At 36.4% G+C, this 63273-nt stretch overlaps 1 protein-coding gene across 3 annotated transcripts; it reads left to right on the top strand.

Moving 5' to 3' along the window:
- The first annotated feature begins 3608 nt into the window (after nt 1–3608).
- LOC142341419 (uncharacterized) lies at nt 3609–60815 on the top strand. Of its 3 annotated transcripts, none has more exons than XM_075392349.1 (13): nt 3609–3710; nt 3827–3891; nt 4316–4486; nt 6465–6655; nt 6732–6815; nt 10153–10469; nt 13511–15065; nt 19116–19793; nt 22974–23201; nt 23954–24188; nt 24400–24697; nt 30726–30950; nt 59630–60815. In XM_075392349.1, exons 1-13 carry the CDS (start codon nt 3634–3636, stop codon nt 59907–59909), a joined length of 4404 nt encoding a protein of 1467 aa, XP_075248464.1. In that variant the 5' UTR covers nt 3609–3633; the 3' UTR covers nt 59910–60815. The 3 variants fall into 3 exon arrangements, with proteins under 3 accessions (XP_075248464.1, XP_075248463.1, XP_075248465.1); XM_075392348.1 differs by having other exon boundaries at nt 19116–20567; XM_075392350.1 differs by lacking the exon at nt 19116–19793.
- Nucleotides 60816–63273: the final 2458 nt, after the last annotated feature.

Genomic DNA, 63273 nt, shown 5'->3' with positions numbered 1-63273 from the left:
CCACCCCCCCCCCCCCCGTGTCTACGTTCGAACAACCGATCGTTAAAAAGAAACCCCCACTATTGACCCCGCAGGTCCCTTGAAGCAGCCCCCCCCCCTGTTGCCCGCGCTGTTATTCAATATCAGCATTTTTAAAAACATTTGCAATTTCAGGTTTTTTTTGAATCTTTCTGATTTTTTTTTTGTCATTTTTTTCCGTCACCAGGGTCCTAGGGACCTGCTTCAAGGTATGATAAGCTGTCGCATAGTTTCTAGGGTTAATGGAATATTTATCAATATTTAAATGACTCCAGCTGTAGCAGTTTTTTGGTTAAAATCAATTTTCAATTTTTCGGAAAATTATTATGTGGCGAGTTTGTGAATCTTTATCAGCCAGTGAAACTATTTAAAGCTTGAAATAGGGATACTTGATAGTCTCTTGAGACAATGAAATCGTTTTGAAGATTTTAATATCTTGCATTTTAGCAAGATTTTGTTAAAATTGCGATTGTCTTCAAAATTTTTGCCATATTTTTGCCCTTTTCTGAGTTTAACGTTCAATACTGGCCAGCGAAGCTTTTCAAGTCTTGCAGATGGGTTACTTGACATAATTCCAGAGAAAAAAATAGTCTCAAAGATTTTACTTGCGAAATATGGAATCTCTTTAAAAAAAATTGCAATATTTTGCAACTTTTTAAAATATCAGCTTTTTACTTGATTTTTTTTACCAACAAGGCTAGAAAACTAAAAGTTGCAGAGTCAAATTAAGCTAAAGCTAGCCTCACTAAACCTTGGCTAGCTACTGACGAAGCCAACCGCTCGCCGGTCGTTTGAGAGCAATTCGCCCGACGTTAGTCGGTTATGTTTTGTTCATTTGCGTAATTGATATTTTCTGGGTTTCACGTGACTCAATTCTCTCAAAAATGACTCTTCTCTCTTTCAAAATGTCTCCTTTTCTTTAGCTCACGTAGATTAGGTTCAACTTGGTGTGTCAGTATAATTGAAGGCTCTTGAGAGCAACTAAAGGAAGCAGCAATAAGTTGTACATATATCTGATCAAAATAAAACTTCTCAGCAATTAAATTAGTAAAAATCGGAGAAAATTTTTTTGGTCTTTTTTTGAGACTGCAGTTCTACGAAGCTATTGCAGTTATTTACTGGCAATCTGTGATTTTTGTTTGAAAGTTAATGTTAAAGACCAAAAAATGGAAATGGTAAAATTTTCCGAGGTACTGTGCAGGTTGCTTCTTAAATAGCAATTGAGCATGGTGTTTTGTATTGAACGATATGGTGTTTTCTAAGTAGATGTTTCGTTCCAAGGAAAACTTTTTTCATTCTTCAAAGTGTCTCATTTTTCTTGTCAAATCCTTATACATTCGGATTATTAGTTGCAGATAGTAACTGCTTTTCCTAGAGAGCTTTCTCAATCAATAAAGGCTGCGAATTAAAGGAATTTTTTTGTTGACTCACGATATTCATTTGTTGACTCACCAAAAAAGTTTTGTGTCCGCATTGAAATAGAATTTAATGATGAGCGTTTTTAAAAATATTTTTGGAGACTTATTTTTAAGCCACTGTTTCTTGGCAAAGTCCAATTACTGTCCAGGAAGCTGCCGTACAGATGTAATGACAACTTTATCTTGAAACAGATAATGCTGACTATAAAACGGAAATTTCTATTTGGTTTAACGATCAGTTTTGCGAAGCTGGACAGGAGATCAAACGCTCATCTATATTTTTTATTCCGTGTAGATCAACCAAATGTTCTGCTCGATTTCCGTAAAGAGCTCAAAAAGCTTCATGTGTCATTTTAAAGATTGAAGCTTCGAGGGCTTTATATCGGAGCAAGAATTTGTCCTTTTCTCAAAAAAGTGCGGTGGTTTCTTAGCTATAGCTTTCTGCTGTTTCTTGGATCGATGATGGCAATGACAACCACTGATAAGTTTCTTTTAATTGCAACGACATATCTTTTAAATGAAAGACGCTGTACTGAACAAAATTGATAAATGAAAAGTTTGTCAATGTATTAAACTCTCAAAAATAGTTGAAATTGTTTGTTTTCAGTAGAGAGCTAGCAGTTGGGCAAGGTTGTTCGTTTTTTTTTAACTTTTAAGAAGGCTTCAAAACCGTAGGAAAAAATGTTTTCGGTAAACTTTCAAGGAAAGCTTGCTTGTAATATTTTTCAATTTTTTAATATGATTAATTGCTCTCAAACGAAGTTTGTAGCTTTTATTATAGTCCTGTGGTCTTTTTTATGCAATTTTTCCCTTGACCCATTTATCGTCTACCCATTTAACTTCTCGTCCTCGAAAAGGTGACAACAGGCGGCGCCCAGAGGTCTAAGTTCTCTTAGAGCATTTCAACTCACTAGTCTGCAAGTATGCGGTTCACAGAAACTGTTTTGGTGACCTATACTCATGTTGTGAAGTGCGGTTCTTAAGAGTTTGAACCCAAACCCACCCAACCACACACACACACACGCGCGCGCAGACACGCACACCGCACAGACACATAGACACCAACACGCACACACACCCACACGCGCATGCACACACGCAATCAACAACACAAACGCAGACACCTCACACTCACTCACACACCCCCACTTCATCCCTCTACATCAGCCCTCCTCACTTCACCCCACCCACCCATGTACATCGTTCAGGCCTCAAGGACGTCGCCCCTTGCAGCCAAAGACCCCCACGTTTGCCCCCATACCCCCCCCCCCGTGCAACCCCGCTCTGCTACCCTCACGCCCCTTCAATTAAGCTCAAGCTAGCTTTACTAGAAACCGTTGCTAGCTACTGACTAAGCCAACCGCTCGCCGGTCGTTTGAGAGCAATTCCCCTGACGTTAGTCGGTTATGTTAATTTACATCAGTTTTTTTCCAATTCAAGTGAAATATTCACACCTATACAGATGACGAAAAACTGAACTTGCAGACTGGGTTCATCTGAGATTTGGACGAATGGGGCAGTCTGGCGGCGTGAAATGGGAAAAATATAAGCCTCATTTTTCTTAGAGAAATCGAAAAATTGAGAATTTCTCAAGGTTTGATTCAGGTTTTCAAGACTTTCAACGGTTCTCCTTTTTGGGTCTCTCCGAAAATTATATCGGTTGGCCGGAATTGACAAAACAAAAAAGAGCCAGGATAGCATTAAATTCCTAGCCTCCAAATAAATTTGAGGGTTTGAGCAATTAAGGGGTCACTCCATATAGCATTCCTCTCAGGTATTTATTGATCAAAGAGCATGGCGATGTAATCTCCGGGAAAAACATGATTTCGAACTGCTGACGAATCAATGTTCATCCCAGAAATTTTCAATTGGCAAGCGTTAAGATTTCATGCAGCGAATTATTGCAAATCAGACCATGGCCCGACAACTAGGTTTAGGTAACGCTGTTTTTCAAATACAAATTTTTTCAACTTCCATACTAGTCTTTTATAGTTAAAACTTGGGAACTAGTCAGCCTCATGTAATGGAAACAGTGACAAGTTCTTCTGTCTTGAAAAATTTTGCGAATTTGGCATTGTAAAGATTAAAAAGACGAAAGGGTGGGTGAGAGATGGAGTATCAAAATTGTAAGTGAAACAGGCAAGGGCGCTAAAGAAATGTTTGTTGCCAAAGTTTTGATACTATATCCTCATGAGTGATGATGCATTTTTTGTTTCAGAACATGCTACAAATCATTCAGCAGAGCCCTTCTGGTCTACCGCCTAACTTGACAAGGTGCGCTCAATATCGATACCTGTTTTTATAAAATGTATATGATGGTTACAAGTTGATGAACAAGGAAATAACAGTAGAGTGCTTTGTTGAAATAAGGCAGTGTTTTTATTTTGCAGGAACTATACTTATCAGTTGCTGAAAGCGCTCTTCGCCTGTCACTCTCGCAATATTATTCATCAAGGTAAGTCAAAATATACATCGTTTGCCAATGATAAAATTTAAAATTAACTTTTTTAAGTAATATATTCATACATTTTTTACATCCCTTCTGAACAAATTTCTGATTGTACTGATGAAATCCCATTTTTAAATTTGTAAAGTCTGAGAATATACTGATAATGTTTTTGATATCGAAGTAGATCACTCTGGGCTAGGGAAACTAACGTGGTTACCAAGTGACAGTAATTATCCCCACTGCCAGTCGAGAGGAATACCACATGTTGATAGAGATGAATATAAGAAAAACGAAAAACTGCATGACCATTTGAAGTTTTAAACATATCAGAAATTTTGCATTGGTGCTTTGCGGTTTATAATGCGAGAAAGAGCTGATATAGTATGCTAGCATACATTCTGCGGTGAGTGTGTGTATGGGTGTGCTTTAGATGTGAAACCTGAGAACATGTTGGTGACGAGTGACAATGTGCTGAAGCTGTGTGACTTCGGCTATGCTGTCAGAAGTGTCAATAGCAATGGCACCAGTAGTAACCTCGAGAGTTCCGTCTACACAGAGTTCATTGCCACTCGGTGGTACCGCAGTCCAGAGGTATTATTAGGTCAGTTGACTTCTTTACTGCTCTTAAGATGTCCAAGTCCCGTGAAACGCAGTGGAGTTTTATAAATCAAAACTGTATGTAGCAGGACCGTTTGAGGCGTAAGGTTTTGGATAAGAAACAAAATAACAGCTGTGAAAGTCTTTCCTACCATTGTACAACTTTCCGCCTAATTGCTTAAAATCCTGTTTTACAAGCACCTAAAAACCCAACTGTTGGACCATTTTTTTAAGATATTTTAAAAGCGCGTTAACAGGTTTAGCTCCTCCCCAAGTTTCAAAAATGCCTACAGTTTAGCAAATTTCAAAGTATTCAGTTTTGTTAGTGTTTAAGAATTTTATTAATTAATTTTGCTAAGTGGTGAAAGTGCTGCTTTCTTCAAAATTTTTATGAAATCAAAATTTTGTTGAATTTCTATTCATCGTATGATTTTCCAATCATTTTGGCGATTTTTCGTACTGCCAAAAATTTGTTAGTAATCATGAAATCTATTTAATGTTCTAGAGGTTTAATTCTCGATCTTTTTTGTCGTTTTTGTACCTCATTGTTTCAATTTCTTAGAACATATGTTTGTGCCTCCAATTGTTAATTTTAAAGCCTCACACCCCCATTATAGGCGTGAGCTATCCTCCCTAAACTGTAGCTAGCTACTGACGGAGCCAACCGCTTGCCAGTCATTTGAGAGCAATTTAACCGACGTTTGCTGGTTGTTTTTTGTTTAGAATTATTAATTTTTGTTAACCAGAATACCAAAAATAGTTGTGGTCGTAAAGGTATTGAAGAAATCTCAATATGGATTCCTGATTTTATTAGCTGTATTTAGCGTCAAATTTTCAGCCAAAATGTTGTCTCATAGCCGCGAAGCGATAGCGGCTATTATTGGGGACATCGTGGTTTTACAATTTAATGAATTTGAATTGTATTGGGGTGCTGTCTTTTTTTAAAGATCTGTTCACACTTTTTCATGATTTTTGAAGTCAATTTGGAGTGATGATTTCGATCACGCCGAAACAGGAAGTGGAGCGAAAAAGCGAGTGGTTTTGCGGCATGAAATTTTGCTCTAATTTCAAAGCAGAGTGAGAAAACGGTGTTTGAACATAAATTAGCTTTCTCGGTAGTGGTTTTTTTGTTCATATGCAGCGATTTCACTTCGATTTTTATTGTTTTTTCGAGTTTTGGGTCGGATTTTTTTATATATGGTTTTCCCAATCCATTCATAGTTCATTCTAGGCCTAGTTTTTTGTTTGAACCAAATTTCCATTTCTCGCTAGTGGTTTTTGTTCACATGCGGCAGTTTGACATTGATTTTCTGATTTTTTTGGTTGTTTTTTATCTGACTTTTCTTTGTAATGGTTTTCCCAATTCACCCAGAGTCGGTATTAGGTCTAGTTTTTTGTTTAGTCGATGAAAATTCTTTCAATTATACGTCAGGACTTGTCCTGCTATGACCTGACTTTTTGGAATTGATTTTTTCAATGGCTTCAGTGACTTCTACTGCTTTGCAGTTAAAATTTGTATGCGTGACGTTATTTCTGCTTTTAGGTCAATTGCGTGACTTACCTCACTCAAAAAATGACTTTTGAACTCACATATGGAACTTCATTTTTTATGAACATTTACTAATTAAAGATCAATAGTGTGCATCAAAGTAGTGCCAAACTTATATGCCCTAATTCTTGAGTATTAGTCTTGAGTATAGACCGTATGTGTCATAAAAATAACAGTTCGTTCGAATCCAACCCAAAAAGTGTAGTGGTGCACTAAACGACTGGTTGTCGATCTGCGTCTATCTTATTTCTTTAGTTGTTTCAATTATGGAAGGCCACAAGCGCCTATGGCGGCTATTTTGCGGCAATCTGCCGGCTATGTTAATAATTACTTGGTGCAGAACTAAGAAAGAAAAGTTAAATTGATTTGATTCCTTGCAAGTGTAGGATTCAACTGAATCAGCTGAGAATGTCGAGAAATGTGAAATGTGTAGGAGCGAGATGTGGTAAAGATGCGGATATGTGGAGTGCAGGGTGCATAGTGGGGGAGATGGCAGATGGGAGACCGCTTTTCCCTGGCCAGAGTGAACTGGACCAGCTGTTTGTGATACAGACTGTGTTGGGACCACTCAGCACCAGACAAAGGAACATGTTCTACACCAGTCCACGATACACACAACTCAGGGCTAGTTTTTCTAATTACCCTCGGAGTCATTTTTGCAACTTTCCATTTTGATTTGCTATCCTGTTTTGTTTTATAGCTGCCCACAGTTGCTAAGGCCTCGAAGGGACTCGATAAAAGGTATCGTCACAAGATGTGTGCCAAGCTCCTCGATTGTATGAAGGTGAGTTATCCACGTTGTTTATTCCCGAACGCTTCGAACCTTTTCCGAGAGTTTCTGTATTAGTTGAGGCTGAGAGTTAGCGCGTGCTATCATCGGACAAATCGGGGATTTAAAATGCGTTTGGAGTTGCTTATCTTGCTCTCAGATCGTGCACTTTTATTGGCCTTGTTGGTCTTCTAGTACGCAATTTCTTAAGGATTTGAATTTAAAATTTTTATTGGCTCAAGCATAATTTAGTGTTAGATAATGTACTGTATTATAAATAGCCGCCGTCTGCCTCTCGACGACTATTATTTAGCCGCTCTCCTTTATATGACTCGAAAAGGAATATTGGAGAAGTCTTTCTAAAATCATTTTTCTTCGAGTGAATTGTGAAGCCGGAAATGAAACGCGTGAAAAATTTTGGAGTGGTTTAGGTGCTGAACTTAATTGAATGGATCGAAAAGAGAGTGGATTTTTGTTCATATCGCTGTTTCCGAGAGAGCGAGAAATTGAGGTGTAAAAAAATTTCTGAGAGCGAGCTTTGACTGCTTTACTGCTTTGTGTGGTGTTTGAATAGACGCTTATTAATTAAGGAGTTCTTAGATACCAAGTGAGAACAGTTTTATTGGTATTAAACGTTTTTTGTTCAGAAAAAATAACAATAAACTGAGAATTTTTAAATTATTTTTCCTTTTTTTTGCAGTTTTTGCCTAATCTCAGATAAGTTTATTGGTCTATTATGGTTTTCCTGTTGTTTTGTGAGCGTTTCAATACTATATTTGCTCAAATGAACTCTTTTTGGTTTTATGTGCTCTCTTAATATCAAAAAAAATCATAAACTTTTTCTAGATTTTGTTTTATTTCAAGTTGTTTTTAAACGCTTTTGTATTTATTGCATTTAGGCATGTCTATAGTTATTATTTTTGCTAATTTCTTCTGAGTTAATGCTTTTCGCTTTTTTTACCGTTCAATCTTTCATTCTAGAGGTGTTGCTGGAAGTCACTGGAAGCTAGACTGGTCTTTTTTCTGTGAAGTATAATACGAATTTCTAACTTGTTTTTTATGGGTCTTTGTTTTTTATTCTATCAATGGACAAGGTGTTGGATTGTGTATGATTGATTGACCAGAAGTAGTAGTGAAAAATTTTGTTTTGGTATGGTTTGGAAGTAGCATATTGACAATTTATCCATTTTTTGTAGCTAAATTTGGTTGAAATTTTGCAGTGATCAATTTTTGATTTTCCTTCATTTCTTTTCCCCTTACCTGCGTTTTCGTGAAAATTCGTGTTGGGTTTTCTGTCAATTTGTAGTCGTTTATTGAATTAAAACTAAGCGTGTCGCGTGGTCTTTTGCCAATATGTGTTTTGGAGTTTCAACAAAAATTTTGTCAGATGCTTTAGCATCTTTTCTGATCAGATACTTTTTCATTGTCAATTTTCATGTTATTATTTCAAATTGATTAGAGTTATTTATTGCTCTTGAACGAAGTTCATAGCAATTATTGTAAACGTGTGTGTGTTTTTTATGCAATTTTTTTCGCTTGATAATTTTGCGCTTTTCTTCTAGAACATTCTTTGACTTCTCAAGTGACTTTTTCACGCTTTCATTCTTTATTTTTGAGTGATCTCTATTGCTCCAAAGTAAAGCTAATATAAAATCGGTTGCAGAATAGGAGAGGTAAGTGATCTGTAGCGCAGTCTTTAGTGATTGTGGCTGTGGATCGGGAGGTCAGTGGTTCGAATCCCAGCGGGTGACAGGGTTTTTGCAGCCCTAAAGAAAAATTGATCTAGGCTACAGCCCCTGAATTAAATTGCCTCGCCTGTCGTTCAAGAGCAATTCTTTCGACATTTGTCGGTTTATGTTTTAGTAAGGTAATCATTATGTCAGTTAAGGTGGTTAACTTGTTCCTTAGAGTCGTTTCCGGAATTTTTCGGCTATGGCTTTTTTCAATTCGCTTTACCTTTTAATCAAGTTTTTCGTTTTGCATTAGTCACGTTTTACTCGTGACTTAGCTTGCCCACTGTTTCAACTTAATGGATTTTAAATTCTGTCACGCATTGGATCACACAATATAGTGAATACGAGCAATGTCAAAAGAGCAAAAGAAAGGGGATAAACCAACAAAGACCGGTCATTAGATCATAGTGCATTAGGTTATCTAAGTTCATTAGAGTGATTGCTAGTTGGCATTAATATTAAGCTCAATAGCTTTCAATTTAGAGGAGGCTGAATTAAGTATAGTTTTAGGATCTAACTCAAACGGCACGCCAAATTAGATTACTTTTTGGCACTTAGAAAAAAAAGGGTCAATTTCTATCTCTTCTCTGTTCTTTTTCAATCATATTAGTGTATAAAAGCACGTCAAGGGTGACTATTTTCTGACAGTTTGCGGGCTATGTTTTCATTGTCACGCAAGTCAAGGGTGGCTATTTTTTGGCAATTTGCCGGCTATGTTTTCACTGTCACGCAAGTCTATTTCGCACCTATGTTCGGCAGTCACACTTTTGGTATACTCTGTCCTCGGTCGAAGAGGATAGCGTCCCTATGCTTTAGCTAGCTGCTATCAAATCCAGACCACAGCGTAAAATTTGAGAGCACTTCCTGTGACATTAGTCGATTGTTGAGTATTTGTGAAACGAGCTGTGAATTACAATTAATAATTTTGGCAGTGTTGGTCTTCGCAACAATCATCTTATTATCATAATCAAATGGTATAGCAAAGATTACAAATTGCTCAGCTGCAGTTTTCAGTCCGGTTGGAAAGTTTTGTTGCTATTTTCTCGCAATCGGCCGGCTGTGTTTATTAGTTGCTCTCGAACGAAGTTTGAAGCAGTTATTGTAACGTGTGAGTCAGTTTTATGCAAAATTTTTGCTTGACCGTTTTTGCGCTTTTGTTCTAGAACATTCTTTGACTTTTTGAGTAACTTTTTTGTTGCTCTCTTTTTGAAATAAAGTTTATTGCTGATATAAAAGGAATTATGAGCGATTAAGAATCAAATCTATTGTAGCGTAGTGATTAAGATATGCGACTGTAGTTCTGAAGGTTCGGGGTTTGAGCGCCTGTGGAGTCAGTAGTTTTTTTGCACCCGTAAAACATTTATGAGCTGCACTCCCTCTAATTAAATTGCCCCCTGTTTGAGTACCATTCATCTGATGTTTGTCGGTTTATGTTTCAAGCCAATTTCCAGAGGCATTCGTCGTCTCGTACTGAGTATAGAGCATGGTTTTGTAACAGCTTTGCACTGAATGTAATTACTGAAATTATGAGTCAATGACGAATTTTTAATTCAGCGATTGTATTTTTTTCCCGTATCTCAATTCTGTACACTTTTCAACCATTCACATTTTGTTTGTAGGGCCTGTTGGCAATCGACGCCTGCAATAGACTGGACGTAAATCAAGCTCTGAGACACAAAGTGTTCATACCCGAAGTGGCCATGGATGCAAGCAACGCAAATCACAGAAGCAATCACCACACTCCCACTGTGACATCCTCAAGCCCTGCCTTACATTCGCACCGTTCTTCAGACGACCAAGGCTCACCCTACCTGGACAGCGGAGGGGAGGGGAGTCCGACCCAACATTACGGTAGTGGGGCTGGAAAGGCCAACAGACACTCAATTGCAGTGCACATGAATGAAGTGGCAAATAAGAGAGCCCCAACATCTAACATGTAATGTCTGACTAATTTGCTTTTTTGTTCCGACTCCACTTAGTGGGGTGGAACTATCAGCTCAACTGCTTTTTTTTCTGTGGATTTTGGCCGAGCGATGTATTTGATGTATAAAAACTATGTATCATTAGAAAGTCCATCGAGCACAGAGTTGTGAAAAAGATTAATATTGGGGAGCCATTTTTAAGATCGTCAATTTTTTTTCGACGTGTTAACATCAATGAGAACTCAAATCGAAGCAGTGAGTTTGGTAATGCTAGAATAGTGAAAGAAACAAAAGAACGAGTCGTTTTGAAGCTTTCATTTTTATCAAACAGGTTTTGAAGTGCAAAAAGAAATTTTTGCACAGTGCAGAGAGGAATAATTTTTTTGTTTTAGACAATTTTTACTTGCGGCAATTTGCCTGCTTTTGTCGCTGTTTTTTCCCTTGATTTGTTGCAATTGCCTTTGAAGATGATACATGTATTTTAATGGCGCTTAGATGCTACTTTTGAACCGATTAATGGACAGTAAATGATTTCTATGGCTTTGACTCTGGTTTCATAGTATTTGTTTTTTTTACTAGCCGCAAAGCGATAGCTGAGGCTATTATTGGTTTTATCTTGGTTTTTTATTTCATCAACAGGATTTTTGTTACGGCCATATGACGTCACAATCACACCTAGAATCTGATTTTTGTTCATTCGTTCATGCAACTTTGACTGAATTGCCTGTGTGACGTCATTTTCACTCTTAGCGGAAAGTGTTTTTTGTTCATTCGCGTGATTCAATTTTTGGTCACACGTCACCTACAGTCTCAAAAATGACTTCCTCGCTCTGAAATTGACTTTTCTTTAATTCAATTCAAAGAAATAAGGTCAAATGAGTGCGTGTCACTCTAAAGGAAGGGCAGCTAATAGAATCAGCAATAAGTTAAACAAATTCCTAAAAACAACAGCTCGGAATTTTAAAAGTTTCTTTTTTTCGTCTGTTTCTTTTACCATTATTTTGAGGCTGCAGATCTACGAAGTCTGCGGCTATTTTCTGGCAATCTGCTAGCTATGTTTTGTTTACTCGTAATTGTTTAATTGCTCTCAAACAAAATTTGTAACAATTATATGAGTCCTGTAGTCTTTTTTTAATGCGATTGTTACTTGACAGATTTTTTGTCTCACCATTTTGACGTTTCGTGATCAAAAACGGGGAAAGCTGCTAAAGCGCGGATGGCATTTAGTTCTCTTGAAGCCTTTTTGGCCTACTAGTCGGTTTGTATGTAATTCGCCAAATCTGTTCAGGAGACATAAATTGATTGTGTGGGGGGCAGTTCTTAGAGTTTGACCCCTATCACTTCACACCTCCTTTTATGGCTTTGATGCTGTTTTTTGTGAGTTCGTCAATTTTGAGTTTTTCTCCTTTCAAGTGTTCTTTATAATTGCTCTTGAACGAAGTTCATAGCAATTTTTGTAGACATGTTGGTCTCTTTTTCATGCAAATTTTTCGCTTGACCATTTTGCGCTTTTTTTCTAGAACTTTCTTTGACTTCTCGGGTGACTTCTTCACGCTTTCGCTCTTCATTTTTGAATGACCTCTATTGTTCTCACTAAATCTTGTTGCTAATATAAAATCGATTGCAGCCAAGCAAAAATAAGGGACTGATAGCCGAGTGGACTGATAGCCGAATCTGGTTATGGAGCGAGAGGTCGGTGGTTCGAATCCCGGCGGGATAGAATGTTTTTCCACCCGCCTGTCGTTCGAGAGAAATTATTCCGAAATTTGTCGGTTTATGTTGGTTTTATTTTCATATACGGCAGATATCATTGGTCTTTATACGGAGGCATTTGTGAATATAGATAGTGTTACTAGTCAATAATTTATGGTGTTCGTGGCTTTACACCACGTATTTTTGTTCGGCCTGCTGCTAGTTTTTCCTCTTTTTTTGTTTTGTGGTAATGTTGCCAAATCTAATGAAAGGACTAGAGGACTTTCTCTTGGGCCATCCCTCATTTTTTATTGTTCGAGGTTAATAATTTATGTTTTTGATTACTTTGAAATTGTTTGTCTTCAAAAGTTGTTTCATATTTGCTTTTTTAAATTGTTTTTCGAATTGTACATTAGTCTGATTAATGATAGCTTCGAGCTGCTTCCAATAAAACCAAGAGATTTTAGTTGTGTTTGAAGATTTTCGACTCCAATTATTTTTTTAAACGTGTACTTTTGAGTCCAAATTTGTGTGGTTGGTCTCTTTCTTGGTAAATACAGATTTCTGTTACAGTATTTGTGGTTTCATTTTGTACCTGAAATTACTGACTATAACACAATTTACGTTTGAAAACTCTGCATGAATGTTTGAATGTTGCATTCATTTGTTGATAATTTCTTACCTTGTTATTTTTTGGCGCTTTGTCGTTAACTGTAATTTAGTAACGAGTTTTGCGGTTTTCAGTTATTCAGATAGTTTTAGTATGAATGATGAGAATGCAATTGTGCTATGATTTGATTTCGGAGAACCATAAGATAGAGCTAAAATATACTTTACTGACGTCAGTGTTGGTGGCATCTGTTAAACTACCTAGCATTATAGTACCTTTTGGCAACAGTTCTAAAGCTGCTATCGTTGCTTTATTTTCACTTCGTCCGATTTTTCTGCCCCAAAGACTCGGAGGCAAACTCGTCGTTGACCCTCGTGTAAATTCGCTGTTATTTCTTTTCCAAAAACTTTCTTCTCAAGCGCAGCTTCTAGTTCTGCTGAGCAGTTATACACAATTTTTTTCAGCCGGTAGATTAGTTCTTTTAGAGAAATTTTTCTGCTTGGTTTCTTAATTGTCTGTTTTCTAAATCAAGTCCGTGGGCAGCTAGAATCCGCCGCATAGTGAGCTAGATATTGAATCAGCAACTGTGGTTTAGGGAACTGGGCATTTTGTACTGCGTCAGATTTTCGTTCTTGTTGGAATTTACCCAATTTTTTTAGCATGAGAAAATGTCTGCTATCTGAAGTTTCTCGACACTTTTAATATTTAAAATTTCAATGAAGAATTTTAGTTAGAACTAGTGTCTGATTTTAGGGAAAACCGTAAGGATTATGGGTCATTGCGAAAGCCAATGCGTGACCCTTCTCAGAAGGTTCTAAAGAGAACAACATCGAACAAAGATACCCTTTTTGGTGCATATAGAGACGCACATCAGTCCAAAGTGACGTGCGATACTCAGCCAAATTCATCACCTAACGACAATCAGAACCAGCAACCCAAATACTCATACATGCCATTGAAAAGCAACAGTAGCAATTCTAGTGGAAGTAACAAACAAGCTAACAATCAGTCTTCTTCGTTTATCCAAGACGCAATCAACAGTTTCTGGACTGATGGCCCCAACTCAATCCTGGCACCACCCTCAAATTTACAACACTTGAACGCTGCAACACCTGGTTTGAGCCAATCACAGGGACAAACAAATAAACAACAGCCCCTGAACAACTTGGACATAAGGCAGAAAGCTGATCCAAAAATTGACAGCTATCAGTTTTCTCAGACAGGTGTCGTTAGACCTGCCAAATTCTCCCCGGGCGGTGGAGATACATTGCCATTTGCGGATGATCTAGAAGCCTCTATGCTCAGCATCGAAGCTGCAGTGGACACTACTTTGGAGAAAATAGCTAGAAACAATAATATTTACAACGGCCATAGATTCGCTACCGACGAAAGCTTCAAGTCAAGTAGAGATACAGAATCACAAGCGAAAGATTCAACATTACGCGCTTCACAATTTGAGAACCCGTCTGACGATATCTACTCTCGGAGCGTTCCTCCAGCAATTGCCGCTGATGATTTCTGCGAAGATTTTGAAGACGAAATGGACGCTGAGTTTTCCGAGGAGCCCATCACAAAGGAAATGAAGCCAGTATCGCCTTACCACAGCAGAGTTGATAGACTGAAAGTGGGATCTCAGTTTGACAGGCGACCCCATTCAAGTGGTGACAACAAACCAATGCTCTGTGATGCTGAATTATCTGACGAGACTGGGTCGAGTGGTCCAAGTGTCGGAGATGTTGCAAATATTACAAGTGGTGCCAGCCACGATAAAACTTTTTCTGAAAACGAGAGACCCGAATCTGAGACGAAGCTTGTAGCGCCAATAGCGCCCTTGGTTGATGAAAGTTTTGATCTGGAATATCAGTGTGATCAAATACTGGAAAGTAACATCACAAGGAGCGGAACTTGGTGCGATGAAGACAGGTCGAGAGAACCTGCTAATCAACCAGTTCAGAAAAATAGCAATCGTTTAATACCTGGCGCAGTTCACATGGAAACATTACCAATACCCAAGCAGCGGGATGCGCAGCCCACTAGAGAGAGGAACCGTGCATCATCAGAAAATAGAGGGAACCGAGTTCGACAGATGGTCGAGACATCTGTGGACTCCGGCCACAGTTCGAACTATGTCCGACTCGAAGCAAATATTGATCATCCTGGTCTATTTGCAAAACTGGCTGGCGGTCAATTGCCTCAGGGAGAGAAAGTTGGCAACGAAAGTCCAAGGTCGAAATCTAGTTCGAAGAAAAGTAGCCAAGAACTCTCGCCGTTGCCTCCGTCCAAATTTAAAACGCCTCCAATGTCACCGGTTAGTGAAAAATCTTATTTTGTGTTGATATAACTGAATATTGAATGTCACAGCCCCGTCTTGATTATTAAAAACGTTATTGTAGCTGTCATAAAACCTGTCATATCAAGTTGCAGATGTTTAATTTTCGTTCTGTTATCATTTCTGAATGAATTGATGTTCTGCACTATGTGATCAGAAATGCGAAAACACACGGGCAAGTTTTAAAACACCTAGAATTACCGACGCCAGATTTTACGATTTTCAGTAATACGGTGCCAGCTTTTAAACTTGCAAGTGCGTGATTCAAGCAAGGTTACGCGGCTCCCGTAAAAGTTACTTCAAAATGCTGGCTCATAGATCGAGACGCTGCATATTTTGCGATTAATGCCAGATTTTTAAATAGCCGCGAAGTGATAGTGAGGCTGTTTTTAGCCTAAATTGTGTTTCTTCTGCAATTGAAAGAAATTGAATTTTTCTTTACAATTCGAAGAGTAGTAGTGACGTATTTTTGGGACTTTGCTTTATGGTTTTTTTTATAAGTGAGCGAGGAAAAAGCCGTAAGTTAAAAAGTTTGAAAAAGTTTGTTTTCATAAAAAATTGGAAGATTGGAGAAAAGAGTGATAATTTTGTTCCCTCCTTCTTTTGAACCAGAGCTTTTTATAGTCTTGATCGCATGAAACAAAAATTTTATTTCTACTTGTATTATTTGGAAAATTATTTAAATTTTCCTATTTTTAATGTCAATTTATTTTTTGACCGATTTTTTGTTTTTTTTATTGACTTGAGAGTGTTTTTTCTCCGCGTTGATGTGTCTTACCAGTAGATAATAGTTATTTAAAATCTACCTGCAGCGACGGAGACGACTTTGAGCTGTTTTTGAAATTATATGGTCTATTAAGTGCTCGTTGGGAAGAATATTTTGACGCAAATTCTAGACTTTCCGATTCAATTTTGTCTGTTTGCTTTTTACCGATTCATTATCAGCAGTATTTGTATCCTTCATCAAAATTCTTTCCTACTCAAGAATTTTTTTGATTAAAGCTTGTTTTTCTATTTGTTGTGCCCTTTTTTTTAGTTAATTAGTAATAACTTGAGTTGGTTTTGATTGCAGAAAACTAATTAAATAAAGTCAAATTTTGGCCCATTCCTATCTCAATTTTTTAAGTTCTATTTTTTAATAGCCGCACAGCGATAGCTGGGGCTATTATTGGCCTTCTCTTGGTTTTTTTTATTTCGTCGTCATGATTTTTGTTACGACCATATGACGTCACAATCACTTCAAATCTGCTTTTTGTTCATTCGTTCATGCAATTTCAATTGAATTGCGTGCGTGACGTCATTTTTCACTCTTATTGGAGCGAGTTTTTTCGTTCATTCGCGTGATTAAATTTTTGGTCACACTTGACTTACCTCACTCTCAAAAATGAGTTCCTCACTTTGAAATTGACTTTAATTTACTTTAATTCAAAGAGATAAGGTCAAATGGGTGTGTGTCACTCTAAATGAAGGTTATTTGAGAGCAGCTAATAGAGGCAGCAAAAACTTATACAGGTTTTTAATCAAAATATAACATATCAGGCTTCAATGAAAAGACGAATTTTTTTGGGCTGTCTTACTGTTTTTTTTAGACTGCAGATCTACGAAGCTATTGCGGCTATTTTCTGGCAATCTGCCAGCTATGTTGTTATATTGGCGGTGGTTTTTATGTTCAAAAATTGTTCCGCCGTTAATTTTAAGTTTTTTGTGTGGTTGCTAAGAGGGGACACTTGAAGGATAGCTAGGGCAGTTTTTGTAAAATTAATATTTGCCTTTTTGTTCTTTACTTGTCTTGTCGGGAGTTCGGTGGGTCACTGAATTGTCCCTGAATTAAGCGACAAAATTCTTAAATATTCTGGAAGCTCGCTAGTTCTTTGAAGGACTATTGATGCGATAAAAATAATTCCACTTACCCGTTTTTCGAATTTTTTAACCTGATTATTGTATTGAAATGTATAGTTTGTATGATGAAAATTATGTTGTGGAGTTTTCGTGCTATTTTTGAGATGTTTTCACAGTTTTTCGAATGTTGTCAATTACTGATTTTAAACTCAGGGATGTAGTTAAACGAGCAAAAAGTGATTAGTTTTTAAGGTGTGAATGTTTTAAACAGCTCATAAAGCAGAGCCAAGCCAAATGTGTTCACACAAAAGTTAGGTATTTCTCAGAACGAAATTCTAAAGAATTGTTTGCTGGATTTTTTTTAATCAAAATTTGCATCTTGAAGAATTTCCAAAAAATATTCTTTGGTTTTTGACCTAGATTTTGTTTCTTTTTAATGAATAATATATTGTTATGCACAAGTAAAAAGCTGTGTTTAGGTTGTTTTTGCTTGAGTTAAGTCGGGAAATCTTTCGGCAATTTTTTACTGTTCACACTTTTTTGGACGTTTGCTAATGAGAAATCAAAATGGATTATAGTAAAAATGGATTTTAGTCACGCTGAAGTAGTAAAGGGAGCGATAATTGAATAGCTTTATGGTTTAATTTTTTTCAGGTTGCTGTTGGAGGAAACCGAAAAAGGTTTCTGGAAATTTCGGTTTTTCAGAAAATTATTTTTCACGTGCGGTAATTTGGCTTGTTTATTTTTTATCTTTGATATTTGTGAATGCGTCTTAAGATGGTGAGCGTGTTCTAGTAATGCTAAAATAAAGATCTTACAATCACTCAAAGGGATTTAATAGTTGTTAAGGCGGAGACTTAACTTTAAAGTTTTAATGACCTTGACATAAGGATATTTTTTGAAAAATCAGTTTCTTTGGAATTCGCCAGTTTTTGTAGCTGGTTTTATTGTTTAATTACTCTTGAACACGTTTGAAGCATTTATTGTGGGCGTCTGTCTTTTTCATGCAATTTTTAACCCTTTTCAAACCGATTTCACTTTCGAGTCGATTTCTTTCGAATTCTTTTCTCGAATTCTTTTCACTTTCGAATTCTTTTCATTTTCGAATTCTTATCACTTTCAAATTCTTTCGAGTTCTATTCATCAGTGACTTTTTCACGCTTGACTTAATGATTTTTTGCTTGATCTAAGTTGCCCATTTTGAGAAATTAAGTGTGCATTGACAAAATAAAAAAGCGTTTTTAATTTAGAAGAGCATGAGAACCTGAAAGGGGAGGGGTAAGAGCGTCTGTCTAGGACGCAAGAGGACGCGGATTCCAATCCCTTTATAGTCGGAATTTTTTGCTACTATAAAGTATTTTCTTTGTCACAGCCTCCTCTGAATTAAGGTGCCCCCCATTTGTTCGAGAAAAATTTTTCCGACGTTAGTCGGTTTTTGTTTGATATATAATAAATATCTCAAGTTTTATTGCGAGTTTCGGTGATTTCTCAATGTCAATTATTTTAAATCGAGAGCACTCATTTTCAGCCTTCAGTAAAGTTTAAATAATGACAAATTTGTTATGCGTTGTCCTTTTTTGCTCAAATTTTCTTCAAAATTTATGTTTGCTGCCTAAAGTTTCTCATTTTTTTCTAGAATGTTATTGGATTCAATTGTTTCAAGCAAAATGCATAAAGTTTTCTATTTTGTAATATTTGTTTATTTCCGTGTATCTATCGGTATATACTTTGTTAACTATCAACTGTGTTGATAATGGGGCTGATTGTCAGGTCTTTACTTCGTTCGTTTCTTTGCATTGTAATTTCTGGACTGGTCTTATGTTTGTTATTTCGTCGTTCTTTTTGTTGTGAGCATTTGATCACGCGTCAAAAATTTAAAGTATGACTTCATTGCTGTCTCTTACCTCTATAATTCTGTTTTTACCCCTGCAATCTAAACTGAGACTTTAAACTGATCTATATTATTATAAATCTTAAAAGTTATTGTTTTTTGAAAATGTTTGAGAATTAGGATAAATACAAAATCAGAGTTTGAGTTGCAATTTTTAGTCTTTTTTTCTGACTGGCTTTTTTTAAAATTAAGGGTCTCAACTGTCAATTTCGCGGCTAGTGTCCGGCAATCTGCCGCCAATTTTTTTATGAGTCACGTAACTTTTACTTCATATTAAATTGATTGTCATTTCATTTCAGAATGCAGATCATACTGAGACTGTTCATGATCATCATCATCATCATACTAGCTCAGCTGATTCATCTAAACTGATCGATGACGATGATAAGTATTTCGACTGTCCCCTTTCGCAAGTTGATTCCGACACACTTTCAATAAGGGATCCAGGCATGCCTATAAGCTTTTCGGACAATTTTGATCCTCAAAGTCATCGAGATATTGGCAGCCAACAGGCTCTTCAGAATGAAGAAACTTCTCAATCGTTAGAATTGGACGCCATCAGTGATTCGTTTGATTCCTCCGAAGCTCTGTTGTCAAAAGGAAAACTTCATAGCCTTCTTGACAAAACCGCTGATGCGCCTTTTACGTCAGTTTCGACAGATAAATTGGAAATCGTAATGGATGATTCAAAACTTAATAGCGCAATCCTTTCCGCAGATTCTACCAAGTTTGAAAGTAACACAGAATGTGGCATTAATTCTTGTAAAACATTGAAAGGCGCAGCTCCAATCGCAACTACTCATGTTTTCCACTGCGGAGACGACAGCAGAATTGAAAGTTCTGAACCAGAATTCAGTGATCAGTGTACGCACAATTCGATCGATGCAACCACTGTTACGCCTGCTGAGTTTGTGCCAAACTCAGAGAACCTCAACATGGAGACTGAAATCTCTCCGGGTGACAATGGTGCGGCTCTAGTGAGTAACACAGAAAGAGCTGTAACTGCATCTTTTGCAACTGAGTTGACGAAGACCATTATTAGTGACGTTAGATCCACTTTTCATCATCAAACACCAAAGAGCACCACCCTATGTGTGAATCCATGTCACAAAGATCCCTCCTCCGAGGCACCTCCTCTTTATGACAGTAGAATTAGTGATCTTTGTGTTGCAGCCTATCAGACTAGTGTGCTCTACACTGATGCTTACTCTAGTAGTATTTCTAGTTCTAGTCCTATCTCTATCCCACCTCACTCTTCGCTCCTCACTCTTCAACCAGCACCCCTGTCAACCACTCTGTCTTCTAATGTTGAACAAGATGTCCTGGTTGACAGTAAAGACCTGATTAAGGGTAGTAATGTTGTGCTACATCATTATGAAAACAAATCTGTGTCATTGTCAAGTTGCTTGGAGCCCTCACCCATCTCATTGATAGCACCTTTGTCTGTCCCTGATTGTGATAGCACTTCAATCGACACTCCTTTATTCAATAGAAGTAATAGCGCAATTGACCCTCAAGCTGATACATCAAATGCACTCCACTCATTGTCAATGAAATGTCACGACTCAGATTTAAGCCATGTAAAGACAAATGGCATTGATAAATATGGAGAAAGTAAGGCGAAAACTAGCGACGAGAGTAAGTTCACCTGCACTGATCAATCTTCAACTTCAAATGATGTGTTGAATGGAGGATGTGGTAACAATAGCCACAAGTGTGCCAGTGAAGTGAGTCGCAAAGTGCGACTGAGGGTGAGTACTCCTGGTCTCTCGTCCAGAAAACATGCAATTGCTTCCATTTGAACTATTTCCTCAGCTGAATGGAGTGTTGTAGTTTCTTATAGCTCACTTTCCTTTTTGATTGTAAAACCAAGTGTGTATCAGTTGTCCCCAGACAAAGTTTGTAGCAATTGTTTGGGTCCTGTTGTCTTTCTGCGGTTGATCGATTTTTCGCCAGACAGAACAGACTTTCCGAGAGACGTTTTCATGCTTGACTTATTCATTTTTGCGTGATATAAATTGAGTCTCGTTTAATGACGTGTTAATTTATTAATTTTAGAATCTAACCGAATGTGCAGAATTGGACACAACAAATAAGAACATTTTGACTTCAAGAAAAATTTGTTCTTTTTAATAGCCGCCGTCAGATATCACAATGCGTGCTCCTGTCAAAATTATGACTTTTGATCTAGTTTTTTTGAGTCTTTATGATCTCTAAATGATGTCGTTCTTCTTATGTTAGCCAGTTTCAATGATGTCAATGCTAGAATCGTTGTCGTTATGAGGAATAAAGTTTTTACCAAATTTTTTCATCAAATCTGGTAAGATAGATAATAACTGTTTTAAGACATATAACAGATCAGCCCTCAATGAAAAGACGAATTTTTTTCTGTTCTTTTTTACTGTTTTTTTTAGACTGCCGATCTACCAATCTATTGCGGCTGTTTTCTAGCAATCTGTTCAGGCGTTTAGAAGTCATTTTTATGAGTGAGGTCAGATATGATCAAAAAATAACCAGGCCGATGACTTAAAATTGAACAAAAACAGGCTATGTCCAAAAGAACTAAACATACCCGGCAGATTGCCGGAAAATAGCCGCCGTTGATTCCCATAACCCTATTAGGATCGAAAGGAAAGAAAATATCAACAAAAATTGATTTTTGTATAAAAACATTTTTAAGTGCGATTTATTTTGATTGAACATACTACTGTCTCTCAGTGGGAGGCTACCGGGTCTAGTATCAATACCAATAAGCATTACTTCGTCAAAATTTTTTTTCGATTTACCCATTTTGCCGCTTTTTCGACATGTTGCGTGAAATCTATTTGACTTCTCTAGGCTAGTTTCACTCTTGTCATTCTGCTCGAAGTACTTTTAAGCAGCAGCTGCTCAGCAAAGCAATTCAAAATGAAGAGAGTCAGTATAAAAAAATCAAAGCCAGAAATAGAAACGGGGATAAACCCATAAAGCCCATTTTTAGATGTCCGGTACTTGAATTTTGTTTTCATGTTTTATTTACTATCTATAATGCCTATTGGTATTGGTACTAGACCCTGTAGCCTCTCACTGAGAGACAGGAGTATGCTCAATTACGAAATGACATCAAAATAAATCGCACTTAAGAAAATGTTTTTATACAAAAATCAATTTTGTTGATATTTTCTTTTCTTTCAATCCCAATAGAGTTATGAGAATCAACGGCGGCTAGTTTCCGGCAATCTGCCGGGTATGTTTTTTAATTCACTTTATCTTATCACTTTTTCTTTTTACAAAAGTCACTATTTTCAAGCTTGACTTCTAACTTACCTCACTCGCTGTTTCAACAGAAGGGATTTTAAATTTCAAGCATTGAATTACTTAATATAGCGAATACGGCCCATGTCAAACGAGCAAAATCAATAGAAACGGGAGAAACATATAAAGCCTGGTCATTAAGTCACAGTGCGTTAGGTTATCAAAGTTCATTAGAGCGATTGGTAGCTGGCATTAATAGTATGCTTAATAGGCTTCTGTTTAGAAGCTGAATTAAGTGTAATTTTAGAAACTAACCGAATATGCACAATTTGCACGCCAAATGAGTTCTTTTTCCGTTTCAATCCCTATGTGCGTCAAGCGGGACAATCGTGGCTATTCTCCGGGCATTTGCCGGCTCTGTTTACGTATTCTGGCGGAACTGCTCTACGGAATACAAAATACAAATCTTTGTAAGACTTCGATACTAAAAACGGGCTCTGGGGTTTTTCTTGTTTCATTCTAAGTGCTGTATTTTTAGATTATAAGCTGCGTGCTATTTTGTAGACTCGATAGTCTTTTATAGATATTATTAATTTTAAGGTATCTGAAGGGAGCATTCATATTTGGATAACGGATAAAAAAGAATATAAAATATTGCAAGTTGGTGATATTTTATATTCTCTTGTATGAAAATCTCATTTAGTGACAACTTTGAGTCCTCCGAAAAATTACTGCTAAGGTTGGGCGAAAACGCGACTAGTGTTTGTTCAGGGTTTTGATGATATAGCCGATCGCTTGAATTTTATTTCAAATATTGAATATAAAAATGTTTTAGTACTTATAAAGTGCTATGCGTATGACTTGTCAACGGTTGATCCAATTGTTTTATGTGAATTAGAGTGCTGACATTGTATATTTTGCAGAAGAGCTCCGAGGTGTCTCGACTGAGACAACTGAGACAGACTATGTCGAGGAGTCTGTACAATGAAGCGACAGAGTCGCACGTGCAATTGGACAGCGGACCTTCCTATCTGCCACTATCTTCATCAACAGAACACGGACACCACTTGGGAGGGGAGGGAGAACAGGAGAGTGTGGTGCCATATCCACCACTACGCTCACCCATTCTCACTACTAACTATTCCATACAAGTGAGTCAACACCTGTCTGCTCAGATAACGTTTTTTACTTAGAGAAAAAGAATTGTTCTATTTGTGCAATAATACACCCAAATAATAAATTTAAAACATTTGACTAATACATTTGAATTTGTGTTTAATTTTTAATGAAATTTTTAATTTGTATGCCCCGCGAAAAGATTTTTCAGATTTTTTACTACCAGAGTGCAATAGTTTATCAATTGCTCTTGTACGTAGTTCATAGCAATTATTGTAAACGTGTGTGTCTTTTTTTATGCAAAATTTTCGCTTGACAATTTTGACTTTTCGAGTGACTTTATGCGTTTCACGTGATGTAAAATTCTCTCTCAATCACAATTTCAAGCAGCTGAACTCAATTGGCGGCAATTTAATACTAAAAGTGAATTGAAAAGTGCGCGGAAACGGGTGTCATTTTTTACTTTAAATCTTAATAGTGGTATATGTTAACCTCTAATGTGGTTATTTGAAGCCCAATATAGAACTTCTTAGTCCCATTTAGGCTCCCCCTCCCTCCCTCCCTCCCCCCCCCCCCCGACTAAAGCAGGCTGCAATTGATTAGAGCTCTCACTAGTCGTTCGAGAGCAATGCAATTCTTCCGACGTTTAGTCGGTTATGTTTAAATAGTTACATTTAACGCTTCCGGCCGCGAAACTATTTTTCTGCTTTAATAACATCTACATTTTCGACAAACGATGCTTATGGTTGCCTGAAACAACTTTGTGAAAACTGTTGATTTTTTCTAGGCCCCTGACAAGGAAAACAACAGATTAGCCACGCAATCCAAAAGACCAAGAAGTGCAGTTACTCAAGCCACGCGCAGCTTTAGACCAGCAGCCTTGCCAGCAGGATCTGGCGATTGGGGCAACAAAACCACAAGTCCAGTTTCCACAAGCAGCAGCAATGGCCACGACAGGCGTTATCATCCTCGATCGCCACCACCCTCTGCTCCACCTCTAGCGAAATCAGAAATATTTGACGGTTAATATACAAATACTCTTTTGAAGTAAATCTTGGGAAATGAAACCATAATCAAATCAGATGTCTTTGACGCTTTCTGATTAAGGTATAGGCATTGGTGCTAATTTTTAGCTTCGGTGTCATTGAACAGGCTGTTTTTCAACGAGAGCAATTGTCTCAAATTGGATGTGTTCGAATTACAGGAGTTAGTGTTCGAGTTTAATTTATGCAGATGATACACCTTGGTTGGCGTCTGGCGACAGCTATGATCGGGATATCACTATTGGAAGGAGACCTCGATGCTCAACAACATCGTCGGGATCTAATCACCACCAACACCAATCCAACAATTCTCCCATGGACATCAGAACCAAAAGAGCCCCTCCTAATCAACTACCCTCACCTCTCTTGAGAACCAGTCCCTCATCCCACTGCGATTTGTCTTCTGGGGGATCGACGGGGTCTTCATCTGCTGGACATCATTTCTCGGCAGCTACCACCCCTGCATCGCCCACTGGATATTCTCCTCGGTAATTGATCATATCTTTGGAGTCATTGAGATCGTTTGACAAATAATGAAGAGCATTAGCTGACTACTTTATGTAGAGTTAGATGAAATGTTGTATTAGTCTGATGTCGCTTGAATCTTGCGCTAGATCATCATATCTAAACTGATCTGACATCTTGACGCTGCGTTTTGGTAGTGCCAAATTTTGCTGTGACTTCAATTTGTAGAGCAACATCTAAGTGGAGAGTTGTTTTGAAATTCACCTCAGTACAAGCTCCCTTTTTGAAATGGTGAGTTTTGAGTTTAGAAAATTGAGTTTAAAATTTCGCCTGAACAGAAATCGTTAATTGCTCTCAAAATAAGTTCAGGAATTATTTGGGTCCTGTTGGTCTTTTTAATGCAAGTTTTCGCTTGACCAATTCTCAAAACCAAGTTGAGGGAACACCATTATGTTGATGTAGTGCTTTTTTCACCAGCAAAATTTGTTCCGATTTACTTCTGTTCTGAGGCTATGGGTTTAACTCATCTCTAGAAATTATGGATTTAGATCGTTTCGGATGCTATGAGTACCTCATTTTTGTGGTGAATGTAAAGGGTAGTTGATAAGAAATGAAGGAATGTTTATGAAACTTTCCTTCCTATTTGCTATGTTGCTTGAGTTTTGGTTTTACAGTTATCTCAAAATCCAATGATAGGGAGCTTTTTTTATAGCTGCGAAGCTGTAAGCTGAGCGTAGCTATATTGCGGTGCTCTTGGTTTTTTACAATTCAAAGAATTTGAATTGTATTGGGGCGCTGTCTTTTTTTTTTAAGATCTGTTCACACATTTTCATGATTTTTGAAGTCAAATTGGAGTAGTGATTTTGGTCACGCCGAAACAGGAAATGGAGCGAAAATGCGAATGGTTTTGCGGCGTTAATTTTTTTTCGCTCTAATTTTAAAGTAGATTGAGAAAACGGTGTTTGAACAAAAATTCGGTTTCTCGGTAGTGGTTTTTTGTTCACATGCGGCAATTTCACTCTGATTTTTACTGTTTTTTCAACTTTTTGGATCGGATTTTTTTCTAAATGGTTTTCTCAATCCATTCACAGGTCATTTTAGGCCTAGTTATTGGTTTAAATTAAATTTTCATTTCTCGCTAGTGGTTTTTTTGTTCACATGCGGAATTTGGATATTGATTTTCGGTTTTTTTTCTTATTTTCTTAATCTGATTTTTTAAAAATGGTTTTCTCAATTCACTCATTCACACATTCTGTTTAGTCAATGAAAATTCTTTGAATTGTACGTCAGGACTTGTCCTGCTATGTTTTTTGTTTCGTCGTCTGACGCTCTTTTTTCGTTTTACATTTGTTCACACAGCAAAGCTGAAAAAGTCAAATTTTCTGAATGACTTCTTCCTCTCACTAACGGCGTTTGCGCGCGTGACGTCATTTCTCACTCTCTTTAGCAAAAGTTTTTTGCGTGATTAGATTTTGATCACAAGTGACTTACCTCACTCAATAAAATGACTTTTGCACTTTAAAACTTGAGTTTAATTTGAATTTGTTTAAGGTCAAAGGAACTCATATGTGCAGTAAAGGTCCTTAATAAGAGGCTGCTGCGGAATGAATTTTAACAAGCTTTATTAATTTATCGCTAAATTTTTTTACCTAGTTTTTTGAGCGGCGTCGATTTTTTTTTCAATTTAGATCTGTATCTGTTTCTATCTCTATTATATGGCACGCAGGTCTATTCTTTCGCAGCTATTCCGGCAATCTGCCGGCTATGTTTGATAATTTAAAGAAAATATCCAAAAAAGAATATTTGGTTGGTCACCGTAATCGTTGACCCACCAGTAATTTCGATTACTGGGGGGTCAACTGCAATTTTTGCTGCTGACTGCAATAAGTGAAAAACTGCAAATTTTTGCAATACCAAGCTCCAATATTTCTAGTATTTTTTTTAAAAAAAGGAGTCATCGCATTAGTCACATCTGCACTGATTCTACTGAAGCCCCGGAAATGCAATGATTTTAGGATCAATTTTCTTCGTCAAACTTCAAGACAATTAAACAAACGAATTGGTGGTTGTAAAAGAAGATCAATTTATCCACTAACTAATTGATTACCTCAAATTTAAAAGTAAATCTCTGTTCAAGTTATCACTGCTAGACAATTTGGTTCAAAAAAGTAAGCAGAACTTTTTAATGGCTCTCAAGCAAAATTTGTAGCAATTGCATTAGTTCTGTGCTCTCTATATACGACTCGAATAGGAACAGGTGACGCAAGTTTGTTGATGACTTAAAATTTTGACTTCTACTTTAGAACGTTGACTTCTGTTTTCGAACATTGGATTTTAACAGTAGCGTACTAATACATAGAAATTAGGAACTGCTGATAATATTTGAGGTGAAAAGGTCATTATGAGAAGTTTTCTTCCCATAGCAGTCTCTTCTCCCTATTCAAACTAAAGCTAGTAACGCTAGCCTCTATAAACCGTACCTAGCGACCGTTGAAGACAAACGCTCGAAGCCAGTCATTTGAGAGCATTTCGCCGGCGTTATTCGGTTATGTTTAATTGCTCTCAAATGAACTTAGTAGCAACTATATTAGTCCTGTTGGTCTCTCTAATGCGATTTTTCGCTTCACCGTTTTTTGTCTTACCCATTTGACTCTTCGTCCTCAAAAACTGGATAAACAGATAGCGCCCAGTGGGCATTAAGTTCTCTTAGGGCCTTTCAGCTCACTAGTCTCCAGGATGTGATTCATAAACTGTTTTGGAGACTTATACTTATGGTGTGAAGGGCGGTTCTTAGATGTTGCCCCCCCCCCACACACACACACAAACACACACACACAAATCAGCCCCCTCCCAATCCCTACCCTGCACATCGTACAGGCTGTAAGGGCCCTGTGCAGCCAAAGACCCCCTCCAACCGTTGTCCCCCTCCCACCCTCATCAACCCACCCCACCCCCCCCCCCCCGTGGACCCCCGCTGCGCTCACCTCTCGCCCCTTCAATTAAGCTAAAGCTAGCCTCACTAAACCGTGGCTAGCTACTGACGAAGCCAACCGCTCGCCGGTCGTTAGAGCAATTCGCCCGACCTTAGTCGGATATATTTTCTACTGCTTTGCAGTTACGTTTTGTGTGCGTGACGTCATTTGTTCAGCTTTTAAGTTCAACTTACCTCACTTTATGAAGTGACTTGTGAACTCGCTTATTGAACTTAAATTTTTAGGAACTTTTACTAGTTGAATGTCGATAGTTTGCATCTAAGTACTGCCAAACGTATATGCCCTAATTTGTGAGTATTAGGGGCCTACTTTTTGATTCAAATATTTTGAAAAAGTGTCATTAGGGTTTTCTCCTTGACAGAGCGTATGTGTCTCAAAAATGACACTCCAAAGCTAACCAAAAAATCTTATGGTCTTTTATAGGACTGATGGTCATTCTGTCTATCTTATTTCTTTAGTTGTGTCAGTTCATGGAAGACCACAAGCGTCTATCGCAGCTATTTTCCGGCAATCTGATTGCTATGTTTTTCTCGATTGGTCTGAACTTGCTTAACAATCCTGATTGCAACTTTCATATTTATGATAAATAGTCGGAGGTCGATGACAATTAGATCAATTTTTTTTTCATTGATTCTTTCAGGAAGGAATCAGGTAAAGATGCCTATGGCAACTTATTTTGAAAGACTGTTGGGTTCTCTAAAACATTTGAGCGGTGGATTTTCCTACCTAGTTTTTCAAGTTAGTTTCAGCAAAATTGTTTGTATTTTCTGTATGATCCTATGATTTTTATGCGCTTCTTGCTGATACTGTTTTACTAAACAAATAATGAACAGTGATTCTTAGTTCCTTAAAATGGGGTCTAATAACAGTAGGGCCTATCAGCTCACTAGTCTTAGTTTGCATCTAAGTACTGCCAAACGTATATGCCCTAATTTGTGAGTATTAGGGGCCTACTTTTTGATTCAAATATTTTGAAAAAGTGTCATTAGGGTTTTCTCCTTGACAGAGCGCATGTGTCTCAAAAATGACACTCCAAAGCTAACCAAAAAATCTTATGGTCTTTTATAGGACTGATGGTCATTCTGTCTATCTTATTTCTTTAGTTGTGTCAGTTCATGGAAGACCACAAGCGTCTATCGCAGCTATTTTCCGGCAATCTGATTGCTATGTTTTTCTCGATTGGTCTGAACTTGCTTAACAATCCTGATTGCAACTTTCATATTTATGATAAATAGTCGGAGGTCGATGACAATTAGATCAATTTTTTTTCATTGATTCTTTCAGGAAGGAATCAGGTAAAGATGCCTATGGCAACTTATTTTGAAAGACTGTTGGGTTCTCTAAAACATTTGAGCGGTGGATTTTCCTACCTAGTTTTTCAATTTAGTTTCAGCAAAATTGTTTGTATTTTCTGTATGATCCTATGATTTTTATGCGCTTCTTGCTGATACTGTTTTACTAAACAAATAATTAACAGTGATTCTTAGTTCCTTAAAATGGGGTCTAATAACAGTAGGGCCTATCAGCTCACTAGTCTCCAGTTTTTCCTACCTAGTTTTTCAAGTTAGTTTCAGCAAAATTGTTTGTATTTTCTGTATGATCCTATGATTTTTATGCGCTTCTTGCTGATAAACTAGGATTTTCCTACCTAGTTTTTCAAGTTAGTTTCAGCAAAATTGTTTGTATTTTTTGTATGATCCTATGTTTTTTATGCGCTTCTTGCTGATACTGTTTTCCTTAAAATGGGGTCTAATAACAGTAGGGCCTATCAGCTCACTAGTCTCCCGACGTTAGTCGGTTATGTTTATTAGCCGCCTCAACTTCTAAGCCGGCTGTTATAGTGCTCCTATTAGAATTCAAATGATTTGAATTTTATTGGGGTGCTTTCTGTTTTAAAAGATATGTACACATTTTCATGATTTTTGAAGTCAAATTGGAGGAGTAGTGATTTTGGTCACGCCGAAAGAGGAATAGGGGCGAAAAAGTGAGTGGTTTTGCGGTGTTAAATTTATTCGCTCTATTTTTAAAGTAGAGTGAGAAAACGGTGTTTGAACAAAAATTCGCTTTCTCGCTGGTGGTTTTTTGTTCACATGCGGCAATTTCACTTTGATGTTTACGGTTGTTTCGATTTTTTTTGATCGGATTTTTTCTAAATGGTTTTCCCAATACATTCATAGTTCATTCTAGGCCTAGTTTTTTTGTTTGAACCAAGTTTCGATTTCTCGCAAGTGGTTTTTTGTTCATATGCGGCATTTTGGCATTGGTTTTCTGTTTTTTTTTTAAATATTTTTTATCTAATTTTTTTTGGAAATGGTTTTTCCAATTCTCCCACAGTCCGTTCTAAGTCTAGTTTTTTGTTTAGTCAATGAAAATTCTTTGAATTGTACGTCAGGACTTGTCCTGCTATGTTTTTTTCGTCGAATAATTTTTTTTCGCTTTACCTTAGTTCAAAGCTTGTTCAATATTTTGGGTGAAATCGTTTTGACTTCTCTAAGCTAGTTTCACTCTTCTGCTAAAAGTGTTTTTAGACAGCAGTTGCTCAGCAAAGCAATTCCAAATGAACAGATTCAGTATCAAAAAACGAAATTAGAAATAGAATCAGGATAAACCCATAAAGCCCATTTTTAGATGCCCGTTCTCAAACTTTGTTCTTAGTTACCATCTCTAATGCTTATTTGTATTGATACTAGCGCCTGTGTCGTTTCACTACGAAACAGGAATATGGTCAGCTCCAAAATGAGATCAAAATAGTTTGCACTTTTAAATTTTTTGTGTACAAAAGTCATTTTTTTCATTAGTTTTTCTCTTCTTCAATCCCAATCTTGGTTATGGGTGTCAACGGCGACTTTTTTCCGGCAATCTGCTGGGTATGTTTTAAATATATAAAAATTTCTAAAGGAAATAGACGGGATAATAATTTGTAAATGGAGTTTGGTTCATATGGCGTTTTTTTAAATCATTGCAATTGTCCGAAATATGTATCGAACAATGTACGAGCTACAATTGAGGTTAAGATTCCTTATTCTGACTGACTTTGTAGAATGATGCTCTATTTCAGTGGAGGAGCAGGCACTAGAGATACGGCTACGCTGGAAAGAGGACAGATGTCGGCTTCCCATTCGCCTCTAGATATGATCAGAGGTGCTCTCATCCCCCGCTCCAATCACTCCAACAATGGTACTCACCATCAACAACCCGGAAGAAAGGGCAGATCCTCGTCTACTTTGAGGCGAAGCTGCAGTTACGAGTCAATATCTACTGAACACAACTCAAGCACCAGCAAGTGCGTTACTGTTTTCTTTGTTGAAATTGCTAGATAAAGCGAAGTCGCCAATTATGATAATTTGGGGTTAATGGGTTCTGTTTTGTCAGACGACAACATCTTTTGAAGCCATGGGTGAGTTCTGGCTTATCCTGTGTCTGTGTGAGATTAAGTTGTTCACTCGCCGTATCGTGCTTCTCTGCTTGAATTAGCGGCTTCATAGATCAAGCGGCTTTCACCAACCAAAAATATTTCAGTCACTCTGTTCGTTTCACGATTCTGTTAATAGTACAAAATGAGTTAGTTATACTTACGGTCCTATTCAATACACAAAAATTTGATTTTAATTTTAGAGAAAGAATTAAATTAGAGTATTCAAGCATTTTATGGTGAAAAAAGGATAGAATCAGCGCGAGACCGTGAAACTAAATATTTCAGCCGGTCCATAGAAAACACTCTCCAATGAAAAAGACTGATCTGACCTACTTTTGGAAACAAAAATGACCTACTATCATTTAGATAATTAGAAGAGAACACACTCCCTACCTGGAGTGTAAACGAGCATTAAAGAATTGGGAAACTCTTTTAACTGCAAAAGTGTTAGTAATAGACTTGAACGCTCAATTGTCAAGAAAGCTATTGAGAAGTGGATTAATGTACCCGTTCAGCTAAAAGCTCTGAACAAGAAAAAACTTTACCTGAAAATTAAAATTCCATCTTATGCAACAGTTTTTGCAAATTGTAGTAGCTACTCGTCTTAGGGTGCCATCGGCTGCCCAGAAATTAGATTTTAAAAAGACTTAATTAGGGCCTTATATCTTTATTAATAGACGCCTCAGCTTCTCTGTCGGCTATTATAGCGCTGCTATTTTTTACAATTCATAGAATTTGAATTGTATTCGGGCGTTGTCTTAAGATCTGTTTACACATTTTCATGATTTTTGACGTCAAATTGGAGTAGTGATTTTGGCCGAAGCAGGAAGTGGAGCGAAAAAGCGAGTGGTTTTGCGGCGTGAAATTTTTTCACTCTAATTTTAAAGTAAAGTGAAAAAACGGCGTTTGAACAAAAATTGGCTTTTTCGATGGTGGTTTTTTGTTCACATGCGGCAATTTCACTTCAATTTTTACTGTTTTTAATAGCCGCCCTCATCTTCTCAGCCGGCTATTATAGCGCTCCTATTTTTTTTTACTTCGTCGCTTTACCCATTTCGCTTTTTTTTCGCTTTACCCATTTTGGCGCTTTTTCGACATTTTGCGTAAAATCTTTTTGACTTCTTTAGGCTAGTTTCACTCTTCTGTCATTCTGCTCAAAGTCCTTTTAAACAGCAGTTGCTCAGCAAAGCAATTCAAGAGAGTCAGTATAAAAAAATAGAAGCGGGATAAACCCATAAAGCCCATTTTTAGATGCCCGGTACTTGAACTTTGTTCTCATAAGTTTTAGTTACTATCTATAAAGCTTATTGGTATTGATACTAGACCCTGTAGCCTCTCTCTGAGAGACAGAAGTATGTTCAATTACGAAATGACATCAAAATAAATTGGACTTAAAAATGTTTTTGTACAAAAATCCATTTTTGTTGATATTTTTTCTTTCAATCCCAATAGATTTATGGGAATCAAAGGCGGCTATTTTCCGGCAATCTGCTGGGTATGTTTTTGAATTTTCGTATCGGTTTTTTTTGTAAATGGTTTTACCAAACCATTCATAGTCCATTCTAGGCCTAGTTTTTTGTTTGAACCAAATTTCCTTTTGGTAGTGGTATTTTGTTCGCATGCGGTATTTTTACTTCGATTTTCTGATTAATTGCTGTCAAACGGAGTTTGTAGCAATTGTAATAGTCCTGTCGGTCTTTTTCTGCAATTTTTCGCTTGCCCGATTTTTCCTCTGACGCTTTCGACTTTTCGTCCTCAAAAACGGGATAAACAGATAGCGCCCAGCGGGCATTAAGTGCTCTTAGAGCCTTTCAGCTCTGCTCCAGCTCAAACTGTTTTGGAGACTTATACTTATGGTGTAAAGGGTGGTTCGTAGTGGTTGAAGACACCCCACTGCTTACCCCCCCCACTATTGCCCCCACCCCACTGTTGCACAACCCCTCCCTCCCCATCACCCCCCCCCCTATTGCCCCACCCCTCCCTATTGCCCCCACCCCACTGTTGCTCACTCACTCCCTCCCCGTCAGCCCCCCCCCCGTGGCTACTTTCGAACCGATCGCTAAAAACGCGCATTTTAATACTAATTTTTACAATTCTTTCATACTAATTTTCAATTTTTTCAAGGTTTTTGAAATTTTTGTCATTTTTTGAATTCTTTCAGCCCTAGTTGTCAAGGAACCTCCTCTATGGTTTTAGTAATAGGTTAATGCATATTTTCTAGTGGTAGTGGATTGGTTTCAACATTTTAACATCACGAATTTAAGCGTTTTTTTGACAAAACGTGCAAATTTTTTTCAATTTTTCTGACACTGTTTCCTTATTCACGTTTTTCCAGGCCCCGGGGCCAGAAGACGTCCTTAAGGATATGATAAGTTACTGAAAAATTTTATTTGTCATGGAATAGCTTTCAACTTTAATTATGACAAATTTAGTGATTTTTTTAAAACTTGCGTTTTTAAGTTTTACGAAAATTTTTGTCGGTTTTGGGGTTTCTTCAGACTCGGGAGCCGAGGAAATTCTCTAGGATTTGACAATAGGTTACTGTATAGTTCCTAAATAAAGTGGAGTGTTTTCAAGTTTTCACAAGCACGAATTTTAGCATTTTTTTTTCAATTGTTTTTTGACATTTTGTCCTTATTCAGGTTTTTCAGCCTCACACAAAATCTGTTGAAGTTTAAAAATAATTACTGGAAAATGTTTTTGGCCGTGGATCAGTTTTCAACTTTTATCACAAAGTTTAGCAATTTTTATGCAACTTGAAATTTAGGCCTCGAAGGGACTCGATAAAAAGTATCGTCGCAAGATGTGTGCCGGGGCGGCTCGATTGAATGGCGATGAGTCATACATCTTGTCCATTTCTAAAAGCTTTTTTACAGTTTTTAATTGCCCTCGGGCGCAGTTTGAAGCAATTATTGTTTTTTATGGATTTTTTTCCCAATAGATTGTTCTAGAACATTTGTAATTAGCCGCACAGCGATAGTTGGGGTTGTTATTGGCCTTCCTTTCGTTTTTTTTATAATTCAAAGAGTTTGAATTATATTGGGGCGCTGTCATTTTTAAAGATCTGTTCACACCATGACTTTTGAAGTTAAATTCGAGTAGTCATTTTGGTCAGGCCGAAACAGGATATGGAGCGAAAAAGCAAGTAGTTTTGAGGCGTGAAAATTTTTCTCTAATTTTAAAATAGAGTGAGAAAACGGTGTTTGAACAAAAGTTCGCTTTCTCACTAGTGGCTTTTGTTCTCATGCGGCATTTTAACTTCGATTTTCTGATTTTTTAATTTTTTAAAACCAATGAAAATTCTTTGAATTGTACGTCAGGAGTTGTCCTATGTTTTTTTAATTCGTCGAACTCAAACTTTTTGCTTTACCTTAGCTCACAGCTTGTTCAACATTTTGCGTGAACTCTTTTTGACTTCTCTGGGCTAGTTTTTCTCCGCTCATTCTGCTCAGAGTGCTTTTAGACAGCAGTTGCTCGGCAAAGCAGTTGAAAATGAACAGAGTCGGTATCAAAAATCGAAATCAGAAATAGAAACGGGATAAACCCATAATGCCCAGTTTTGTTTTTTAAGTATCAGTTACCATCTCTAATGCTTCTGGGTTTTGACACTAGCTCCTGTATCGCCTCACTGTGAAACAGTAGTATGTTCAACTACTACTGCCGGAAAATGACATCAAAATGGTTCGTACTTTAGAATTGTTTTTCTACAAAAATCATTTTCATTTTTTTCTCTTCTTTCAATCACAATCGGGGTTATGGGAATCAACGGCGGCTGTTTTCTGGCCATCTGCGGTGTATGTTTCGTCTTGGCCCCTGGCCAAGCTAAGCACAAAATGTATAATACATGGTCACATATTTGATGCATTTGGATTGGCTGTCCGTAAACTCCTGGGCAGTCCTCTTAAAATAAATAAATTGTCGCCACTACTTGGGATTAAAAGTGTTTTTTCATTTCATTTTCAGCTGCAGGTTTGTTTCTTTTGTTTTGGCGCTCAAGCTAGTTCTGTTTTTACCAAGCTGTCGATGTATTAAAAGTCCCAAAACTTAATCGATGAAATAACTTGGTAGCCCACGACGATTACTACGAAGATCTTAAACAGTGGAGTAAACTCAAGCCTTGGGAGTAAACTAACTGTTTCAAAGTTGAAAAAAGACTAATCAATTGCAGAGTGCCATAAGTTACAATGCTGTTGTAAACCCTAGGTGTCAAGGAACCTCCTCTATGGTGTTAATAATAGGTTACTGCATTTTCTAGTGGTAGTGGAATGGTTTCAACATCACGAATTTAAGCGTTTTTTTTTGAAAAAACGTGCAAATTTTTTCAATTTTTCTGACATTGTTTCCTTATTCACGTCTTTCCAGGCCCCGGGGCCAGAATACGTCCTTGAGGATTTGATAAGTTACTGAAAAATTTTATTTGTCATGGAATAGCTTTCAACTTTAATAATGACAAACTAACTTGCGTTTGTAAGTTTTACGAAAATATTTGTCGGTTTTTGGGTTTCTTCAGACTCGAGAGCCGAGGAACTTCCTCTAGGATTTGACAATAGGTTACTGTAAAGTTCCTAAATAAAATGGAGTGTTTTCACAAGCACGAATTTTAGCATTTTTTTTTCAATTGTTTTTTGACATTTTGTCCTTATTCAGGTTTTTCAGCCTCACAGAAAATCTCTGTTGAAGTTTAAAAATAATTACTGGAAAATGTTTCTGGCCGTAGATTAGTTTTCAACTTTTATCACAAAGTTTAGCAATTTTTTATGCAACTTGAAATTTAGGCCTCGAAGGGACTCGATAAAAGGTATCGTCGCAAGATGTGTGCCGGGGCTCCTCGATTGTATGACGATGAGTCATACATCTTGTCCATTTCTAAAAGCTTTTTTACAGTTTTTATTTGCCCTCGGACGAAGTTTGAAGCAATTATTGTTTTTTATGGATTTTTTCCCAACAGATTGTTCTAGAACATTTGTAATTAGCCGCACAGCGATAGTTGGGGTTGTTATTGGACTTCCCTTCGGTTTTTTTATAATTCAAAGAGTTTGAATTATATTGGGGCGCGGTCATTTTTAAAGATCTGTTCACACCATGACTTTTGAAGTTAAATTCGAGCAGTCATTTTGGTCAGGCCGAAACAGGATATGGAGCGAAAAAGCAAGTAGTTTTGCGGCGTGAAAATTTTTCTCTAATTTTAAAATAGAGTGAGGAAATGGTGTTTGAACAAAAGTTCGCTTTCTCACTAGTGGCTTTTCTTCTCATGCGGCATTTTAACTTCGATTTTCTGATTTTTTAATTTTATAAACCAATGAAAATTCTTTGAATTGTTTGTCAGGACTTTTCCTATGTTTTTTTAATTCGTCGAACTCAAACTTTTTGCTTTACCTTAGCTCACAGCTTGTTCAACATTTTGCGTGAACTCTTTTTGACTTCCCTGGGCTAGTTTTTCTCCGCTCATTCTGCTCAGAGTGCTTTTAGACAGCAGTTGCTCGGCAAAGCAGTTGAAAATGAACAGAGTCGGTATCAAAAATCGAAATCAGAAATAGAAACGGGATAAACCCATAATGCCCAGTTTTGTTTTTTAAGTATCAGTTACCATCTCTAATGCTTCTGGGTTTTGACACTAGCTCCTGTATCGCCTCACTGTGAAACAGTAGTATGTTCAACTACTACTGCCGGAAAATGACATCAAAATGGTTCGCACTTTAGAATTGTTTTTCTACAAAAATCATTTTCATTTTTTTCTCTTCTTTCAATCACAATCGGGGTTATGGGAATCAACGGCGGCTGTTTTCTGGCCATCTGCGGTGTATGTTTCGTCTTGGCCCCTGGCCAAGCTAAGCACAAAATGTATAATACATGGTCACATATTTGATGCATTTGGATTGGCTGTCCGTAAACTCCTGGGCAGTCCTCTTAAAATAAATAAATTGTCGCCACTACTTGGGATTAAAAGTGTTTTTTCATTTCATTTTCAGCTGCAGGTTTGTTTCTTTTGTTTTGGCGCTCAAGCTAGTTCTGTTTTTACCAAGCTGTCGATGTATTAAAAGTCCCAAAACTTAATCGATGAAATAACTTGGTAGCCCACGACGATTACTACGAAGATCTTAAACAGTGGAGTAAACTCAAGCCTTGGGAGTAAACTAACTGTTTCAAAGTTGAAAAAAAAGACTAATCAACTGCACAGTGCCATAAGTTACGAGGCTGTTGTAAGCGTAACGATAGTTGATTAAAAACAATAACTACAAAACGTCAGAAATTGATATTTTTCGATGTGCAATATCAACCATGTTGTAATTTTTATTCCTGGCTAACTTTTTATAGATGCACAGCCATAAATTTTGTCGAATAGCTGAAAATAATTGTTTTGTACACGTGTCCATTTAGTTTTTCAGCTGCTTTTATTTGCTTGACATTTGTTACCTTTATTAGTAGTGAGTTGTTAGCTGATTTGTGACACTCTTTCAAGGTCAATAATGGATAACTGCCCAACGAAAGTTAATTAAATAAGAATTTTAACGGAAAGGATTTATTTAAAGGCTGGGAAGTGATAATGAAGCTGTTGATCTCGTTAGAATTTTGGTTTTATTCGTAGTGTTCCTCGATTTTTACGACCATTTGTGACTATTTGATCATTTGCACTTACCGGAACTTTTTCGGTGGCTTCCACCACTCAGCGACTGAATTTGTATGCGTGAAGTTATTTTTTTACTGCTCGCTGACAATTTTTTTGGGTCAATCGTAAGATAAATTTTCACGCAGACATTAGTTTAACCAAATTACTCGTGCACTCTCTTAAAATACTTGTTGCGTTCTATAATCTACGGCACGTAAATAGTTTTTTGCGATTGTATCGGCCACCTGTCTGCTTTTTCATTCAGCAGATGTTTAAGAAATGATCGGCTTTATTTTTTCAGTTGCCAGATTGTTTTCTGCAAAAAAATTGAATTCACTCACAAAGTTTTTTCTATCATGTGTCCAGCAATTAAGGTTAAATCAGTCACCTCATTTAATTGGCTTGTGTCTTATTACTAATGGAAAAAATTAAACTAATGCCCAATAATTCTAGCTCATTCATTTCCTCTGTCAAAGCTGTCAATTTTTCTTAACATGCAATTCACTCACGGGTAAGTTGAGTTTCAATCTTCATATAATAATTAATTCAACTAGTCAACTATAGCACTATTGCACTTGGGTAAGTGCAGGCTAAGGACACTACGTGACCAGTCTTACTCAAGTTAATACTCGTCGATTCAGAAGCTACTGTACAACTGCAACTTAGTCTTGAGCCACTTGAAAATTATTAATTGCTCTCGCGTGAAGTCAAGAAGCAATTGTTGCAGTTATATGTCTTTTTTAATTGCCCTTGAACGAAGTTCATAGCAATTATTGTAAACGTGTGTATCTTTTTTATGCAAATTTTTCGCATGACAATTTTGCGCTTTTCTTCTAGAACATTCTTTGACTTCTCAAGTGACTTTTTCACGCTTTCGTTCATCATTAATAGCCGGCCTCATCTTCTCAGCCGGCTATTATAGCGCTCCTATTTTTTTTACTTCGTCAAACTTTTTCGCTTTACCATTTTGCCGCTTTTTCGACATTTTGCGTGAAATATTTTTGACTTCTCTAGGCTAGTTTCTCTCTTCTCTCATTCTGCTAAAAGTGAATTTGAACATCAGTTGCTCAGCGAAGCAATTCAAAATGAACAGAGTCAGTATAAAAAATTGAAGTCAGAAATAGAAACGGGATAAACCCATAAAGCCCAATTTTAGATGCCCGCTAAGTAGTAATAGAGTGAGTGATAGTCCCCGGGGGGGACCCCATGTATTAAGATAGGGTATAGCGGTATTTTCGGAGTAGGGTCCCCCTCCATGTATTAAGATAGGGAATAGAATCTCCATGTATTAAGATTAGGAATAGAATCTCCATGTATTAAGATTAGGATTAGAATCTCCATGTATTAAGATTAGGAATAGAATATCCATGTATTAAGATTGTGTATAGCCGCCATGTATTAAGATTAGTCATAGCGGCCAACATGTATTAAGATTAGTTATAGCGGTCGACATGTATTAAGATTAGTTATAGCGGTCGACATGTATTAAGATTAGTTATAGCGGTCGACATCTATTAAGATTAGTTATAGCGGTCGACATGTATTAAGATTACTTATAGCGGTTGACATGTTTTAAGATTATTTATATCCGCTGACATATATTAAGATCAGGGGTATTTTTTGAAAAATTGTTGAGATTTTTGTACATTTTTACGCCGTTTTTTCAATAATTTCAAATATTCTCTTCTGATTGGTTAAAAATGACAGCTTTTTTTAAAAAAAAAATTGAATTGAAAAAGTTATAAATAACAGACATAGTATAAATTATGCACATCAAAATACAAAATCACTCAAACATTTACATTAAATTGGTATAAAGTTTAAAGCATAATTATAAAAATTCACAAAGACAAAATAATAAAAAATCACACATTGGAGAAGAATAAAAGTTATTATAAAAGATCTACAATTTGAGGGGTTCGGTATGGATACCGTCAGCTACAACTACTCGCTTGGGATAGAAATAGGATAACCCTTTCTTTGTCTGTTCATATGTAGCAACACAATGATTTATTGTTCTGAAACCTCTATTTGTCGAAGTAAGGTTGATAATTTCATCCATCACTCGTCGATATTTTTCCATTGGTCCATCTCCAGTCTCTTCCAGAGTTCTTTTGTTCAGGCCTTTGCTACTGAATTTGTACTTGTCCGACTTAGCATCGTAGCAACAATAGGTTTTACTGCAGAGACAAATCATTTCGGTGCATCTGAATTCTTCCTTGAAAAGACCTGGCTCCCGTTTATCATGCTTCTTATGCTTAGAACAACATGTTCTAGGGAAAAAGTTGTGTGAGGCATCTGCTCTGAAGGAATCATCACAGTCCTTTTCTCGCAAAGTCTCCCATTCTTCCTTTTTAGCAGGTCGAATACAATCATACAACTTCTCGTGCGCTAGGGCTAAATAAAGAGAATCTGTATCCATCTCTAACTCTTCGAATTTATCAACATTGCAAAATCTGTCGAAGAAGTTATAGTAGAGCTCCAACATACGTAATTTAGCGTACTGAAGTATGAAGAATCCAACTATTATAGGTTCTCGATGCTCAATTTTCGATTTTGCAAACTCAACTTCGTAAATTTCTTTTGACACATTGTTCAGACGCTTAAACATTTTTCCATTGATTGCTTTGTGCGTCTTCTCATCATTCAGGTACTTGGTCTCTGTGTGTCTACTTCTGTCCATAATTTGATACCCATAAGAGCTGTTACCCAACAATTTCATTGTCTCAGCCACAACGCTAGAATCAGTATTTTCATCACCCGCTCTTCTAGCATCTACCACTGACTGAACAAAATTGTTGAAGCATTTTTTGGGTGTGTATTGTACAAATCTATATATCTTTGTACATTTCAGACCAAGACTGAGATAAAAGTTGAGTAAAGGTGTAATGATTGTCCCATTTTCCAACTTGAAGCTCGAAATCAACATTCGTTGAGGTTGTTTGAGTAGGTTGTTTTCAATTGCATACTCTCTCATATATTCTCCAATATCGGCTCGACTGACATTAAAGTTCTTAAAAATAGGAGGGAAATTAGAGAACTTGTATTTTAATCCGTCTGGAACTTCGAGATCGCACTGTACATATCCGAACATTTTCCCATCTCTTATTTTCGCTAAAAGAGACTCTTGCTTCATAGGTAGTTTGAAGGGAAAGTTCTTCCCCACGTGATTTCTAACATTTTCCTCTTCTTTAACACGTTCCCACCATTTACACTCCCAGACTTCAACAATATTGTATCCTTTGTTTCTCAAATAGTCTCTTCTCAGTTCATCATGTTCTCTTTTTCTGATTCCTCTCTGCATTTCCTCCACCGAGAGGCTTGCTCGAGATTCTTTACATGGGCAAAAATGGAAATAACAACCCATAGCTTCGAATACTGTGTCACAATGAGCACAAAAACCGTCCACGCTAAAACAGTCAATCTTTTTCTGTTTCCCGGTTGTATAATAGCTTTCAATTATGCATTCTGGGCGTTGTGATTGGAGATAAGACATGACCATGTTCCCAAATGTTCCAAATTTATTGTTTCGAGCTTTGAATTTTTGAGAATTTGTGTCGACTTCCCACCGTGTGTAAATTCCTGTTGGCATTTCTTGACACATTATAAAGGGATAGAGTTGACTAGGATCAATACCCACGATAGATTTACAAATATTTTCTGAATTCCTGATAAAGGTTTGATCAACTACTGCCTTTCTTGTGAACACAATAGAAGGTCCACCAGTCATGTCCTCGCGTATTTTATCATGTAAATCCTTGTCACTTTCAACAAATGGGAAAAATTTGTGGTTTGTTGACTGGTGAAGACAAATGTTTGCTAAATTGGGAAGTGTACATCCGAGTTTTAACATGTCGATTCCTTTGTTGTGATAAAATTCTATCATTTTTGCATTGCTTCTAGTGTTGGAACAACATCCTTGTTGTTGTACCACTTGACAAAATCTCTAAATGTAGACATTTGCTCTTCCTCCCAAATCACTTTCAAGTACTTGTAGTTGTCGACTCCAGATGGAGGAACTTCTTTCAGTCTCAATTTTTTCAGAGCTTCTTGTTGAGATAGTCCACTGTTCAGCAATTTAGTAAAGTCAGTGAATTCTTTCTCCAAAGGGTTGTGATCCTTCAGCTTACTGAAGAAACATTCATAGGGGGGTCGAAAAGGTGCGTCAAGTTTATTTGGAGAATCGAACCATTCATATGGGAAGAAACCTTTAGTCTCGCTGGTCTTGTAAGCTTTGAGGAATGAATCGAGAGATGTAGCTCCTCCAAAGAAATTTAGAATGTCAAGGAACTGCACGTCACCGAACTTGAAGGAAACAAAATGATTTGCCTTTTTGATAACTGTAGGTTGAATATCCCGTTCATAAATGAGATAAGGTAGAAGGTAAGATTTGATGAGATTCAAATGTACTTTCCACTGTTGAATCCAAATACAGGTAATGTGTTGATATAACGCTCAAAGTGTTGTTGCAAGTCCAAAAGTTGATTTTTCTGCATTTGTTGGAACTGAGTAGACATATCAGCTTCCTCCTCCTCCTCAATACACTCATCTTCGAAATCAGATGCAGGATTTGTGCAACCTTTCCTTTCGTTCAATTTTTCAAAGATGGCTTTAACTCGGCTATTGATTATCTCTTGAATTGATGCAAATTTTGTTTGCATTTCGGTTTTACTCTTGTTAGCTAACTCCTCAAGAGCTTCGACAAAAGAAACAATCAGGTTCTTAGGGTCTTTGTCGCATAGAAACACAGGTTCTTCAATCAAGTTGGAGGAAATGGAGACAGATATTGGCTCATGTTTTCCAATCCAAGTAGTTGTATTTGTATCTTTTAACTCTTCAGTGGGAACGCAGATAGATTCAAAGTCAAAAATAGCCAAGTTTTTGAACAATTTTTGATCATCGTTGTAGGAAATTCCAAATGCATCGAGTTTATCAAACAAAGTATCTCGCAGAGCATACACACTTTGGATAAATATGCTGTACTCTGTCTTTGCAGGATTTTACATGACGGTTGAAATTACGTACTTTATAAATGTATCGCAACTGGGGCAACGGAATCGTTTAAAGAATGTGTTAATATCATCCACGTAGCATATATGATTGTTGTATCGCAGTAAATTAATGTTCTTTTCGTACATTTCAACACTTCTTCTTGCAAGTTCTCCAACGAATTCTCCTTCTTCTATATCAATATCATATATAAAGATGTTATGCTTTATCGCATTTTCAACAAACACGAGATGATCGATTGATACACCCCTGAAGTTGATTGCATCATGTCCGGATTCATGAAGAAAAGCACTAAACAAATTTGCTGCATTTGTTTCCAACTCAGATGATCCGTACAAGTGAACAGCTATAGCTCTGAACAGGCAAAGATAATCTTTGTAGGTCTCGCCGTAACCATTCGATACAAGACAATTCACATCTGGTCGTCTAAGTAACTGTTCAGGAAGAACAGCATCGATACATCCCATTGGAATGTTTTTTAGGAGAGCGCAGAATATTGTTACGTTAGTAGTCAAAGCAAATCGCCACTTTGTATGTTCCCTCTCCTGTGCACACGTCTCCACTAGATCCATTTTCTCTACTCTGTCTTGAAGAGAGATCAAGTCGCCTTTTGAACAGAGCAAATGAGATTTTTCAAAGAAAGTGTTGTTCTCATGCGCATAAAAGTATCGATACTCATCTGTGTCCACATTGCGCAGGATAAAACCAAGAGCCAGATTCACTTTGGCAGCACAATTTAATTTTTCGAAAACTTCTTTTAATTTCTCGTTGATCTCATTGGGATCGAGCTTGGACAACTTGAAGTTAAACACTCGATGTCTCCCATTCTCCATTTCCGTATCATCAAAAAAGTGCTGGCAAGCACTAAGTTCCTGCTGCAATTGCTCGCTGTTTTGGTCTAGCTCCTCTGATTCTAGGACTTCTTTGAGCTTTTCACTCCATTTGGTCCCAACTTTTGTCGAAGTTCCATGCTTTCTCCTCTTGTGTTGTTGAAGAGAATAAAAACTTGGGAACTCTTCCAAGTACACAGTACACACAGTAAGCTTAACATCTTTTGGGGCATGATGCTTGGCAAGGTGATAATTCAAGTCTTCCTTCTTCTTTGTAAAAAAGTTGGGACATTTGGGGCATGATAAAGTCCCACTATCACAAGACTGTTTGTGTCTGGCCATATGCTTTTTCACCACCATTTTTTCGCACTTTGTGCATTTCACTGGAAGATTTCTATCGAGAGCAGGCATTGTTATGTTAGTTCAATATGAATTGAGTAAAATTCAGGTAAATTGCGAAGCAACTGAATCTGAAAAAACAGAAAGTATAATGATTTAAAGCTGCTATGTAACTTTGGTACTCGATGATGACTCATCCCTTCCATATATGGAAATGACGTCATTTCTATTTTTAGATTCAGGCGTCATGTCAGAGCATTCTAGAAGATTGATATGATTCTAATTGCGACAGTTCTGCATATAATTAACTAGCTTTCAGTTGAAATGTACAAATTCATTCCGTGGCGAAAAATTCGAACTTTACATTTTTTTTCTCATTTTCTTCACACTTATTTGTTAAACTTTACTTGAATTTTTCCATACAGATTATTTCCCCAAAGAAATTACAACAAGAAAACTATTCTTCAAAAATTCACGATTGTTACAGTATTTTGTATAGATTTAGTCCAAAATTTTGTATCTCAAATATTGATAAAATTTACTGCCTGAGATCAAATTTAGTTTTACTGAAAATAGAAACTAGTGAATGAATGTGCTTCCAACACAACAAGAGAGAGATCAAGAAAAAGTTTCCATCTATTATTGAAGAACAAGTTTACGTTGTACAACTTAATGTTGTTGTAATAGAACCTCCCGCCCAATCAGACTTCAGCTTTAGAAATCTAATTCTCAAGATAAACGATTTCATTTTATGCATTGCTTTTTCTATTTTAATTTTCTTTTATAATAACAGAGTTTTACTTGATACCGTATTCATTTGTGAAAAATGTTGATCAAAAATCACTTACAACTTTTGGAAAAAATTTACAAAAGAAAGGAAGGAATCGCTGATGCTTACAGAGTAGACGAAATTGATGTTGACTCTTATTTCTTTTACAATTTTTTGGACGTTTTTACTCAAAACAACAGAATTATCCGATTTAGTAAAGGATTTGAATATGCAACCTTTTCTATAAAAAAATTCGAGTATGATGACTACATAACAAAACAATCTTTCGATTTTTCGTCAGAACTACACATCAACAAGTATGAAATGCTCTTCATATTGAATTATGTCCCAGAGATAATGGAACAGTACAGAAATTTGTCTCAATCTAATTATATCCCAATTCCTGAACCGGTAACAATTACTTCATCTCTGCAGAGTGCGCTGTTCTTTCATTATTACAAGGACTATAATGCAGAGGGGGTAAGAGTAAGATTTGGAATACGACACCCCAACATTTATATACAAAAATTTAGTTCCAAATTTGGAACATTTTCCGAGATCGATTTGAGATTCAACGAGATGGAGAGAATTTATCAAAGCTTGACTTTTTTGGTCAATTACGTCAACTCATTTCCTCTAACTTATCCATCTTTGGCTGTTAACTAGGGTAACACGTGTAAAAGTTACCTTTTTTGGTGTTTATTCAGTATTGAGCTTACTTGTTTCGGATAGTAATGTTAGATTTTATATGAGTTGATTCCTTCTTTGGTAACTTTACAATTGAGACATTTCCTTTTCTGGAAAACAACGTCACTTTTTCTGCTAAACATTACCCTTTTTGGAAACTTTGTTCTCATTGGTTGGAGTTTAGTATAAATAGAGCTGAAAAATTCACCCAGCATCACTTGCTTTCTCTTCTCTAAAAACAACATCACCTCTGTCTCAACTACTTTTGACTCTAGTCTCACCACATTGAGAAATGGAATTTACAGTGCAGAACAACAGCCTTCTCTACTCAGTTTCTTTCACAGAGGAGACTGCTCGGATCAGCATCAGAGACCTGTCGAATGGTCTCTACGAGTCAATTCTAAACCTGCCTATCACAGTGTGGCACATTATTGAGCACCAGCGACAACAGTTTGACACATATCATCAGGGGCAGGTTCCAATCACGGAGAATCAGCTTGGAACTCACGCAATGGGTCACGAAGTTGCTGTGATCAGTGGGCATCACTACCCTCACGTTAACGGAACAGATTTTCCCGACAACTACGTTGCTGGAAGCATTCAGTACACATTTCCATGGGAGGAAGGACAGATTCCCAACAATTGGTTTAATACACCAGAGACAAGTCAAGTATCCAGTCCAGAACCGCAAAACGGCCTTCTCCAGATAGTGAGCAATGCTGGCAGCAGTGAACAAAGCGAATTGAGTGTTGATACTAGCACCACGTGGTCATTTAACGATCTGGAAAACTTCGATCCAGCTCAGTATTATGGTTCGACTGATATGTCAACTACACCGTCAATGACAACCCCCTCCATAGAGGACGGAACAGCTCACAACCCCATTGTGCTGACTGATGAAGTTCCGGTAACCCCCATCAGTGTTCGACCTACAGAGCCTCCAGCAATCGTTGAAAGAGTCCGTCCATTTGGCAATGAGATTCAAAACTTGCCAGACCACGTTGTGAGAACTCTTTTTGAATGAACCTGATATTGTAAATTTTATACTTGAATTACTTGTGGTGTATTTATACTTTTGTCTGAATTCATTTCTTTTTTAGTGGAACTTTTTCTTTACTACAAACACTATGCAAGCTATGTTGAAAAAAACACAGCAATTTTTGTCAAAATTTTAAGAACAATTTGATAAAAATTCTGTTTCTTAACAAAAACGGTCGTTTAAAAATTGATTTTTAAGAAAAAAACTGAATTACTTTTTCAATTTTTAATAAAAATCTTTGTTTTAAAAATTGATATTTATTGAAACAAAACAAGTTCGAAAGTTGTCATTTTAAAATGTAAAGACAATTTCTTTTATTTGCGCAAAATTATACCGTAAAATGATGAAAAATGAAAATTTTTTGCGTTTTTAAATGACAGTTTTTGAAAATTTTTTCGACATTCAAGAAAACTTTTTCAATTCAAAGCTCGATATTTAACAGAAATTGTTGAAAAAATTTTCGATTTTTAAGAGAAAAGGTTGAAATTTTTGTCGATATTTAATAAAAAAGTTGTTTGAATTTTTGATTTGTAAGAAAAGTTTTTGAAAAATTGATTTTTAACAATAAGTTAATTTAAATTATAAAGGTAAATGCAAATCACAGGCAAGAAATTATATGCTTTATTTTCTAATTTCAAGATACAAAAGATGATTATCAATTATGCCATGTCCATCTAACAAACAATCAACAATCTTTATAAATTCACTCTCATACTTTGAATTTCTAAGGGAATGCACCCTATCTAGAAAAGATGATCCAAGGGTTTGAGTACTCGCATTTCTTTGCTCAGCGCGTAGAAGGTGACGCTTGAACTTCTTTCTGCTCAATCGTTTTTTGGAGATACTGGGCACTTTTTCCACGTACTTATTCTCCAAGTTGTGCTCTACCGCTCTGGTTAACTGAGTAAAGGCCACTCCTGACTCTTCTATAATGGAACCAAAGAACTGATGTTTATAGAGTGTGTACAAGCAATCAACTGTTTGATAAACATAAGACAATTTTTCCTTTTTCTCTAGTATCTCTTTCACTGAGGATAAAATGAGAATAATGTGGTAGCGACAAGTCTTTAATGGACAAAAGTTGTCATTATGAGTAGCAACGGAGTATTTTTTAGTGAGTAGATAAGGTTTATACTCATTAACTGATACAGAAATGAATATTGTCTAGTCATTAAAATCTCTGTAAAATTGAGGTAAAACCTGACACATTATTGCTGCCATTTCTATATCGGGATAACACTAAAAAACCTATATATGGAAACAAAAATTACGGTAACGTAATTTCTATTTTTAGAGGTAACAAGTTCTGTTTCCATAAAAACCCATTTTCGAAATGATAAAGTTCAAGAAACAGAAGGCTAAAAAAATTCGTTGTTATACTTGTTCAAAATATTTCAAGCACTATTTTTCTTTAATGCAACACAGACGAGCTAAACACCAGGATCCGTTTGAAATTCTGGTCAAAAAATTTGCGAACCTCAAGATTTCCGATTAGATTACCCTAGGAGGAAATAACGTCATTTAGCATACCTTTTATGGGTATACATGACGTCATTACCATAAAAGGAAATTTTAAGTTATTGAGAGGAATTGCATACAAATACATCATTTATTTTCTCTTTCACTCTAAGCTCAAGTTGTTGAAATGTCTCTCTCTAAAGTATCACCTTTTCTTTCGAGTGCTCCTTCAATGTACACTCAATCCTCACCAAAACCAGGGACTGATTCGGTTCCTTTTTATATGGACTTTGGTTCCAATTCAAAAAGATTTGGGAGATTTACTATGTCCCAGATTTCCAGAAACGGACAACTTTATACTGAACCAACCTTCCAAGTCTTTAGAAAAGACAATTCTGGGAATTTTGAAAAGTACCAGCAACTGCGAATTGGAGACTATGAGTTTAAGAAGTTCTGCTTCAAGGAGGATCTTCTCAATGGAGAACTGGAGATGAGAGAAAACCAACCCCAATTCGACAAAAACATAGGAATGGAACACGTGCTGGAACAGTGTCACAAAGTGAGAGAGATTAGCATTGGACGAAATCGCAGACTCTATGTTACTTTCCTCCAATACATCAAGGACAACCCAGCTTCAACTTATGTACAAATTCGACTTTTTTGTCGAAAGAAGAACAACGAGTTCAAACAAGTGACTTATGTCAGCTACACTCTGGATGAATTCAAGGAGTTGATACAAAATCTGAAGGACTTTTCTAATTTTCAACAATGTACATTTCAATAAATGTGTAATTTTATTATGTATTTGACTTTTTAATTCATACTATTTGAATCATTTTTCTTTTTTTCAAACTGAAAATGAGTTGGAATATTGGTTCCTCCAGAAATATTTTTCTGAGTCTAAGAAATAAATCTAAAGTATTCCACGTTAGACTTCACTACGAACTAAAAAAGTCTTCTTATACAGTTCTTGAAGCTCTAAATTTTTCCAAAATTGATAAACTTGACAGTGAGTCCAATTTTTCAGAACTAAAGTGGGTTATTCATAACGGATTACGACGCACTACTTTAATATATCAATCTGATAAACACGAAATTTCCATTTCACAACATCGTTGGAACGGAGTTCAATGGAGTTTTTTGACAAAAATTGAACTAAAAAAGGAGGAATACAAAAAAATATTGGAACATCTTCCTGACCTTCTTTCTTATGTAGAGACTTTCAAAAAGACCAGTATCACTTTAGATAAATAAAGAAAACAATTGATGGAGATTGTCACACTTCTAAACATTTTTAATTGTTACAGTAGTATTTTTCCAATGTTTCCCAACAACGAAAAACGAAAAAACTGTTTCCTGGCTGCATGTAAAATTTGGGATCAAAACATTAATTTGGAGGAAATTGACCAAAACTTCCCCCACGGAGGACTTATTGGATACGGTAATTCAATTCTGGACTTTTTCCTAGCAAGATCGAAAGTGTTTCGTTTACATGCAATTTTACACGATTCTGCTGGAGCGGTTAAAGCAACTACAAACCAAGGACCCGGTTATTGTTACATGTTACCTCAATTTCCGAGCTCATGTCTCTTGGGTCACATTACTGGTCTGTTATTTTGTATCTTTATAAAAATTTGTCATCCACGTATTTTCAAAATGCTAGACTGTTAATCATTTTTTGAAAAATCATCCCAGAAGAAAGAATGCCTCTCGTTGTACTAGATATTGAATGCTTAGAAGGAAAAATTATCAAAGAGTTGGGAATCTTTAAGGACGGAATTGTACTTGGATACAGTTTTCTCCCACCTAAAGACTACAAGCCGACTTCTCAAGCAAAATGGAATACAAAAAATATGCACGGTATAAATTGGAACCATGGAAAGCTTGATTATTCTGAGTTGGCTTTTATTATACATCAACATTGTTCACCAACAACAGAGTACTTTGCTAAAGGACTTGAAAAATGCAAAATTTTATCACCCTACTTGTGTAAGGATGTGGAAAATCTTGATGATCTTGGTTGTCCGAAGGCTTCCAAACTATTAGAAAACAAGGATGTTGAATGGAATTGCAGCAACTACCCCTATCGACACAAGAAGACTCTTCATTGTGTAGAAAAGAAGGCTTACGTTTATGGGATATGGACTTTAAATTTTTTTGATAATATTTAATGTTTGTATTTGTGATTGTAATTCATCATTTTTATTTGTAATTTTTTATCCTCTGAAATTAGTATAAGAGAATGAGTTGGTCAAAAAATATCTACAAATACTGTGTTCCCATAATTTATTATTCTTTCATAGTCTTGCTCCTAACTTTGGTACTTTTTTCAATTTTGATGCTTTTTCTCACTGATTCATCTGAGGGAACAATAATTTGGTTGTGTGTTATGTTTAGTTCACTTATCTTTTTATTAATTTTTGGAATTTTTTTCGTTGTTTACGTTTCAATTCAGTTGCACAGTTCCTTTATCCCTAGGGAAGAAGATAGCGTATAAATGACTGATCACACTGATAAGGGGCTTCAATTAGGTAATTTTGTCTTTGATGACAATAATCAAGAACGTCAATCTTGGAAATGTTTTGGACAGACGTGTAACCGGTCTTTAGTAGTTTTTTTGTCCCAGTTCTTTGTCATACTATTGATTTTAGCTTGTTGGATCCTAAGAATTATATTAGCTGAGACTTGTGAGGAGACAACAGTTTGGATCGCCATTTTGTCGAGTACAGTTGGATATATTTTACCTTCTCCAAAATTATGAACAAAATAATTTCCACGAAGGAACGAGTTTTTATTTCATTGGTTGGACCAAGTGGATCTGGGAAATCCCAACTCATCCATGATTGGTTAGTTTTTGGAACTTTTCAACCAGAATTTGACAAAATTTACTATTTTTATCAACACTATCAATCTCTTTACGGACTAATTTTGAGTTGATACAAAAATTACCTAATAATGGAACAAAGTATTTACTTATTTTTGATGACTCTTGTGAAGAAATTTCTAGTTCTAAAGAATTTGTAAAAATAGCTACTGCTGGTAGACATAAAGGTTTAAGTACAGTGTACATAAAGCACAATCTCTTTCATCAAAGCCGACTAGGAAGGGATATTGAACTACAGAACACCCATATTGTTTTATTCAAATCACCCAGAGACGTCTTACAAATAAACACGCTCAGTCAACAGTTGGGATTGGGATCTCAACTAAAAGACTGGTATACCACAGCAACTTCAGTTCCCTATGGTCATTTACTTATTGACTTGACTCCAAAAACAGTCGACTCTCTGAGATACTGTACTAACAGTGGTTCAACACCATCTTTATTTTTCCTACCTCAAAGCAAGCAACAGATCACATTTTTGAACGATGAGCACACAACATCTCTCTACTCTGATCGCGTTCCAGAAATATTCCCAGAGCTTCAAAATAACTTTTCTCAAGAATTGTCCCAAAGACTTTATCCAGTTTCTAAACGAGTGCATAGTAAACCTTCTAAGAGGAGAGCTAAGAGAAATTCAAAAACAAGAAGTTTTAAAGTTCAGAGAAGAAATTCATCTTCTTATTTTAAAAAGAACAAGCCTCAGTAAAAGAAGACAGATCATGAGTTCCAAAAAAGGCATCAGTCTTATATCAATTTTAACTCCGTCAATCATTAATCGTCTCTCTTGAAATGGATCAGTTTGTTTTGATTCCTCAAAAACTTTATGATCAAAAAATCAGGTTATCACCTCAAAGATTGGACAAATATAACGAAAAACAGGATTCGGTTCCAAAAAATTTGGAAACTGTTTATAGAAAAGTTAACGCTAAAACAAAGTCTTCTAGCAACGAATCACTTATCAATGAAATTTTAAATTCACCTCGCACAAAACTATCCCTATCTGCCTCCATTTTGTTAGACGGAAGAGATACAAACGTTGCATTTGTGGATTTTGTATACGCTCTGAAGAAGAAAAACGTTGAATGTCCCGATATTTATTACACAATTCTTGACGCAATCGGCATAAATCCACATAAAATTTTAAACAAAGATGCCAAAAGCAAAGAACGAGGAAGCTGGATCCCTTTCCAAATCTGAAAAAGCCAAGCTACAGAGGTTGTACAGGGAAGGAAAAGCCGCATATGGTTCAGTTCAAAACCTTCAGAAAGCCAGTGGGTTGTCAAAGAAGAAGGTTACTGATTTTTTATACAGAAAGAATTCTTACACAAAATTTAGACGAGCAATTGGACATTTCAAAAGATTACCTGCTTTTGCAAAACGTATCAATGAGATTTGGTGCCTTGATTTGGCTTTTATGGATAAATTGTCTGAATTTAATTACGGTGTGAAATACTTATTGATATGTGTTGACGTCTTATCTCGCCTGGTCCGTGTTCAATCAATGAAGTCAAAATATGCCTCTGATGCTGTAGCTGTCTTTATAAAAATGTTAAGGAAGAACACTAAACCTGATAAAGTTTGGGTTGATCAAGGTACTGAGTTCGGGGGAGAATTCAAAAAATTTTGCAAGAGTAGAGACATCAAAATCTACTCTACAAGAAGTGAAACAAAAGCTGCTGTAGCAGAAAGAGCAATTAGATCTTTAAAAAACATGATCTATCGCTACATGGAGGAAAACGGCGATAAATACGTTCACAAAATGGATAGTTTTGTTAACACTATGAATACAAGAGTTAACAGATCTATAGGTAAATCCCCCAAAAACGTTTAAAATTCAGATTTTTTGTCAATTTTTTTACAAAAACCCTATTATTGAGTACAAAATACCACGCTTTAAAATTGGAGACAAAGTTCGAATCTCCAAGTACGATATCCCATTTAGAAAAGGTTACAAGTCTCAATTCACAAGTGAAGTTTTTGAAATTGTTAAAATTGCGACTTTAAAACCACCAACCTATAACCTTCATGGAGAACAAGGTGATGAAATTCTAGGCAAATTTTATGAACAAGAGCTTGCAAAGTGTATCATTTAGATATGAATTCTTTTACTGTAGAGTTGGTTTCGAATGCTTCCTTTGATTGTTATCCAAATAGTACATTAAGTTCTTTTACAAACTTTCTTCCGGAACAAATTAATCTCGAAGGAGAATGGGAGGTTGCAATTACAGAACTATCTTATCCTTCCTTGTACCAAAACATCACGGAAGGGAAATTTTTCTATGTAGATGAAGCAAAACCAAATACAAAACCATCAGACTATTACACACTTGATCCAGGTCTATATCCTTCGATCTCTGATATTGTAAACGAAGTGAACAAAAAAGTTCAGGAACGAGAAAAGTATGAAAAAACACCAATGAGATTACACGTTAACAAAATTACACAGCGAATTTCTTTGAGTCTTCCCAATGAGAATTCTTTACTTGTTATATTTATTGCTGATCTTTGTCATGTCTTTGGATGTGAAGAAGCTGTTTATGGGATGGGTGTTTTCATGAGTGGTGCTGGTCCACATTTTCCCAAGTTCCCTTATGACATTGTACGAATACATACATTGATGATATATAGTGATATTGTTGAATACAACATTGTGGGGGATACAAAAGCTGCTCTTTTACGATGCATTCCTTTTATATCAAAAGTTAAGAATGGAGACATCGTCTCAACTGGCCAATACATGAATTATCAAAATTTTCCAAACCTACAGTTTAAAAAAATTCTGAAAAATTCATTCCACAGCATAAAATTAGAGCTCCGAGACTCTTATGGTGAAAAAGTACCTTTCAACTCTGTTGGAGTAACTAGAGCAGTACTAATGTTTAGAAAAACTTCTGAAAATCATTTTTAGAATTAAGACTGTAAAAAATGGTTGCTGATAGTGATTTACCGTATTTTCGCGGATATGCCAGACAAAGGGGTAGGGGATTTGGAGCTTTGGCGCAAACAATTGGGAGGACAGCAATTCCGTTTTTGAGACGATATGTTGTCCCAGCAGCAAAAAGAGTGGGAGCTGATTTAATTGAAATGGCTGCTCCTGAAATTGGAAATGTTTTGACTGGGAAGAAAAAACTCAAATCTGTCGCTGCTGATGTTGGAAAGAAAACTTTTCGTAAACAGCTAGGTGCAGGAAAAACAAGAAAACGTCGCATTATTCGTAGATCACCTCCAAAAATCAGTCGACGTTGTCGAACGAGAAAAGTCAACAAACGATTCCAATTTTCGATATAGACACTTTACAAACTCTTGCTTGGAGATTTTTGACAAAATTCCTGTTTTGGAACCAATTGAGTCTTCTCATGTTCAAGAAGTTTATCCTAGTACTTCACTGGATGAAAGCAGCATTGAATTTGAATTTGAAACAGATAGAAGCATCTATCTTGATATGAGAGATATCCACCTTCAAATCAAAGTTGGACTACAAAAGGGAAGATTGTTTGATGACTTTATGAAAAAAGATGAGCATGGAAAACCAGATATGGGTATGTCTTTCACAGATGACGATTTACATTATCTAGCTCATGTCAACAATTTTTTACACTCACTCTTCTCCAACTGTGAAGTGTATCTGAACAATCAACAAGTGTACAACTCAAATGGTCTCTATGGACACAAGGCTTTAATTTCCAATGAATTTAATGCTTCAACGAGAAATAATGAAGGCATTTTGGCTTGTCATGGATACGAATTTGAAAAAGAACCTAGTGATTATCAGAAGAGCCCGTTTATAGACCGACAGGAAGAACTTCTGCTGAAAAATGGAAGCACTTACTACGGTAAATTAGCTATTGACCTGTTTCAATGTGAAAAGTTACTGCTTCCAAATACAAAAGTAAGATTGAAATTGATTCGTGCAAGACCTACTTTTTACATGATTTCCTACAATCCTCACGTTTCCCTTAAGGTTCTTGACTGTTACTTATTTACACGACGCGTGGTTGTTAACGAAGTGTATCACCAGACTATCAAATACCAATTAACTCATCAACCTGCTTGTTACAACTTTATGGAAACCATTGCACGTACATTTATTATCCCTCAGGACAGAACCAGTTTATTCAGGAAAATGTTTTTAACAATGCTCCAATCAGAAGAGTAGCTATTGCGATGAACACCAATTCGGCATTCACAGGACATTTTCAAGAAAATCCTTTCCATTATCAGAAATTTGGTTTGCGAGAACTTAGAATTGTTCGCGGAGGTAGAGCTATAGTATCGCTTGATACAACTAATGCTTGTAGAGCATACGTAACAACAATGAAAGCAATGAATTTTAACGAGGAAATTCCTGCGTTACCGAATCATCAGTTTCAGAACCACTACATACTTGTATTCGATCTCACTTCAAGATGCTGGCGAAAATATTCATTACCCTGAACTCAGTGGTGAAAGTATTCGATTGGAAATGTTTTTTGATCGTTCACTAAGAAACGTAACAGAAATCATTGTTCTGGGAGAAAGGATGTCCACTGTCAAAATTGATCAGTTTGGGACTGTTGCTAAAAATGTCTAATAATTTTTTATCATTTTTTCAATTTTATGTACTTTGTTGGAACATTTGTAGGCTTAACCTCTCTATCTAGCTGTTGTTCTCTACATCAATTGTTAGTTAACTAATGGATGTGAACTGGGGCAGACTAACTTCAAATATATATATTTATATTCCTTTGCTAATTTTCCTTGGACTTTTTATAATTATTGTTTTGTTTCATCCCAGCACCCAGGACGAAACGGTTGACAAAATCACAAAATCCAAAGATTGTTGCTTCTCTCAACAGAACGACAGTTTTCAACTTGATTGCTCTGTCAGGAATCCTTGTACAAACGTAGCTTGTGAGATAAAGAAAAGAAAACTTATTTGTCATGGATAACACCTCACTTCGTGACATTATTGAACGTATTCCAGAGCTTAAATTCCGGTATATTGGATCCTTTCCAGCAGATTTTGTCCCAAATTTGCCCAAATTTACTTTTGCAATCATCAACACTTCCCCAAGCAGTGAAGCTGGTGAACATTGGATAATGATTGGTCGCCTCAATAGGAACTATTACTATGCGGATTCTCTAGCACGATCAATCACACATTACAAATTTTTGAATAAAAAGTATCAGAAAATGATACACAGACCACTCCAAAAAATGGAAAACTTGTGTGGGTTCTACACTATTTATGCTGCTTTTCATCTATTTCAATTTTTACAAATACAAACAAACTTGAACAATGTTCATGATGTGCATGTACTAAATTTTATTAGTAATTATGTAAATTTGATTACTGGGGTATAAACTAAGCTGGTGCCCAATAAGGTCGACATTAGTTTTTAACAATTGTACCTTTTACTCAGTTAGCTACGCAAGTTTTTCCTTTTTGTCGAATTTATTAACCCACTCGGCTAAATGTACCTCGGTTTTCACTTTTTTTAATAATTTATACCAATTTAATGTAAATGTTTGAGTGATTTTGTATTTTGATGTGCATAATTTATACTATGTCTGTTATTTATAACTTTTTCAATTCAATTTTTTTAAAAAAGCTGTCATTTTTAACCAATCAGAAGAGAATATTTAGAAATTATTGAAAAAACGGCGTAAAAATGTACAAAAATCTCAACAATTTTTCAAAAAATACCCCTAATCTTAGTATATGTCAGCGGATGTAAATAATCTTAAAACATGTCAACCGCTATAACTAATCTTAATACATGTCGACCGCTATAACTAATCTTAATAGATGTCGACCGCTATAACTAATCTTTATAGATGTCGACCGCTATAACTAATCTTAATACATGTCGACCGCTATAACTAATCTTAATACATGTCGACCGCTATAACTAATCTTAATAGATGTCGACCGCTATAACTAATCTTTATAGATGTCGACCGCTATAACTAATCTTAATACATGTTGGCCGCTATGACTAATCTTAATACATGGCGGCTATACACAATCTTAATACATGGATATTCTATTCCTAATCTTAATACATGGAGATTCTATTCCTAATCTTAATACATGGAGATTCTATTCCTAATCTTAATACATGGAGATTCTATCCCTAATCTTAATACATGGAGATTCTATTCCTAATCTTAATACATGTACGCGCCTATACCCTATCTTAATACATGGAGATTCTATTCCCTATCTTAATACATGGAGGGGGACCCTACTCCGAAAATACCGCTATACCCTATCTTAATACATGGGGTCCCCACCCCCCCGGGGACTATCACTCACTCTATTACTACTCCGCTATTTGAACGTCGTTCCTATAAGTCTTAGTTACCATCTCTTATGCTTATTGGTATTGATTGTAGCCCCTCTCCAAGAAACAGAAGTATGTTCAACTACGAAAAGCCATCAAAATAAATGGGACTAAAAAAATGTTTTTGTACAAAAATCTTTTTTTTTCAATATCTTTTATTCTCTCAATCCCAATCATGCTTATTGGTATCAACGGCGGCTATTTTCCGGCAATCTGCCGGGTATGTTTCTTGAGTGATCTCTAGTGCTCCGAAGTTGCTAGTATAAAATCGGTTGCAGCATTGAAAAATTTAGTGACTCGTAGTGCAGTGGTTAGTGCGGGTGGCCGTGGAGTGAGAGGTCAGTGGTTCGAATCCAGGTGGGGTCAAATATTTTTTGCACCCATAAAGAAAAATTAATCTGGACTAAAGACCATGAATTAAATTGCCTCGTCTATCGTTCAAGAGCAATTCTTCCGACATTTGTCGGTTAATGTTTTAATAGCCGCCATCATCTTCTGAGCCGGATATTATAGTTTCCCTATTTTTACAATTCAAATAATTTGAACGACTCTTGTACGACGTTTGTCTTTTGTACGATTCGAAGAGGAATATTCGCAGAGCGTCTTTTTATCGGTAATTTTGTGGGAGTGTATTTGAAACAGGAAGTGAAATGCCTGAAAACAAAGTGTTTAGGTCAAATTGTTGAAGAGCTGAGAGAACATAGAGTAGTTTTTTGTTCATGTCACTTATTTGAGAGACCGAGAAAGGTAAGTGTAAAAAAAATTTACTAAGCAATTCTAATTAATTGCTCTTGAATTTAGCTTTAAAACTCCCAACTTTTTCAGTGAAAGGTGTTTCTCTCAATTATCTAAAGTGGTAATATTGCGTTTGGAAGACTTAAGCGAATATTACACTCTCTATTTGATTGACATTTATTTTGAGTTGTTTTTTAAGAAAATCGATTACATCTGAGCAAATTTTGTCGTTTTGTTTTGCCTATTTCTTCTCATTTTATGGTTCTTGATTTATTTTTTTTGATCAGTTCTTAATTGAGAACAATTTTCAAGTGTTTCTTCTATGAATTGAAGCTTGAAAACTAGAGAAGGCTCTTTTTACTGAACCAAATAATTTAAATTTATGTATATTCGGGTTTTCTTTTTTTAAATTGTAGTTTAATATTTCTGTGCCGAGTATTGGGTGGGTGACTGATCTCGCAGATGATGCAATTAGTTGCTCGCAAACTAAGTGTTTTGCAGTTAGCTTAGTCTTGTGGTCTTTGTATGCGGTTTTTCGCTTGACCTTTGGTCTGACCCTTTTGAGTTTTCGTCCTTTTAAACGATTAACAGGTAACGGTGAAAGGGTATTAAGTGACTGCGCAGCTCTGTTAGACAATTACGCCTTACTAGTCTCTAATTATACTGATTCGTTGAAGTTTTGAGGAGACACTTCTACGGAGTGAAGGGTGGTTCTTAATCTTAACAGTTTGACCCCTCAGTCACTCCCCTCTCCCTGAGCCAACACCCCCCCCCCCCCCCACAAAAAAACACTTAAAACTGCTCCGTGCAATTCAATGAGCTGAACTGGAGTTTGATGTGTTCAATATACGCTTAATATGCTTTGCTGTACTCTGCTTTGTTTTTTTTTTCAAAGTACGTTTGTTTACAAAGTTGAGAAACATTCATTTCAAAACTTCTCGTTTTTCAGTTTGGTTTCCTTCTTTGAGCTTTTTTGATTTTCAGCTTACATTTTTTAAATAAAAACTGTCATAGTGGTAGCTGAGCTCAGTGGACTGTTCTTGTCTTTTTAAAGGTCTGTTGGCACATTTTGGAGCCGACAAGAAGTCAAATTTATATGCCGATTTCTGTTCTACCGATGTAATAAAAAAGCGAAAAAACTATAAGTTATGGTGTAATTTTTTTCAAATCGTCGAAGTAGATCAATACAATAAAATTGTGGAGTGAAAAAGAGTAGTGGTATTTGGGTGATCTAAATTGATAATCAAAACGTTAAGCATTTAAACGCAATGGAGCACCCCAGTTTTCGTCAGTTTTTTTTTATTTTAATAGTGCGCTGAAACAAGGTTTTGTAGCTCAATTTTATTCAACCAAATGGTCGCTTCAAAATGGTCGGTTATAATCCTAATTACCAAGCAACGAGGTTAGAACCTGCGCTATCAACAGCGTAATAAGGACATGTCTGAAAATCTGAGGCCCCCCGTTTGTTTTAGTGCAGTTTTGCTTTATGCACGTCGCCTTTTTTCGTACGTTTCAGTGGTAATTCGCCAATTCAGGTCTCAGTAGTGTAGAGCATGGCTCTAACCATCAATCCTGTATATTTTTTCCAATGCACGTATTTTTTAAAAGGCTCCAATTGACAGAAGAATCTATTCAATGTTGAACTGTTTATTCAACAATCTCGTTGCAGACCAGTCTGTTTTTAGCGCCACTGAAATTTATTTTGTTTTTGATCCTGTTTTGGCAAGATAAGGGCTTGAAACGAAACGTTTCTCGGTTAAACCGTCCTGGAGAGGAGGTTTTTAATACAAAGTTTTCCTTTGTAGACTGTATTTTGCTTTGAAATATGTGTTTTGAGTTATGAAAGCGATTGATATGTTTCAGACAACCGTCTCAGAAGAAAACATCGATTGGTCTCCAACTATTAAGACAGATTGGCCTTAAAAGGATTCGGAAGTTTGGATCTACTGCCGCCACAAACACAGCTGGCAATACGCCCACTTCCTCCGGTACTCGTTGTCCCAACGGCAGTGGAGGTTGCAATGACAATGTGTGTGGATCCTGTTTGCCCACTGCCTCCTCGCCCAGTGGTGGGAATGGTGGAGGTGTGAACTTGTGTTGTCCACCGTCAAGTGCCTGCTCCACACAATTTAAATACAGATGAATATTATCTGACATTTGTCTCTTTTTCGCCCCTGAACAAAATATTTGCTCTGAATGGACAAACAAATTAATTCGTGTTTTACCACCCATAATGGTTTGCATAAGTTAAAAATGTTTGTGGTAAAGTTCGATAGAAGATGGGAATATCCATTATATTTTATATATGATAAGATAGAGCTAAAAAATGATCAAATATATCTGTGCATGCTCCGCGGGGATGAAAAGGAAACAGTTGCAAAAGGAAAGTTGACACCAATTAGAAGCACCTCATTAATTACTAATAACTTATTTAACATGTAAATTTTAGAAGGAATAGATTAGTGAAAACTTAGAATTTCACCCAAAGTTTGCCATCTAGATGTTATAGTTTGATTGGATCATTTGTTATTTATTGATCACGCTCGTGGGCATATAATATTGTATCAATGTATGAAGAATTGAAATGAGTTGTTTACCCCCAATGCCCGAACATCCCGCTAAACTGTTGCCCTTATTTGAGTTGAATTATATGCACAAATGGACTCAGATTTTTCACCCTAAATATACACTGATCACGTTCTAGTCTTTCTATTTTGTGGAGATTGTTTCGAATGCTCATTAAATCGTTCAGTGAGAAGTCACTGAAAAGAAAAAGCCAAAAGAAGTTGACAAACTTCAGCCTTTATTGCACTACATATATTCATTCGCTCGTTGCAAACGTCACTTTTAATTTCAACATTACCGAATGTGCTATCTTTGACTGTCAATACTTATCCTCAATGCTGGACGCACTTGAAATTGTGCAGAAAATGACTGTTATAATCGCATAACACTTCTGCTCTTTCTTTTTGTCACTACTTTAGTTGACCCTAACAAACTTTTGGGTGCTTTTCAGTGCAGTTTTCCAGATCTATTCTGCCAACAACCCCCCCCCCCCCCCTAAGTGTAGTTTACAAAATTCCATTAACAACTTATTTGTTATTATATAGCGCGTTACAATGTAAAAAATATCACAAAGATCTGAGGGGTGTAAAGGCAGAATAGATCCCAGTATTCTTGTTGGTTGCGGTGTGAAACCAAATATTAGGTTGATGCTAAAAACTATTTACAAATACTGTTTTACTATAATCCAAATACCTCTTAATATTAGTCCCTCTAAAAGTACTCAATTGAATTTCGCTACTATCCTCATTTTTCACTACACTTGTTTAGGTTTTTCCTTCAATTGCCCAACATTCTGTCTATGTTTGGCTGCCTTCCCTTCGTTTTTCATATGATCATGCAGTGCATCATAATTGTACACACGCAACAAACAAAGCAACTATCTCAAAAATTGTATTTTTAAATATATTCTTTCGATGTGCATTGATATTTGAATTATCATCATTAGCATGAGATGCGCTAGTCTGATAAAAAGTTATCACATTTAGAGAAATCTATCATAACCACTGTTAAATTTGCATAAATGTATACTCGACATGGATAAACAACACGACACGTACACAGACACACACTTAAACTGCAGCTTTGACTTGTTTTGATAATTTTGTACACTTTAGTTTTGAACAATCTAAGTAGTAGTTGTCTTTTTCTTCTCTTTTTCAAAGTTTACTACAAATGGTGCTCTATTTCAATTTAAATTATCCATCCTAACTTGTTATACCCAAAGACTAGCTTGATAATATACATTACTGCGGAATCAATCTGCTGTTAATTAATTTTTTACTATTCAAGTTTCTTTTAAACAGTTTTCAGAAGGCAAGAAGAAAATGGAGAAGCTGGGAGCTAAATGAGATCAGTTATCGTCAGATTTAAACATGGTTCAATATGATTAATTAAAAAAAATGATGAATAAAGATGATTCAAAGGTGACAGCTGTTGTTGCATAGAATTTGAGCGGGAGTGTTGATACTGGGGTAGGTACTCCATAGGACCAGATTTGCTCAGTTATGCCGAGTTTTGAGATCTCGTCTTGATCTCTTCGAGTCAAGGTTCTCTTCGTTTCAAAGTTTGTGCTTTGAATAATCATTAGTCATACAACAACCACGTTACTCTATAAAACTCGATAGACTTTCCACACACTCGTCTTAATGTTATGTCATTTAGTGGTGGTAGTGGGTATAGAATGACATAGCTGCTTTGAGAAATGCTACTTTGCTTGTGTTAACAATCTATTGTGTGCTTAGTAAGAGTGACGGACTTGATGGACATGTAGGGTTTAAGTTAAGGTCACCCAACTGATTCAAAGTTAGTTTTCCAAATAGAGAATCTAGAGTATCAAGCATGTTTACCTAGATGATATTAGCATACTATTAAGTGCCATGAGTTCAAATGAAGTCATTATCTGCAAACCTTTAGATTCCAATTTCAATTGGTACGAAGTATTGAACGTTACGAGTGCTAAAACATGCTATTGATCCAATAATCTGGAGCAATTAATCAATGCAATTAATGGGGAGCTTTAATCAGTGGAATAGTTGGATGCAAAGAAGCTAATTAAATATTGGATCTTTTCCGTTTGTTCCCCCCCCCCATCTTAGTGGGTCCATATCATTTGCACCCCCCCCCCCCCACGCGCCAGATGCACGCGACATATTTTAATTTAATGATTTACTGTGTAATGACTGTGTGCAGGGATTCAAAGGGTGATTGAATTAAAACAAGGGATTCAACCACCAGTAAAATTTGTCCCTTTCTCCTAACGCTAATCGCGCATGTCGATTAGGGCCAAATTTTACTGCTTGTTGGTTCCCTTGTTTTATCCACTACTATATATTAGCTCTAAATTTGATAAAAATTAAAATCAAAAATAAAACAAAAAATCAAAGCAAAATTTACATTTCACTCTTAAAGAGTGATTCACTCTTATTCGGAGTGATCCCCAGTAGAAAAGATCGCTCTTTTTCGCTCTTAAAGAGTGAATCCCTCTTTTTTGATAATTTTTTTTATACTTTTTATTTCAAATTATCTATACTTTTCAATAAATTTATATTTTCTTTTATTTTTATATTTATTCCATTATTAATAAGAAATGATACAAAATTATAGTATTTACATGAACAACTTTCTTCTGTTTGGTTAATAACTAAAGGACTTACAGCTCTAGTACTTTGCCAACTAGGATTAATTGTTTTATCCGCGAAGCGGTTACACCGATCAGTTATATCAGGGAACCTGCTTTGCAGATTTCTACTAAATCCTCTAGTCAATTCTATATCTGGATGTTGTTTCTTTACATGAGCCCGTATCCCATCATATCTCACAACAGAAGTACAATATGGACAATTAACTTTAGCTGAAGTACAACTTCTACATGTATACTTACTCTCATCAAAATCAGTTAGTGGTTTTACATAATTACATTTATTACAACTTCTAATTAAGAC

Source organism: Convolutriloba macropyga, chromosome 6 (assembly GCF_964194025.1).
Source record: "Convolutriloba macropyga chromosome 6, txConMacr16.3, whole genome shotgun sequence".
Taxonomy (NCBI): Eukaryota; Metazoa; Xenacoelomorpha; order Acoela; family Convolutidae; genus Convolutriloba; species Convolutriloba macropyga.
The sequence above is the reverse complement of the archived record's forward strand: the minus strand, read 5'-3'. Positions and strand labels throughout refer to the sequence as shown.

Coding starts and splice junctions, on each gene's coding strand:
- LOC142341419 (XM_075392348.1), top strand. CDS start 3,634: ATGATGCATTTTTTGTTTCAGAACATGCTACAAATCATTCAGCAGAGC. Junction 3,711..3,826: donor CTACCGCCTAACTTGACAAG/GTGCGCTCAATA, acceptor TTTATTTTGCAG/GAACTATACTTATCAGTTGC. Junction 30,951..59,629: donor CACAACTCAAGCACCAGCAA/GTGCGTTACTGT, acceptor GATATGTTTCAG/ACAACCGTCTCAGAAGAAAA.